Source organism: Gavia stellata, chromosome 1 (assembly GCF_030936135.1).
Source record: "Gavia stellata isolate bGavSte3 chromosome 1, bGavSte3.hap2, whole genome shotgun sequence".
NCBI classification, from domain to species: domain Eukaryota; kingdom Metazoa; phylum Chordata; class Aves; order Gaviiformes; family Gaviidae; genus Gavia; species Gavia stellata.
Genome location: NC_082594.1, coordinates 12,107,194 through 12,178,632, shown reverse-complemented (window position 1 = coordinate 12,178,632; position 71,439 = coordinate 12,107,194). Strand labels below are relative to the sequence as shown.

The window sequence follows — 71,439 nt, the reverse complement described above, 5'->3', positions numbered from 1 at the left end:
AAGTAACTGTAGTAAAAACATCGCAGATCCCAGGAACGGACACCCATAGACCCAACTCTTCTCTTAGTTAAACTTACTCCTATAGGCCAGTCACTTCAACTCTTCTTCCTCCATCCAGAAGACAGAGGATCATGTTGCTTGGGTAGCCTTTGGAAAGTACTTTAAAATCCATTGGGAACAAGTACTGCATAGCTGCTATGAGAGGCAGGTAAGGGCTTTACGGATACATATAAAAAGAAGAAAAGAAGCAATGCTGGTCTGAAAAGACATAACACTTGTGGGAAGCACTTTCTAGGGCTGTGTTTAGCAATATGCACTGCATATGTTTCTGTGCCTCTCCACCCACTGATTTTATTTAGATCATTTTCTGAACATTAGATCGTTTAGGTCGTTTAGAACATTTAGATCATTTTCAGTGCTGGTGAGGCCGCACCTCAAATCCTGTGTTCAGTTTTGGACCCCTCCCTACAAGAAGGACATTGAGATGCTGGAGCGTGTCCAGAGAAGGGCGACGAAGCTGGTGAGGGGTCTGGAGCACAAGTCTGATGAGGAGCGGCTGAGGGAGCTGGGGTTGTTCAGTCTGGAGAAGAGGAGGCTGAAGGGAGACCTTATCGCTCTCTACAACTACCTGAAAGGAGGTTGCAGAGAGGTGGGTGTAGGTCTCTTCTCCCAAGTGACTAGTGACAGGACTAGAGGAAATGGCCTCAAGTTGTGCCAGGGGAGGTTCAGGCTGGATATTAGGAAAAAGTTCTTTACTGAGAGAGTAGTGAAACATTGGAATAGGCTGCCCAGGGAGGTGGTAGAGTCACCCTCCCTGGAGGTATTCAAGGAGCGTGTGGATGTGGCATTGTGGGACATGGTTTAGTGGGCATGGTGGTGTTGGTTGATGGTTGGACTTGATGATCTTACAGGTCTTTTCCAACCTAAATGATTCTATGATTCTGTATCACTGTGAAAGTTTGAGAGCTGTACACAGTGTGAGTTGAGAGCAGTTAGCATGGGATAAAGCACCTGCACAAGACTTCTCCCATCCTTTCCTTAGTCCCCTCCCACCATTTTGGGCCACACAGCCAGCTTACGTAGTCACCAAAAAGGCCAGTTCCACATTTCTGAGCGGGTATTAACACTGTACGTTCACTTTCCTGGGACAGATGCACAAAGCTGAATAGAGCAGTTAGACGGGTGATCCAGCTGTGTCCTCCCGTGTCCACTCGGCACAGCCTCCCTGCACTCCTGCCCACATCTCCGTGCTTCTGCTGGTGCCCCCATCCACACCCAGCCTGTGTGCAAGGTGGTGGTGCTGAGCTACGCCATTCCCGGCTTTACAGCTATTCCTTCTAGAGCTGGTGGCTGTGCGTGGATTCAATGCCATTTTCCCTTCAGGAGATCTGAAAATCAAACCAGTACCCAGCATCATAAAATCAGCTTACATTTCTTAATGGGAACTCAGTGAAGAAGAATAATGAACAATGAGCTTCCTGTGGCTGAGGAAATCTAGTTGATACAGGCATGCTAAAGTTAGATAACTAACTAGTCCATAGGGCGCAATAGTATAATTTGATTATTCATATCAGCAACATGACACTCATTATTGAAAAATATTTACACCGAGTGGCTTCCTTCTTAGAAAGTCTTAACTCAGACAGACAGAAGCCACCGTAGACAGCAGACAGTGGCGGTGGTGGAGGTGTGGGTTAAATCCCTCTTACACCTCCATCTTCAGAAAAGCACTCATGACCTGATTTCTAGCTTCATATTCCCAAAGTGCAGCCAGGATATCCTTTGCTCATAGGCTCATTAAATCAGGCTCTAGGCTTGGGCCCTAAACGTGTCATCAAAACTCCTACTAAAAAAACACCCACTGCTCCCAGTAAGAGAAACAAAACATGGACCTAAAATATACTCTTTATTCTGAAAGTGACTGGCAACAACCAGAGGAGGAAAAGCAGCGGGGTACAGCTGCTTTTAGAGGCACACCATCTTCTACAGGAATAAACATTTTTATTCTCTCTCTGTGTAATGCAGTTTATATCACAAGTTTTAAATCTCACAAGGTAGCTGAGAGCCATTGAATGGTGTTTTAAGGCAAAGAGCATGCAGAGGAGCTAGTCGCAACTCTCCTGCATTTGGAGGACTATTAAAACCCAAGTGATGGAGGGAGAAGACAAAGGATGGCCCAGACCAAACCTGAATCTCAACACTGCCATTTTACTTTCTGGGGTATTTAAAAAAAGACAGATGGATGTAGCTGTTTCTAGAAAGAGTGTAGTGATGAAGAGGCTGAAGATGGACTCTTTTGCTTAAGACTTAAATTGGAATTTAGCCCATCTTTTGAAAACGGCAAAATACAGCAGGAGCGGTGCCACTAAAATGTAAGTAGAACTGAGCTGGGCAGTTGCAGAAACACATCTTAAAACAGCAAAATACAGCTGAAAAGCTCAAAGGTGCTGAGACTGTGGCCAGTTTTTAGATAGTAACTCACACAATAGATAGGCTATTTATCATGTGCTGATGTTTTCTCAATAGTTTTTAAAGGTTAAATAGATTTTGAACCAATTCATGCTGCTCTGACAATTTTATGAGAACAAAAATTAAAAGAACACAATTATAACTACTGTCCAAAAAGTTTGCTCAGGGTTTAGCATCAGACCACGTGTATTGCACTATGGGTTTTCAGATGGCGACATGCGACTGTTCCTGGAACCTTCAGTCACTTACGCTGCTGTAGTTCACAAAATTGATTTTATTTAAATAACCAAGAAGAACTGATACATATTTTATTGAGCACTTTAGAAGACGAGAGATTCACTGCAGCGAGTCACATTTTTAAATACAAATGGGAAATTAGTAAAAAGTTAGGTTCATATCCAACATGAAACAGGAACATGTTGCCTTCAGGAGCTTCGAGTTTTAGAGTCTGAGAACCCTACTTACATCAAACAGTTCAAACACATCCACATCACAAAATCTTAGTATTGCACTATAGCTCTTGTTTAAAACACACGATGCACCATCTGCATCTGTATTACCCACATATAAAGGACCATCAGCAACACATCAGCACAGCAGACAGAAACAACCTAGAAAAGGTCAGAGGGGTTGTAGGTTTGCTGGGAGAAGTATGGCAGTAAAACCGAGCAGTTTGGACGACCAGTATCCAACACAAGCCCTGTTTCTTGCTGGTAATGCAACAGACATTAGGACTGCAGCTGTGCTACTGTCCTATGCAGAGGTAGCATAATACTATGGCTTTAAAGACTTACTTTCTTTTAAATAAGGCTTGTCTTAGCTGAAAGCCATATAGTAACTGTAGAGTTCTTGTAATACTAGCCCAAAGTATAGTATGGCAGCACTTTGGGGTCCACTTGTTCAACAACAGCTGCCAAATTCAAGTAGGTGCACTATCTCTTCGAAATCTGCTGCAGCACATAAACAGTTCTGTGCAAAGATGGTATCACCGACTACTTGTTTTTCCCCCTCATCCTCAGCCATATGGAGAATGCTAACAGTCAAGAACACAACAGTGGGTGACACAGATGAGCCAGAAAATGGAGGTCCTACCTAGCTATAAAAGAGGTCCTACTTTGTCTAAAAAGACAACTTGGAAGAGGTGACAGGCAAAACATTTCAGTTACATGGACAATGCAGAAAAACAAGTGAGCATGTAACATTTGTGAAAGATACACACTGCCACTGTGGTGCGTAAACCCCCACCCACCTCACCTTGTATCTAAAATTCAAGACAAAGGTCGTTTTAATGTTCTTTGAAGGTAGAGGTCCTGGGCAGGGGGGATGACTTTAAAGCTGAATGCTACTTTCCCAAAATAGTCCAATAACAAACCAGGACAGTTTTCCAGTATACAAATGCTCCCCCTTCTTTTATCTGTTCCAATCCACTTCAGCATCTTATCTTAAATTAAAATTAAGTCACAGGGTGTTTGGTGTTTTGAGAACAACTTTTCATTGTATTTACATCTACCTCACTTTGGCTATCAGGCGCTTGGCTCTGCCGAGGCACTCGGGTGCTACTGTAATACAAATAAGACTGTCTTCTCAAGTGGGGTTGTTGGGAAAACAGCACAACTAATATTGCGTTTGATACTACAAACATGTTGAAACAAATTCCACACATGCAAACATTACAAAACAACTTCTACAGACCATTACAAAAATGGAACCAACTTCACTGATCGTCAGTACAAACTCCAAGGCGGATTTGTTAGTCACTAAGACCAAAACAGCTGAGAAATAGAAATTAAACTAATGTTTCGCTTACAAATCATTACATTTTGTAAAAAGAAGTGTTAAGACATTACTAATTTATGAATTCATAGAAAATTCAAAATCCCTAACATTTACAGTACCCCCTTATACTAAGCCTGTTTGTAGTTTCTTTTCCATCAGTGCCAAGTAATTAATCCCAGACATCAATGTTGAGATGGCTAACCAAGACATCTCAGACTGAACAGAGCAACCTCTATTTTTCCTGTGAAGACACAGCCAATATCAGTGGCCAGCCACCACCTGGTACAGATTAACCAGACTCATTAAAAATAAACAACCCCCCGCCCCCTTTTCCAGGGCAGAGAGCCCCAAGTTGCCCCACTTAAACCCCAGAACTGAGATGGCCGCTCCCAGCAGAGCAACACTTCAGAATGAAATGTGGCCATCTCTTTTTGTTACCCACAAGGTTATGTTTCCCATCCCTGTACAGTATAGTGCTAGCTCTTTCCTGCTGCCAGCTTCAATTGCATTCAATGCATGTCACTTGTTACTCATTACAGAAATTTTTTGTTCTTGTTGTTCCTTGTGTGGTTTTTTTTTTTAAATAAATAATGAAAGTCTACAACATGCTTTTTCAGGTACCTGATTGCTGATTATTATACAACAAGTAGTCTGTAAACCAGTTTGGCCTCTGAGGAATTGTCAGGCTATCAAGACGGTTGCATTCAAAGAGCAGCACCTTGCGTTGAGTGCAGCGAAGGCAGAGGAGAAACCCTCCTGCAGTACGAAGCTCCTGCCTGCTGCGGCAGGGAAGCATCAGCATGAAGAATCTATAAGTCTTTGGCGAAGTTTTTTATCTTCTCTCGGACTCACGTTGCCACTTGCATCATGGTCTGTCAAAACTAAAGAGAAAGTAAACCTTTAGAAGTGAAAGGGCCATCAAACCATTCGACATATTCTTGTTTACAAAGGAACTGCCACCAAGACAGTGCTGCAAGGCTGGCTGTCCTGCGCCGTGCTGGAGCTGCGGAGCAGCCTCCAGCTGCCCCCGCGCAGTCCAGATGCGGCACCCAGCTGCAGGATGTCCTTACAGTCTGGAGCCAGCATCTACCACTGGTTTGTTAACACAGCTACTTGGTAAAACATGCCGATGCCACTAGTGACCGAAGAAAAGACGACGAGCCACGGGCGAAGCTTTGCTGACGGGCAGTGAAGTCTGCAGCTGCACCCAGGCAGGAGAGGGTTGCACCAGCTGGAGCTGGTCATGAAACGGCAGCTTCTTTCTGCAATGCATTTTAACAGAGTTTCAAGCATGAGTTTGTTCTGCTCTGGAGGAAAATAAGTCCTTGAAGTGTTTCTGTGAGATGAAAACAGTCTCAAAACTTTTGCTTTCAGATAAAAATGAGTCAGATTTTCTATTAGGTTTTTCAACTCCTTGAGCAGAGACCTCCACCTTGGGCTCTTAAATTCTCCTATCAAAACATACCCACCTGTAATTTCAAAAAGGGACACATTTAAGAGGAATACTATTTTCTGTCAGAATTACTCCAAACTGTTGTGCTAGAGCTGGCTGCTAGAAGTGCTTCTTCTAGTTTGCAAATAATTCTTTTGATTGTTCTGAATTCCCCTGTTGTAGAAATTGACTTCTCCACACCTCAGCCTACCAGAACTGCTTGACCAAAGTACAGAGGAACAGTTACCCTCTGGGTGCTGCTGCTTCTTATTTATTAAGCACAGGGCATAGCTTTCTGAAGAGAAAGTAGATTTAATTTTTTCCTGCCTTTGAAACAGTTCTTCAGCTTGCCCTCAGCATTGTGCTCACCTACACAAGTCAGCTGCTAAATGTTTTAAAGCATCTGCACTTCCACGAGTGACGGACTTTGTGAAGAGGCAGCCCACAGAGTGGGCTCAACTCCTTCCTTCAGGGGATGTAGGCACTGCTGTCCTGCTGCTTCTGTGGGGACAGCTACGACAGGACAAGAGGAAATGGCCTCAAGTTGCGCCAGGGGAGGTTCAGGCTGGATATTAGGAAAAATTTCTTTACTGAGAGAGTGGTGAAACAGTGGAATAAGCTGCCCAGGGAGGTGGTGGAGTCACCATCACTGGAGGTGTTCAAGGAACACGTGGACGTGGCATTGTGGGACATGGTTTAATGGGCATGGTGGTGTTGGTTGATGGTTGGACTTGATGATCTTACAGATCTTTTCCAACCTTAGTGATTCTGTGATTCTGTGACAGCGGTCATGCTCACATGAAATGAAAGCTTTTCCATCCCTTCATGCCGCTGCCTGGATATCTGGCTTCTCTTCTCTAGTTCTGCACTTGAGGAGGGAATTGGAATCACGTTTAAGATATGCCACATTTTTTAGCACAGAATCTGAGACTACATCTCATATAACAGCAATTGCTCAGAGCCAACCATGTCTGGGAACTGGTGGGAATATTCAGAGAACAGCTGCACCAATCCAGGTCAACTCAGACCATTTTGACAAAAACCACTTTACAGACAATCTTCCTTTCTCTCTGTGTAAGAAGGAACAGGAGCATGTTCACTGGCCCCAAGTCCCACTTCCCTTCTTTTGTCATTTTCTGTTCCTCCGTCAGCGGCATTTCTGAGCATCAGACTTATTTTTACCTTCATCTAAGATTTCTGGCAAAGCCTCAGTGAAAACCAGAAGCAGCAGTTACTACTCTTTTGAGCTAATCTCTGAAAAACAAATATCCTGAAATCACCAGCTTTCTCACTGGATCTTCAAGTGCAACCTACTGTAGACCAATCTAGTGCTCTTCTACTGTGCAGGTGGTCTTAAGGCCTTCAGGTTCAGATGGCTGATGCCTCTTTCTGCTAGAGCAGAGATGTCAGCAAGGACCACCAACTTAACAGACACTTCAGCATCTAGCCTGTGCCACTGACTTGCAACACCACAATCTTTTGGCACATGTGTGAAGTTATAGCAGTTATACTGCAGACAACTGAGCAAGGTCTAAGCAGGTCCATTTCCTTGTAGAATATATGAAAATGTTTTTGGTAGGAATACACATCTAGATGAAACCTGCTTTGTTTTGCATGAATGAAGTTTTGTTTTAATGGATTCCTTATCTCTCTATACCAGCTGGCTTGGATGTGCTGTTTTTGTGGTGTTTCTTTCTTTGATTTTTCTTTTTAAAGAAAGAGCAGGTCACCTTACCTTGTAGCTCTGTTGCATTTTTTTCCAGCTCTTCTGTAGTTGTTTCTTCAGGCTTCTCCAACACAGCTGTCCCTGGCTTCCCATCCACGGTATCTGTCTTAATAGTACCAAGGTTTACTAAAAGTTGCATGACATCAAACTTCTCAGAAGCTGCAATGTTCTCCAGCACTTTGAGGCATTTAAATGATTTAAGTTCACTCACGTTTTCCTCAAGAAAGAGGAGGTAAAGGCTTAAGTCATCAAAACACTTTGACTTCAGTTTCAGCACATCGAAAGTTGGCAGGATTTCATACACTTTGAGAATACCTGAATTCCACCTCCATGGAACAAACATTGCATACACTACCAGCGGCATCACTAGAAGATAGACTAGCAGGTTAATATAGCTGAGTACCTTAAAGACACCAACAGCAATAAGCTTGCACTGAACCACTTCAGGAACAGTTGTGTCATTCTTTAAGATCCCAGTTTTGATAGTGCAGAGAAACTCATCACTCAAAGAGGAGAGGCTAATGTAGTAGCCCAGGTAGAGGCATGCAATGAAAATAATTACTAGAGTGAGTAAACGGCAGATAATATATTTAATTATTAGGCATTTGGAATTCTTCTTCGTCTTCAGGTACTGCTCCACAATTGGGTATTTAAAGTGGCTTTCAGATATTTCCCACAAACTGAAAGAGAGAGAAAAAACACCCAAATTACACAGATCAGATGCTGCAGCATTCACCTACCTTAGATTTCAAAGAAACCTAGTACTCTAAAATAGACACAAGATTGGATTTGCTCTTACTGGGGTAAATCAAGGGTAGTTTTATTGAAGTCAATAGAAAAACATCAGAATAGCAGATAAATGAGAAATATTGACTCTAATACAGAAAAACCACTTAAGAGACAAAAGAGCTCAAGCACTGAAGACAGAAAAAAAGTATTGCCCTCACAGCAAAAATGTTTTTGTTCTTTTCCAATAGAAAACAGGTATAGGAAGCAAATCCATAAGGAAAAGCAGACTTCCCAAGCCTTTGTTTGGTAATAGCACACTGGAAGGCTTTTTACTTGTCAAGACCTAACTCCACATTTTAAAGAACAGACCTAAGTCCCCACTGCATTGCTTCTACCCCCACATGCAAAGGTACTCTGACCTAGGATGAAGCAGAAACTGGATCTGGTTAGAACAGTGCACCAATTTGATCAGAGAGGAGGCTTTTGCTTTTGCTGTTTTTTGTGTTTGATTTTTATTGGGTTTTTTTCTTTAAACAGAAGCTTTGGAGACCGAGATCTGAAAGGACAGGAGAGGACAAGTAACAGAATTTGCTCACAGTGTGCAAGCGACTGGCAAGAACACTGAGAACTGAGGACTGCAGCCAGCCCTCTTTTCTTATGCTGTGGTGAGTAAAACTAATTAAGACCTACTACAACTAAAGAAATCAGGACACGTCAGGTAATTAGTAATCTGAAGAGCTCATCAAATGTTTTCTTCGAAAAAAGAAAGTTACAAGTTCCAGCTCCAAGTGCCCACAGTAATGATTTCAGACATCCTCTTTTTTTTAACCAAATTTTAAAGTGTGTCAGGTCGACCTTCAAACCTTTGCAATAAATTTCTAAGAGAGTGCAGGTGTCCCATCTGTTAAGAGCTTAAGCAAAAGAGCAAAGAAAGCCAAGCCCCAGCATCTTACCTCTGTGTCAAGTTCTCATTAACAGCTGGAACCAACTCAGTAGGGTCCCTGGGGTCCCCGCTGCGGATGCTATTAGCAGCTTTGATTGCCCTGTTATAGGCTTTGTCAAGTTCTTCCATAATAAATTTCAGGTCTGAGGAAAGGTGAGGTGCTGCAGTGAAGCGCCAGAACAAACATGGTAGATACAGCAGGATAGCGACGAGCAGAAGGATGTATGGGAAGAACTGAAGGGAGAAAAAATTCAGATTAGGCTCCACCTGTATATAAAATGTCAACCAGTCTCCATCATTCCCTATAAGTCTATTAAATTCCCTATAATTTTATTTAAATGCTTTTAGTAAAACCCTTTTGTGGTTATTGGGGATATGCAGGGGAGCACATTCTCTTTTCAGATAGCTCCAGTAACTTTGCTACTGCTTAGAGCTTTGCAAAGTAAAAAAATAAAGTTACCATGATCCTGATAACATTTTCATTGCTTATTCAGAACTGCACTGCTGGAGCTGAAATTGAGAGAGGCAGCATTAACCTGGGGAACAACAAATAGCGAGGGCAACCAAAGCAGCTATCAGAGAGGCTGGCTGGAAGAAGAGGATAGTGTCACATAACTCTCCCTCCCAAATGTGTCACCACTGTTCATAGCAACTAAAATGCTCCAAACACTGGCAAAATCTCTCCTGCTCTTCATTAGCTGTCAGGAGGTTAATGAATAACCCATTAATAGCACTGCATCTGCCTGCAAAGACACACGTCTGTTCAGAGTGCCTGACATACAGAGACTGTAAAGGATGTTACTATGGTTGTAATATTTCAGGGTATTTAAATATTTTTAGATAACTCCTAAATGGAAACGTACACATGGCATCACAATGGTCTGGTGTTAATGCAGTGCTGAGAATCAGTCCTTACAGTCCTCATTGCTTAGCGAAAGGGCTGAAGTAGGTATAAAATACAACAGCTTAAAGTCTTTCTGTCTTCCTTCTAGTCACCAATGAGTAGGAGTTTTTCACCATGAGATTTAATCTCTAATTCCGTCCAGCTGCTGGAAAGAAGGCATTTTCTATCTACTGTGACATTATATTCAAGGTGTACATTCATACATAACATTACCCTTAAAGAGACATGATGTAAGATCTAGTTAGACAAGCAATTAACAATTAACAAAATGTGCTGCAAATTTGGCTAATCTCTAATTCATGACATTCAGCTTTTGATAGTAAGCACACTTAACTCAAATCCAGCATCAGTTCCTACAGAATTTTAAATTCGTTGTGGTGAACAAATTTGAAACAGATTTAAAGCATCTTAAATGTTACAGCCACGCCCACGTGCACATTCATTGAAAAAGCCAATGGAGAATTTTAGAGGAAACTTGGACTGAAGTCATTAATCAGTGCAAGTGGAACAGCTCCACTTAGATTTGTAGATATTTAACAAGATGAGAATCTGGACCTTATATTAACATGTTAACTTGTGTTTGCATTAATCAGGAGAGATTCAAGTTTTGTATGCACAAAATAAATAATTTGATGTTATTAAACATTTATCCAGGAAAGCTGCTTCTAATATTACCTACCATTAAAGAAAAATCCTATGTTATTATTAATACTAGGAATGCATATGACATATTAGCACATAAATAAAACCTGACTTCTTAAAGGAACTGCATCGGCAACTGGAGACTGTTATACAAACCATCATTCTGGATGTGGACGTTCTCTACATAGGAGTCACATCAGAAATTTGTGACACACAGTAAGACAAAGCCATGAAAAGCACTAAATAGCCACCGAAAACAGAGAATGCTGTATATAAAGGTCAGCTTTCCCTTGCAACCCTTCTTATAAATTCATACTTTAACCGTTTCTGCTCAGTAGCAACGTAATTGAACTTGGCCAAAATTGCTAATTCCATCTCTAGGTAAGTCCTCAAGAAAGAAAACTTCAAGAAAGGCTCACCTTTAAAACTGAAAGAGAAACCCTGCAGGGATGGGCTAACCAGTAACAAGATTGCCTCAGAAACCTAGTTAACAAAGCAGAGTTGACTGTAATTATACAGTACATCCCACCAGAGGTAGCTCTTCCTCACCAGCAAGGAATGAGCACCAACCCCGTCCTGCTCTACCATAGCTGGGGCCTGTCCCCTCTCCACTGCAGGCCACCTCACAGGCCAGAGGGATCCAGGGGATTCCTTCTGATCTCCTGGAACAGCTGGGAACTGCTAATCTGCCCAGTACTTCCACTGAATCCATACTATCTTCCGCAGCACTAAACCATGCTCACCGAAAGGATTGTCTGTAGTCCCCATCAGGAACTTCTTGCCTCCAGAACTCTTACCTATGCCAGCAGCCAAGACAGCCCTTGAGTATGGGTGCTGCTCTTCTTTCTGAACTGCTGACTGCTTTTGACCAAACTGAGCAAGCTCATTCTCTCAAAAACACGTCCTTAGGGTCTGTCATCTCCCAGCTCTCAGCTCTACTTGCTGCACCTTTGACATGATCTTTCCCCTACCCCCGGCAGCCTGTAGAAACTGTGCAGAGCTCTGCCCTCACTACCTCCTCTCTTCCTTCTTTCTACACAGCAGATAACCTCAGATCATGTGGGTTTTTTTCCAGATCTATCCTTTCCAATTGAGATATAAAGCTCTGGCATATGCAATGTGTTTTTGTAGACATCTCGTCAACTCAAACCCAACAGCTCAAGAATCTGCCCTTCCTATTTATCTCCGTGGACAATGCCACTGGGTCTCTCAGGTCAGAGTCCTGGATGCCTTGGTCTACCCAAAGCTTTACGGTTTCATGGCCAGGCTCTTTCAGCCCTCTGAATTCTGCATTATGTAGAAATAGAAATTTTCTATCTAGAACACAGCTTAAACTTATCTAAGCTCCTCCAAGCTGCTGCAACACCTTTTCCATAGGCCTTAACAAATGCTAGCTTGTAGAAGATTGCTGCAAAGCCTGTTTGACTTCACTCACTTCTGTGTCATACACCTCTTAGCACTCTTCCACTGATGCCAGGCGGGGAAAGAAACAACAAAGAAACATCTGATTTAGTAAGGAGCGGCCAAAGCCTCTTACATTGGTTTCTACCACTTGGCTTTACTATTCACTCATTTGAAATTTTACAGGCGTCAGAGGATTTATGAATTCCCTTTCTGACCCCTAAAACTGGAAACGCCACCAGCAGTATCCGATGAATCCTTGAGACCTCTTTACCCTGAGGCCTACAAGACATGCGGCAAAAGGCAAGATAGTTGACACACTGAAGTCACAGCCCAAAACCTCCATTGTCCCAGTCCCCATCTCTTCTTTTATACCTACAAAAAGACTCTGTGGGCACATCCTGCACTCGTGTAGCACATTGGCATCAGCCCTGTTGCTCTGCCCCAGACCTCCTCCAATCCCACCCACCTCCCCTGCCTCATTACAGACTGTTGTCTTACGAAGACGGGCCTGTCCCATCTTCCCTTGCACCTCCGCCTCTCCCCGACTCCTTCACCACTGCCTCTTCACCTAGAAGCATCACTCCACTGGGGCAAAGGCACATTTGCCACGCGTTTACTGGGCTTCCCCTCGCCAGGCTCTCGTCGCTCCCAAAGCTGTAGCTTATGGCAGCATGACAAAACACTATGCAGCTCTTTTCTGAATGGTCTCAAAACCAGAGCAGCAGCGTGACCATTAGTCCAGCTCTTTTTGTTTGGAAACAAAAGCCTGTATTTGTCAGCCCTTCCACAGCACTTGATGCACGACTCCATCCTTCTCGGATTCTGGCTTTTTTAAAAATGAAAGATACGCTTGTTCTATTTGTTAACAGTAGGCTTAGATAACCAGCAAATTGTTTTGAATCATTAAAATTTAAGGCCTTGAACCAACAGGCAGAAGTGAAAATGCAAAGTCATCTGGCATGAGTCCTAGGTTTCAGAGCAACAGACTTGGATTATACAGCTCATCTGACTACACTTTACAGTCACGCACAATGACTTCCCATTTTAAGAAGAGGACTCCGTGGTATTCGTACATGGATGAGCATGTGCCACACGCCTTTCGTTTATGGTTTATGTATTTACTTCCAAGGCACTGAATACACAAGGAGGAAATGCTGCTTCAGTCTTGGATAGTTAGTAGTATTTACGTTAAATGGGAAGTGTCACTGACTTCAAGAACTATACAGTCAAAGATATGCCAAAGAAAGATATTGCCTTAAAAGTAAAACCCAGTTTTTCCTTTGCTGTCTAGTTACCAAGTTCCTTTTCAATGGCAAGTTCACAATATTGGATTTGAGATGGTATGAGATTGCATAACTGAAGGAAGGTCTCTGAAAGCAAATTACAACAGATACATTAGAACAGATACAATATCCTATGGTGCAAAATGCTCCTTTCTGAACTTTATTAGTGAAAGTGCATTGAGAGCTGCAACACCATGCTTCAGCCTGGATGCCCTGAGCCTTCACTTCCACCCAGCTGCAAGGAGACAAGGACAGGCAAAGACCCAACAAGTTTGCCAGTCAAAAACAGAATAGCAGAGCTTCAGCTAGGCTAATCCAAGTTTCTGGAAGGTACTAGGCATAGATACTGTATGATTAGTATTCAGCATGAAACAGACAAAACTAGTAGCACATGCACCAGGGACTCAAACTAGAGTCCCCTATATGTTTTCTGCTAAGTATTGCTGAGCTCCTGAAAGCTAAGGTTCACCTGCCTTGCTTGTCCCTTAGCTGACGGCAAGCTCCCATAGAAGCAGAGCACTAGGAAGGCAAGAGGTCAACTGCCCCTCATTACGTATTGCTGTAGCTCATTTTGCTTGACAGACCTTTGAGCACTGCATACGTTACAGGCTCTCTGGGTTCCCTGCCTCTCTAGTGGTCTGTGCACTCCCAGAGGGTGCCCAGGGCCTCTCTCCTTGGAGAACAGGATTTTTGAAACTTCCAGTGATCCTGGAATAATGCTTCACACTGGATAACCCTTAGCAGAAAGCAAAATGAGTTGTGTACTGAAATGCATGATTCAAGAAACAAACTGTCTGCAGAAAGATAAATGGAAAGAAGAGACTATGGTATGTCCTGCATATATTCTTAGTTTAACACTAAGATTTCCTCCTCTTTGTCACTGAAAAAGCTGACAAAATGCTTATATGGTTGAGTCCTCTGACAAGACTCTTCAGGTTTGTCATTGATGAAACTTAGTCTGGTCAGGCTTCGCTCTTCTGTTGTCTGTTTTCATCTGGGGTTTTTCTTTCAGGCTTAATTCCTTCAAGAGGTTTCTTGTATCTATCTGAAGTGTCAGAACAGAGATGTTGGTTTCTAAAGATGAGTGGGAAAGAGAGACAGACAGTGCTGATATGGGGTGGAAGGTCATGTATTTGCTCCCTCTGTGCAGATAGTTTGCTTCTTGTCTCTAAAGATGAGTGCTCCCCCTGACAACTTATTTTGATAAAACTTAGCTTGATTCTTAACTGGAATAGAAACAAGATTTTCACCGTTGTGAGTCCAGTGGAAGAGGAGACTGCGCTGCGAAGCCTTTTTAATCCGTAGTGCACAGAGAAATTGTTTAAGTTTTTAAGCTGTATCAAAACAAAGTAAGTAACAGGTGGGGTAAAAAAGGTCATGCATGGTTTGAGATTCACTTTCAGATCTGGATAATATCTCAACCACATGGCAACCGTCAGAATGATGAGTCATTTATAGCTCACATTTCTGCCCTGAAAACCAGTGAAACATCTCCCATCGACTCAAGCAGGAATAGGATTGTATCCAGAGGGACCTTAATACCTTTGCTTCTGGAAACTTGTTATTACTGTCATTAATCTGTTTGGGGGCTGGTGCCTTTGCTTCAGCTCTTCACAGTGGCATATAGTAATTTGAAACTGAAGAAGCAGACACTTCACCATGATCTTATTTTTTAATGAGAAATATTTTCATCTCAAGTGAGTGAAGATGCTTCAGTGCTTCCTTCTTTGTTGAGTACTGTATGCCAATGAATATTCTCAAGGCTGTAATTCAGACCGGTGCAGCTTAACAGCTTTGTGCTATTGTACTTAAAGTTAGTGTTTGACCACTGTTAGGTATGGTAGAAGTCTGAATGCTTGCAGTCACTTTAATAGTGTTTGCCCAGAGGAAATAAGGACTGAAGATGCATTAAAATTAGAAAACTGTTGTTTTCTAAATGTCTCTAAAGTGGTTCTCATCTTCGGCCAGCCATCTTTATCCAGACCTTGGCAAGCAATCTGTAGATTACATCATTGAAAATGCCTTTTGGGTCACACCACCCTTGGCAGCTATATTTTCTTTGGATGATAAAAGCATATTTGAGCTTATGAAGAAGTTTTTAAAATGCCCTTTTAACTTATTTGCTGTGTATTTACTGGATCTTAGCACAGTTGAAGCTGGGGTTGTTATACAATAGGCTATTGTGTGGTTTAGTCTGATTTTTCCTTTCACCTTCAGGAGGGTGTGATGCTAATGCATCTTTAAAAGACAGTGTCGTGATTCCAGTGTCTTAGGTGCTTATGCAAACAGATTGCTCAAACACTTCTTCTTCTATACCTGTGCATACATTCTGGTTGAACAGTTAGCTGCTTTCTAACAAATTAACTTAAATGGACTGATGTCTTCAAAGCTTATTTCCCTGGCCTCCCAATAAATGGTGAAAAAAGTCATGTCATGAGAATATCAGGAATTCATTTTGATATTTGTAGTGCTAGCACCGTATGTGTATTTATCAGTGAAAAGCTATTACTGTGCATCCGGAACTGAAATGTAGTGAAGGTGGTTCATGCCATTCTGAGTATTTGTCTGAATGTAGATGTTCCCAAATTCTGGTAAGACAGAATTGTTTTGGAAAATATACATTCAGTTTGTGCAGGTAATCTTCATGAGAGGAGCAAATGCAGGCACTTGAATAAATGGTCATGACTTCAAAGGAGTTCAGCGTGTTAAATAGATTTCTAGAGTTTGGACTGCATGCACGCAGGTTATTTTTCTTCTCCATTCATAGTGGCTAGTATTGACTTAAAATTGCTCAACGTGTTTATGGTCACTGATGTAAGAAAACAGCACACATCTATGAAGTATAAGCATTTTGATGTGCATAAATTATTTGCTTTGATGATAACCTTTATAGCTGCTTTTGCAAATGTAGAACACAAGACTGAAAACAATGTGGTGTGCTGAGATGGGGGATCAGGGCTCTGCATCGTAACACTCCTGGACTCCTAAGCTCTCGCTGTCCAGAAAGATCATGCTTCCTGTATTGCACAGCTTGGTGGAGTGTTGTGCCACAGGCTACCAAACAGCCAGTGTCAGATCTGGTCCTCTTTTCGTCTTTGACTGCCCTGTGGGATGTGTTACTCTCCGAGTACAGCCATGAGATACAGAGAGGCACTAATTCTGCAGTTCCCATTTCAGTTACTTGTTGCAGAGCAGTGATGTTGAACACACACATCTTTAGCCTGGAGGAAGGAGTACTTCTCCGCACAGATTTCTGCTCAGATAAGGCTTGGATTTCAGTGCCTCATCAATACCAGTTAACATGGGCTTCGGTTTCTGGTGTTGAGTTGTCAGACATATCCTGTTCAGGTATCAGGTGCTCTTAGCTTTCAGGAGGAGTAAGATGCCTAGAACAAAAGCAGGGCAAGTCGCTGCAAGTTGGCTTCTTCACCAAGAGCCACACGGCCCTACTTCCACCCTATCTGTAACACGATAAGCACCCTCCTAGGATGCAAACCTTTGACAGCACTTCTGACAGAGCATAGGCAGCATGCCATAAGAAAATCCATCCATTTCGATCAGAAATCGGGGCTGACAACCTCAATCCCCCAAAACCATAATTCAATGCCTCCTTAAGCGTTTCTTATGGAGCCTTCTAGCACACCAATATAGTGAGATGCTAAGTGAGTCAGAAAATTAGAAAGAACCTGAGATGCTTTGCTCAGAAAGCAGAAAAAAATCCTCAAGTGTTGTCCTAAGAAAAATTGGGCCTAATGATCCCTCCTGTCCCACTACGTGCATCCCTGCCCTTGCACCACGGAGTCAAATCTTCTGTCACCTAAGCTTAGGAAGGCTCTCAGCCTCTGCTACAAGCTCTGACTCAGCTGTTCAGACATACTTCTTGCAGACAGTCTGCAGGGTATTTACAAGGAAACATCACATACCATTAAGCTATCATGGAGGAACTGTGGGAAGAAGTGCCCTGCATCAATTCCTGAGTCAGCACCAGTCAGCAAATTAACATGGGTTGCATCATAAAAGTATGAATACTGTTAGTCATGGCTGGAAAACCAGGAGACTTACAGCTATCAGCAAGTGACTATGGCATAAAATGCAACATAAAGAAATGGGGTAACAAGAACTCATTCCCTCAAGAGAAAGGGGCAGCAACGTATCCAGGTTTGCAGGTGGAGTTTCCACCCACCCAAGCCGCCCGCATTGCGAGGTGTCCCAGCAGCTTCGACTGGCCTCTGAAGAAGTTCTGGCTGAAGTGAAGTGGAGCACTACCTGAGCAAGGAAGAGTTCAGGCTAGAAACCAACAAGTCGGGCTTTAATATTCATGAAACACAAGACCATTGGGTCAAAGTTATGAGTGGAGCTAACTGGAGAAGGCAGTAGTAAATCTTTAGTTAGTGATTTGAGTCAGCAAATGAAGCAGAGACAGCCCTGGATAGTCTTTCAGAGGACGTACCACCAGCTGACTGGATAATAACTGCTGAGGTATGGGATACACCAGCAAAACCCAGAAATACAGGTGCTGCAGGTCCCAGACCTGAGCTCCCTCTAACACCAGATTCTCTGCTCCCAGGTGCCAGGGGAGTTATTTGCTGGGGCAAGTAATAGAAGGGCTGGGGAAGGCAGCACACAACACCCCAAATTTGAAGAGCTCCAACAGCATTTCTTACTTTGGCATCAGCACCGCCCAAGCAGGACGACGCTGCCTCTTGAGTTGAGTCAGCTCCAGGCACTGGCATGGCATTTACTAGGAGTTTGTAACTCCTGGCAAAGCTCAGCTAACCACTTTGAGCCAGCTCAAGTATCTTAGTACCTACTGCACTTTTTACCCATAAAATAAGTCTCTTACTGTGCATTCAGTATGACGATGCTTTACCAGGAGCAGTGAAAGCCAGCTCATGATTTGCAAGGGAACAGCCTGTGGAAGCTCAGAAGAGCGAACTGAAGAGAGGGTTAAACCTGTTGGTACCAGTGATGAACTTCACCTCTCCCAAAATGCCTATCTGCCATTAGTTCCTCTCCATGCAAAATTGGCCAAGTGTAAAACAACAAAAATATGAAAAGTTTTTATTATCCTGTTTTCCTAAAGTAAGCTTTTGATACAAGCATTAGGGCAATTTTTGTTTCTTATATCCTGATTTTAAAACAGTTCCTGGCTAAAGCCAAGGGAGGCACTCAGCTCCAGGGCAACACAGCAACGTTAACATTACTTGTGTCAGATAACTGGTGATATTTGTTATTACAGCACAACAGACCCTTTATTTAAAAGCAGAAGATACCTTCTCTAGTACTACCCTCTTTGGAAGTCAGGGAAAGAAAACATTCTCTCTAAAAATAGAGAGTTAAGTCAAACCCAAGGATTATAGCAGAGAAGAGCAGCAAGAAAAGTGAGGCAAAGGCAGGCTTCTACATGGGGACAACTCTTCCAGGAGGAGATCTGTACATACTTTATGCAGCCACAGGGGAATGTTTTCTAAGTTGCTCTGGGACGGTTGCTTCTGCTGCACAGCTGCCCAGCAGTAGGAGTCCACGTAAGCAGCTTGTCGCCAGGAGAAGGAGCTGGGTGCAAAACAGCTTATCTGAGCACCTGGGAAAACAAAGCAAAAGTTATCACATCCTCAGAAGATTAAAAAAAAAAAAGAAATCAAGTTTAGGAAGAAAAGCTTACACTCAGGATTTTGTGGTATCCAAAGCTATTAGGTTAAGCAATCGAACGAAACACAGCAGCTCTGCAGGGAGGACAGTCACTGAATTCCCACTGCACTCAAAGGGTTAAACTCCCACAGGGACTCTCTGATGTCTCCTCTCCTAAGGGCTGAGACAGTATATTATAAGCACCTGTCTTTTAGGCCTATTTTCTTAAGTTTTTGGGGGAACTTGACCTCCAAAACCTGTCTCTCTCACTTGCACTCAACTCAGGTCGGGCCAAGGGGAACCAGCAGATATAAAGTGTGATCGGATAAGGCTGGTTTCCTGAGGAAACAGCTACCACCACGTACCATCATTCTGCTGTGTTTCCCAAATGCACAACCTACACTTACACGTTTATTGAAACAAGACCCCAAGCACCATTCCTGCAGGCCAGCAGTCCTTGCAGTGATGCGAGGCCAAGTTTGGCCCAGGGTGCTGCCACTTTTTCTGCCTCCGAGACCGCACATGACTTTTGAGGGGTTCGAGTTACGCATGTGAAAACAAGGATTTCCTCACATAACTTCTGGCAGAGCAATCGTGGCCTCCAGACACCTCCAAGGGGTGCCTGACCCCTCCTCACCAGCGCAGTGACATGCTGTGCCGAGGACCAGGCACCACCATCATCCCTACTCACTCCCAGCACCTCTCCAGCTGCTCAGGAGCTTCAAATTAAGATCAGGGCACTAAATGACAGCAAGAGCAGCTACTTAGCCAGCCTCAGCCTTAGGGTCAAATTCTGCTCTGACCAGCTACAGGCACCAGTTGAGTCTTACCGCAGCATACCTCAGTGAGGAGGAGTGGTTATTGGATGTGGAGTATCAGTGGCTCCTTGGATGACAGCTAGTAAAACAGGATGAGGGGTTTTGATTTTCTTTCCGAAGCTTTGGTAGTGAAAGCAAGAAAACCCACACGTTTCCAGCAGGCTTTCCTAAATGTTGAAACAGGATAGCTGTTTCACCGAACTATTACACAAAGTGGAGATGGCTTTTCCATGAACGTCCCTCTTCCAAGAGCAACCTCCAACAAAACACCAATATCAAAATAGCAAGAGGGGGGGAAATATTGCTACTTTTTTTCTTAATATATTCATCAAAATCAGTGCTAATGGCATCACTGTATGCTTTATAGGGAAAAAGTATTTTGTATAAAATTTTATCATCCGTGCCTTTTTGCTGGTTTAGCTTTTAGAGAATAAAAACTTCTGTTGTAACAGGAGCCAACCACATTTGCCTAGTAAGTTGGATAGCCCTTCTACAACATAGCATAGTCAAGGAGCATTATGAATAAAAGCCTTTCCTTACGAGTCACTGTTATAATTATTTCTAAGGCTGTCGTATCATAAGGACATGGTTTGACATGTCACAAGCCTCCCTTATGGAAAACAAATTACTGTTCATCAGACCAGAGCTCATGTGATTTAGCAAAGTTGGCGGCAGACAAGCACTTGCACTCTCCCAAAGCTTTGGGAGATTCTGCTTTCCAGAGCATTTCCATTAGCTGTGGAAGCTCAAGAAATAATACACTGCAGAAAAAGAAAAAAAAAGAAGAAAAGAAAAGAGCAGCCAACTGAAGTGTCTGTTCACCACCAGATAGGGACCATTTATTCTCTGCTCTCATCACTTAAACCTCCTGCTGCTGGCTGTGCCCGGTGTGAAGAAGCAAACAAGTGACCCTTTCAAAGGGCGAGCAATAGGCGCGTTCAGAAAGATGCTTTGTCCTATTCATGTCTGTGTATCTGCAACAAGAAACACATTCCATGTGTTCATTCTCGTTAATGGGTGGGAAACCACTGAAAGTGATAGAGTGTTTAAATTGGTGAGGGAAAAGGCAGCCAGCCTTCTTCTCCAAAATTAGTGATGAAAAAGGCAGCCAGCCTCCTCCAAAGAGTTATGTGCACAACTTCATGCCAGAATAGCTACAGCAATGCCAGTGGTGCAGCAGAGCAGTGAACCTGGCTCTTCTGATTACCAGGGTTTCAGCAGGGATGTTGGAAACCTTTGGCAACTTGACTTGGGGGCCAGGCAGATAGAGCTTAACATCAAGCAGAAGCTAGGGACACTCCAGTTATTGTACTGGTTTTTAATTAACTTATTGCAGTCTCGGTTGTAAACACTTGTTAACGTAAATTAGAACTTTGCACTAACCATGGTAATGTTAAGGCTTAAACAGAGAGGTTGTTTTTGTGCATAATCTACACAGAACACAGATTATTAAATGCATCTGGAAATGGTCACAATTTTCCATCTTTTTTTCCTTCCTTCTCCCCTCCAAAGGAGTAATAGCAATAAAGGTATACAGATAATTTACTTTATGTTGGGATATTCTGAAGGAAGTGAAAAAAAAAAAAAAGATCTGTAGTTTTTATTAGAGGAGAAATTAGGCAAAGGGCCAAACGCCTTCCACAGACCCACCGTGCACACATGCATGCACAGGGCTAGTTTATGAAAGGCTAATAGTCCTCTACTATCAAAGGAACAGCCTCCTGGCTAGGTGACATGAAGCCATTCCCCATCCTTTGCTCCCACAAGTAATTGAAGGGGAAAAAAGAAAAGCAGCAGCCAAGCCCATAACAATAACAGGGAGATAAAATACACAGTGAGAAGGATGAGGAATAACAAATGAGTGCATTCGTTAAGCAGTTGCCACAACAGTCTTTGGTCAAGTTATCATTACACTTGGCAATGCACTTTTTTTTTTTTAATCATTCCGTGGTACTAAATCAGCTTTGGAGAGGGAGTGATGGGGATTTGGCTTACACTTTTGCCAACAAATGAGGACAAAAAAATGCCACGTACTATGGTTGCCCTAAAGAGAGACCACCCAAAAGAGCTGCAGAAATTTAAGGCAGCAACAGGTGTGCAGCTATGTATGATAAAACCTCACTTTTACAGGTGCACTAAGATTACCAGATGGAGCTGGTCACTGATGGCAGGAATTACTTGCAGGCATGCAACTGAGTGCAGAGTACAAGCCTGAGTCACCGCAGCCAGCGAGCAGCAAAGCTGAGCTGTCACCCCACCCAGCTGCGGCATGTCTTCATGTGTGCTCTGCCAACAAGCCCCCAGCTATTTCCTCCATGTCTGTACCAGGAGAACCCTATTCCTCTGCAACTGGCTCCTCTGCAGCTCCTACACAGCACTGTAAAAACTGGCATGGAGCTGCCTACAGGTGAAGATCCTGTGCCCTAGTAACACCTTTTCATCCACTTTGCCTAAGCCTTGCAAGCTCATTTGGGAAGGATCTGTCACCAGGTATCTAAAAGAATATGTCCCAATCCCAGCTGGGACTTCTCAGAGTTGAGATGCAAGCAGTGGGCTACTCCAGCTCCTTTTGCCCAAACGGAGGTGGAAATGTTGGTATTGATGCTAAATGAGCACGACACAAGTCACTTCTGCGACTCTCACCCTAATGCCCCTGTGGATGCTTTCCAAAAAAGAAACCTACCTACAAAAAGAAACTCCCAGAATCCCAAGGAAAATCTCAAATCTGAAGGAGAGAGTCCCTGTTCAGTATCCAGCTGCTTTGCTGGGGTGCAAGGCAGGATGAGCAGAGGGCTCAGCATCCTCTGGCTGCATCCCTACCAGACAGAGCATAAACCCAGCAAGCTGGACTGGTTTCATCCCCAGTGGCTCAACACCCCTCTTCTGACTTAAACATCTAATTAAGAAACTACAACTAACAGAGAGTACTTCCAAGAATCAATGTTAACCATATGCTGAACTATTTTTCTTGAAGCAGGATCAGGTGGTTGTAGTTGACAGGATTAAACCTTCCGTAAGTAATTATTTGGTTTCTAATATACTGCAATCACTGGAAAAGGATTTGCATAAGCTTGCATGAAAACTTAGCCATTAATTACTACTATAATTTTCCACACGGCAAAATGAACTAGCCACGATACCCAAACACCTGATTTTATCTAGCAAGAATTATCCACATTAAGGGCCACTGGAGAAAAACCCACAAACAAGAAACTCAAGGCACACATACACAATATATAGACTGCCAGGCACCATCCAACGCACATCCTCCAACCCAATGTTAAAAAAGATTTTAAAATATGAAAAAAGATGTCCCAATGCATGCCAAAGAAGAGGCAACTATATGTGTGGGTGTACACACATGCATTAAGAGCAGACCAGAAGGAATGATTTTATTAGATTTATAGATGCTTCTCATGGACCAAAGTGGCAGGCTGGGTGAAACAGAATAAACACTACGTTTACGATGGAAGTACGGAGAGACACAAATGGGTGCAGTGGAGAAAAGAACCTGTTCCCTGAGGTTTACTTTGGCAATGGAGTAGCAGCAGAACGTAAAGCTCAGGTGATGCAATGCTTAAGTGGAGTGGGTCAGAGCAGCCAGCAAGTATCTTTCCCTCTCCACAGGGCTGTCAGTTATTCCGCAGAGACGTCTCCAAATCACGCAGTGGGAAAGAGCTGGGTGTTTATCGAGCGTTGCCTTCAGAGCAATAAGCTTTTTGATTCATTCGAAAGAACTTGTGAATGGAATTCCCACCAGTGAGATTTAAGGAAAACTAAAAAAAGTTTCCCTTCACCTGAAAGAGAAACATCTCAAAGCAGTGGCAATGGCCATGTGGCTCCACTGCCAACATTGGTGGTACCCCAAATCTCAGGCAATGCCAGAAGGCCTTAATGTTTTTTAATTTTGGCACCAAAAGCAGCTTACCATCATTTTTGTAGGAAATAAAAACCTGGCTCTGTAGAAGTTAAACAGAAAAAAATCTCCTCACCAACAGCTGAAGATGTTCACTCAAAGACAATTTAGACTTGACATTAAAGCAAATGTTTTTACAAGTTTGTCCTGGCTCCCCAGGCAGGCCTGTTCCTGATGCTGGTAACTTCTGCTATTTACTGAGCACTCCTTATATGCCAAAGAGCAGCACAGCATATGCTGCTGTTCTCTGGGGTCCGCACCTCTAGCGAAAGATGCTTTGAAGTTCATAGTTTGCCTGGCTGCTCCAGACCGATGCTACTCACACACTTGTTGACTCAGTCCTGTCATTAATGCCCTGGGTTTCCGAGCACCCTGCCGAACTGAATGTAAGATGTGCAAACCTCAACTATTAGCATACAGCCTGCTTCAGAAGCACTTGGAGATGTTTTTCAAGCTCTCAGCCAGCAGCTGCCACAGTAATAGTCTTTGGCCTAATTACACCCAACTTAACTTTAGCCCCCAGCCCTTACGGAAGTCACAAGATAGGATTATTTCCCAAAAGCCTCCCCAGCAACCTGTGAACATGAAGGGAGAGGGACATCAGCAGGGAGGGCCAGTGGCAGGGCAGCCGGAAAGGAGCCTATTTCAAGAGTTCAGACTACTTTTTTTGTATATTTGTTGTGATTTAGTCTCACAATTGTTTGGTTTTTTTTTCCCTTCTACACAATTGATTGTCATGACTGTTTGAGAAACATGATTAATCTGTACAGAGAGATAGGGGCCCAGCTGGACATACAATAAGGGGTGCCACAGATGGGCACTGCTGCCCCCGTGGCACCCACAGAAGGTGTTGGGATGTGGCACCCAGAGTTCCCCACTAACACCCTTCACCCTGCGTCTTCTGCCAGCCAAAGCACCTCAAATCCCACAAGCAGCCAACTGGGGGGTGGGAACTAAAACAAACAAATTGGGGAAAATACCCTCCCAGAAATCAGGTGGACACTGTGCAGGGCAAGCAAGGATTGTCACCACTGGGAATGCCCAAAGTGGTCAATGGGGACATTAACCACGTGGCGTGTAGAGCATAGGGCAAGGCTCCACCTTCCCACCTTTGAGCACTCTCCAGCATGCAAAGATGCACCAGCGAGCACCACAGGGAAATAAGACTTTTTTAGTGCAGCAAATCTTCATTTTGACAGATTCATGCAGGTGCTGTGGGTTGGTCCATGGCCAGGCGCTTCCTAACTCACCATCCTGCCACAACTGACAAGCCAGTAGCGCTACCCAGGCCTTCATGCTGATTATACCCAAGTTTCTTAGGTGTCTTTACTCAAAATATGATAGTTTCTATGTCCTGGGAAGGTTTCCAAGGTGTTTTCTTATCTCATAAAACAAACAGAGATACTAAAACAAGAGGATTAATTCATACCAGCTATGTATGAGCTATGTATGAGCCATGCACAACCAATATCCAAACTGAACACGTAGTAAGGGCTGCTGGTGGCCACCACGAGATTCCCTTCTCCCCTCTCCAACTCTCCCTCCCTCCTCATCTCCCTTCCCAGCCATCACCTCCCACACGAAGCTGCAGTGAACACAGTCGGCACACGCTGCCCACTGCACAGTGGTGCCCAAAAGCCTGTGGTATAGAGAAGGTCAAACAAGATCATTTGGTGACGAGCAGCCGCTGGGCTTAAGCCCGTATGAGCAATTCCCAATTGCCTTTCTACAGGAAAAGACGCAAATATTTGATGTCAAGTGGACAGCTCTCGCATCTACTTTTCTTTTGGCTGCAACCTCAGGCAGTCGCTGATATTTTTCCCAGAACTAACTTGGAAACAAGCCTCTGCCAAAATTAAGCAGCTTGTTTCGATTTCCTCTCTGCTCAGCTGACTGTACCTGCTTAGGGCTGCAGTATCCTGCAACAAGCAGTGCCTTGGTAATAAATATCTATGTTTTCAGCTAAGTTGTTTACAATAAGAAAGCATATCTCATAATATATACACACAGAGTTTTAAAACTGGAATCTCAATCCTGTCTCAAAGCTATTCTTATTAAAAACATGGTCATGGAAAAATGACACAGATAAACTTCTACTGATTCTGTGGCCGTATGTTGCTGAGGGTGCCCTTACCTTTTTGGTTTTCCTTTTCTAAGAGAGATGGGTGATTTAGCCATATTTATATAGTTTCTGTTACTGTACTACCTGACCACCTGTAGTATATTTACCCTAAGAATTGCTAAATAATATAGGGAAATAATATAAGGCCATAAGATAAGAAATACAAGCATACACAACACAATCCTCACTATCTTCGAAAACATTTTAATCATTTTGCACAATTGACAGCAACCACATGTAGGAGGAAAATTGCAGTTACCTGTCACCGCATTGCAGTGAAACAGGAAAGCAGAACGGGAAGGGAAGGTGACAGCTCGAGGTGCCAGGAGAATTTTAGATGGGAAGAATGCAATTACACCAACAGAAATAGGAGCTGAGCATTCATTTTTGGAAAGGGTGTTCAATTTTCGTACTCGGAAGCAGAGATATTTCCATGCTGTGGCTTTCACAACCACTTCTGATTCTGAGTTGCTCTTCTTCAGACCTAAAATGGACCCTACCATTTTCTCTCAGTTCAGCGCCCACGAACTTTTTGAAAGCACAATTATAACAGTAAACATGTGAAACCAATCCTTGCTTTCTATTTTATTGCTGGCTGAACATTAGTGCTCACAGAACCGGGCATATCCAGCCCCCAAGACCTTCCCCATCCCCCAAAAAGCCCTAATGGAAACATCTTCGGGATCTCCCGTAAGCAGCCAGCCCACTAAGCCACAGAGACTCTACGGGAAACAGGCAATAGCTGTAATAGCAGCGTGGCTGATACAGTATCACTTTCTGTATGGAAACCACGTGGTGGTGTTTCACTCACGCCAGGGGCCTGGCATATTTTTCATATTTATTTTCATATTTATTTTTCAAATAGAAGAGCTTGGTTTTAAACCCCACTTTTTCTTCTTGCAGTTCTCAGGATTACAAGCAAAATAAAGCACATGGCCTATCCCTGATACGCAAGATGTTGATGCACATTTTAATTCTTGCTTTATGAATCTACTTCAGTCACAGATTCAATCTGAATTAGTTGAATACTGAAAGGTCTTATACATACCATGCACTGAAGCCCAAACATTTGATTAGCAAAGGTGAAAACTTAACTCATCTGAAAAGAAAGGCACACTTTACCAAACTCTGAAATTCAACTGTATGTTGGAGCTTTACATAAGGAAGGAAAATGAAAGAAATACTTCTGCAGAGCTCATAAAAGAGACCTTGATACACAGGCACTGTTTCAAACAGAGGTGGATCCAGCGCTTTTAGAGGAGAAGCAGAAGGAAGCAGAACTGAGGGGTCCATATACGAGCTAGTACATGCACCTGAAAAGCAAACTCTCTTTTCATTGCTTTAAGAGGAAGACATGTGCACATATCAGCGGCAGATCTAAAACTAAAAGCAGCAGGTTAGATTACAGAGACGCTGCCGTATCCATCCAGTCTCTGATTGACCAGAAATGCCACAGGGCTTGGATCTGGTCTTGGCATTCCAAGCCTGGTTGTCCTCGCCTCCTCTGCACAGTCAGTTATTGCAGGCGACAGTGCCTTGGGTCAAAACCACATCTATTGCCATAGGCGTGTAGCTAGATGTAAATACAGCATTCTGGGGCATCTTATCTCTTAAGCAATCTGGTATCTGATTAATGCTATTCATGACGTTGTTGCACAGATTCACCATCCCATTCCAGCCTCCACTCTCTTGATATTTGACTCAAACCCATAGGCCATGTATTTCAGGTATACAACACTGAATGCCAATAAACAGGTACATGCAGTAAATCAAACTATTTCGGAAAGTGTGGAAGAAGTTATGATTCACCTCTGTCTCAGAATGGATGGCACTGCTGATTCACCTTTGAAATCTTCAGTCATATAGTGCCACTTAAATGCAGTGCAATTCTTATAAGCAAAAGAATTTATAAGCAAGCCCCCAGGTTACACGTCCTTGGCATTTGGATTTAAGTCATTTCAGACTCTGAAAAGGGCTGGCTACTAGGCTGATACGCGAGCACTTCTCTAACTTGGGGATGGGGAAAAACTACAGCGAAATAATTAGGAAATCTGACCTTTCTCAGGTAAAGCCTAGCTTCGTCTACTGAGTGACAGGAGGTGGTGAACTGGAACAGCCGCAGAAGCTCAGCAGAGCAGGGGAGAGCTTTGGAGAGCGCAGCCCAGGAGCCGCTGAGCAGCCTCAACACGCAACCGAGCCGCCCGCAGCCCGAACGCGGAGGTCTGAGACCCCTTCTCCTTGGCACCTATCCCTGACAGCTGCTGACCGACAGCGAGATCTTTCTGCAAAATACTCCAAGCACCAGGAACGGCAGCACAGGGGCAGTTTTCAAGGCACAGCTCACGCTCCAGGCTGGGCAGCACTGAGAAACAAAAGAGCTGCGCGGCTCCATCGCGCTCCTTAAATCACACCCGGGAGAAGATGCAGCAGCCGAGCTGGCAGGGCTCTTGCTCGGGAGGCGTTAGAGAATGACAGCGGTTAGGGAATGCCCCAGGGAGGAGGAGGGCATGGGCAAAAGCGGGCAAGGCCAGCGGGATGCCCAGCACACCCGGGCAGGATTGCACGGGGGCACCGCCAGCTGCCGGGGATGCTCTCCAGGAGAGCTGCCCTCCCTCTCGCGCACTCCCCAGGGCCCAGAGGCGCCTGTTCCCCTACCCCCGAGTGGAACCCCCTCCCCGCAGCTGGCAGCGGAGCCCCCCCCGAGCGCTGCCTCCCCCCCCGCCTCCCCCGCCCCGGAGCTCCGCACCGCTCCGCCGCCCCCCGCCCCGCCGAGCCCTTTGTGCGCCGCGGGAGGCGCCTGTCGGGAAGGCCGGTTACCGATGGAGACCTCCTGGGCGAAGGCGAGGGAGATGAGGAGCAGCGGCAGCCCCACGGCGATGCAGGTGACTATCTTGTCCAGCGCCAGCTCCAGCCGCAGCCCCTTGTAGCGCGTCTCCGGCGGCTCCTTCAGCAAGAAGTCGGAGAAGACGTACTCGGTGGCGATGTGCGCGATGGCCATGGCGGGCACGGCCCGGGGCGGCACGGCCCGGCACGGCACCCCTCGGCTCGGCGCGGCTCGGCTCGGCGCGGCTCGGCAGCGCCCCCGCAGCCCGGCCCGGCCCCGCGCGGCTCCGCCCGGCGGGGCGGGGGGGCTGTGCCGGGTGAGGGCGGGGCCGCCCCGCCCAGGGCGGCGGGGGAGAGCAGGCGGTGGGGTCGCGCAGCCCCCCCTGCCGGAGCAGGGGCTGCGGGCGGTGCCAGGCGCCTTGGGGCGGCCCCGGGGTGGAGACCTCTCGGCTCGCAGCTCGCGCCCGTCGCCTCTGGTCCTCCCGCGGGCAGCGCTGAGAAGAGCCTGGCCCCGTCTGCGCTACACCCCTGTCAGCTGTTCGCACAGATGGGTAAAATCCCCCTCAGTCACCTCCCCTCCGGGCTGAACAGCCCCAGCTCTCTCCCCCGCCTCGTCTGGCAGATGCTCCAAGCCCTTCATCTACCTAGCACCGCGTGCTGTGGCGTTTCACAGTGTTTGGTGGCCACCACCGCATCTCATGTCACTTTTTGTGGGAGTCAGAGGGGTGCCTTCACCTTTAATGACCCCTAGTTTATTTCCCCCCTTGTATTTTTCCAGTTGCTTTCTGAACCTCTGTAAGCTCGGAGCACCCTCAGCCCCCTCAGCCCAGGAGTTACAGAGGTGACGGTCCACCCTGTAAAGAGCCACCTCCTGTGCTGTGCTTTGCACGTAGCCCTCCCCTAGCTCATACTGCTCCTGCCAAAAGGGACAAATTGTTCCCTTCTCCACTCAACTCTCCCTTTATAAAACCACTATCCTATCTGCTTTCAATTGTCCTCTCTATTTTTCCAAGCCCCTGTCCAGGGAAATCATTCCTCATATGGAAACTGTTCTACAACACCGGTTCCCTTTCTTGTTCTTTCTGTGCTGTTCTCCTGCTGCTGTGTCCTCTCCTGGACGGGGCCGGGGGATGTGACTCACCCTGCATTCAAGATGCAGGTGCCCCAGACATTTATATAATGGTACTAAGTTGTTTTCTGGTTTGCTCGGTTCTTAATTCCTACTGATTGCTAATATTCAGTTGCCTTTCTGCCCACGAAAGAGTACTTGAGCTAACCTTGTCATTAAACTATTACAAATAAGATCCCATTTCTGAGACGCTTAGACAGTATGATGCACGTAGGGCTAGGATTGCTTTTTTCCACAAGTACTACTGTAAACGTATCAGTGCTAAATTTTATCTTTTTATCACTCATTTTTCATGCTACATGTACTTATGATTGTCACTCGACTTGGTCATCCTTTTTCACACCACATATAGAAAACACTGAAGAGCCAGGGTCCTTGCAGCACCCCATGAGTGACTTTCAACATGAAATCTGGCCGCTTACTCCTGTCTTTTGACCAGTTATTTAGCCTCCATGGACCCTTCCTCTCCTCCTACGATGAGTTAATTTCTTTAAGAAGCTTTAACTAAGGGCCTTCTTAAATGTCCTATGGAAATGTAAACAGGCTATATTCATCCAGGCCTCTTATCTACATGTTGTCCTTCAAAACCCTCTCTGAGGCATGATTTTCTCTAAGAAAAAAACAAATGCATTGATTCTTCCATGATCTGTTTCGTTCCTTTGGACACTTTTCTCATTTTCTTTTTTTTAATCGTTTCATCCAGCTTGGGTTGTGTGGGTGTCAGAGCTGCTTATTCCTCTGGAAAGTTTGTAAAGACTGATCTTGCATGTGCCACCTTTTGAGCTTTTGATGCTAGGACAGTTTCCAACTGCTACCCAGGTTCGTAATCCAGATTTTTCATACTTGAGGACCTGTAGCGCTCTCTGGAGAACACACCTGTCCGGGTGACTTGTTTGTTTTCTTCCTTTGTTGCTTTGCCCTCTGTTTGCACTGGTCCTTCAGCCCAGCGCAGATGCTGTCCTTCAACACAGGTGTCGGGGCACGGCTGGCCACGGGGCTACCTGTGCCAGGCAGGCAACGTTACATGCAATGCGTTACACTTTCTGTGATGCTTCACTCTCTCTGTGGCAGGCTGTGTCACCTGGGCAAGCAGCAGTGACATCCTGAGGCCCCGAGGACCTTTGGAGGCTTCATTCTTGTTTCACAGCTGCCATCCAGCTGAGAAGCATGACAGATGAAATGAACTGTGCCAGAAGGTTCATGCAAATAACCAGATTTTTGTTATCATTGTAATCACTTTGGCTGGCTAGTTTCTATGGTCAAAAGATATGTATGATTCTGTTTCTAAAAAGTCAAACGCATTAGCTAGTCTAAAAGGAAAGTACCAGATCATTTCCTTTTTTAACAGTGTATGTTTAGGTGAAAGGCTTTAATTTTGTACGTATACAGAGAGCAAATGTTCTGCACAGACAGACAGTGGTTTTGCACAGAACAGGAGACCTCAATTTTAATGTTTACAAAACAGAAAGGTGAAAGGGCTTAGAGCATCTGTTTTTGTCAGCTCAAAGGGAAGATTTAGAGAAGGATTCTGGAGGTGTTTATTGCTATGGTGTAACTCCTGTTTGGGCTCAGTTCTGCAGTTCTACCTCAAGTGTATGCTCTTAAATGACTGGGGAAAACAAGGAATCAAGAAATAACAGAGAAACATCCAAGAAACTTCAACATATTAGTTAACTGGACATCAATCCAGGACACCATTAAGCTACAATAACAGTGATGGGCAGTAAGGTTCCCTACATTTGAACACACTTACAGAACTGGAAAAAAAAATAAAATAAAAAACCAACCAGCAACTTGAATTTACATTCAAAATAAAATTTGGATAAACAGCTTCACAGACGTGTTTGTTCTGGAGTTCCTCTGCAAGAGCTGTAGTTGACGTGAGCAGGCAAGAATGAGCACTATCTAATTAAAAATGAGCTATAAACATTCAAGTATCACTAAACATGGCCTGATTCTGCCTGTCTTCCTTGCAGAGCGCAGGGATCAGCCTCCTGATGGTTTTGTTACAGTTAGGGAGTGAGGCGCTAAATGGTGCAAAGAAGAGGTACAGAATCAGGACCACAACGAGCAGCAATTACACAGTCAACTAACTTTCTCGGAGTTTGCTCAGGGCTAGATTTATGAAGAGATTAACAAAAGCTGTTAGAAACTAACAGCAGGGGCACAGATGAACTCCATCAAGTGCTAAAATATATTGGTAGGTCCCTAAATGCGTTTAAAAAATCTGTTCCCAGGGCACAGTTTCCTCATTTAACAGGGCAAAAAAAGGAGAATCACTTAAATGTCGGTGAATTCATTGAGACAGACTTCGGGAAACCACAGGGACTTCCACATTGACACCTGCTCCTTCAGAAGCCAGCACGCTTAAAACAGTCCCTGGTGGTATTTATTCCTGAGCGTGAACCCCGTGTTTCTGCACAGAGCGCATGGATGCCATGCTGCCCGCTCCTTACTCCCATGGATAAATCCTTTGCAGCCAGTGTGGATGCTGAGAGGTGTGCTGCTCTGCTCATCTGCCAAATTTGATCTTGGGCAAAGCTCAGCTGAACTCCGGAGGAGTGGAAACGGTGATGGGTGGTACATGGCTCTCAGAGCTGAACCCTACAGCTCATGTTCACTCTTGTGAGCACTGGCTATGGGGTAGGACTATCAGCATATGTCTTGCTCCAGTTTTATTAGCAGCATGTCATGAAATCCAGCGTGGCTCTGTGAATGATGCTAAAAGTGGGGATTCACAGGGAATCTGTTAGAAGTGCACTTTTGTCGTGCAAAGCCATGTAATGGATCCTGCTTCCTTGGCGGGTGATGAGGCAGAAGAAGGTTAATACTGTTGATAGCAGAATGAGTCCAATGAAAAAAAAGGCTGTGAGTATCAGGCTGGCTTCTCCAGGACTCAAAGTTTTGCCAAAAAAATTGCCACCTTTGCTGCCATAATCTGTTAAAAGAGAAGTAGTTCATGAGAAATCTATACGTTAATCTGAAGAGTTTTAAATGACATTTCAAGAAATCATAGAATCATCGAATGGTTTGGGTTGGAAGGGACTTTAAAGGTCACCTAGTTCCAACCCCCTGCCATGGGCAGGGACACCTTCCACTAGACCAGGTTGCTCAAAGCCCCATCCAACCTGGCCTTGAACACTTCCAGGGTTGGGGCATCCACAGCTTCTCTGGGCAAACTGTTCCACTGTCTCATAGTGAAGAATTTTTTCCTTATATCCATCCTAAATCTACCCTCTTTCAGTTTAAAGCCATTACCCCTTGTCCTATCACTACATGCCCTTGTAAAAAGTCCTTCTCCAGCTTTCCTGTAGGCCCCCTTCAGGTACTGGAAGGCTGCTAGAAGGTACCCTGGAGTCTTTTCTTCTCCAGGCTGAACAACCCCAACTGTCTCAGCCTGTCTTCATAGGAGAGGTGCTCCAGCCCTCTGATCATCTTTGTGGCCCTCCTCTGGACATGCCCCAACAGGTCCATGTCCTCCTTACCCTTTGCAATGGTCCTATTTTTTGCAGTAGTTGTATCGTAAGCTCCAGTTGCGAGTCCTCCTTCTGAAGGAGCTTCCCGCTCTGTGAGGAGAGAGAGAAACCATAGTTAAGTTGAAAACCTTAATAAACACTTTTTTGTCTTCTGGAAAAGTAACCTTGATTTTATTTAATTCCTTCTACCTTGTTGATCTGAACAGAAATCATGATTAGACCAGCACAGCTGTTGCTCTGGGCAGGTCCGTGGGCAACGTCCCCCTTCTCTATAGGCATCTTTTTTACTTCACAACTTACTGTAGTGATAGGATGAGGGGTAACAGTTTTAAACTGAAAGAGGGCAGATTTAGACTGGACATAAGGAAGAATTTTTTTTTTATGAGGGTGGTGAGACACTGGCACAGGTTGCCCAGAGCAGTTGTGGATGCCTCATCATTGGAAGTGTTTGAGGTCAGGTTGGATGGGGCTTTGAGCAACCTGATCTAGTGGAAAGTGTCCCTGCCCATGGCAGGGGGGTTGGACTAGATAATCTTTAAAGGTCCCTTCCAACCCAAACCATTCTATGATTTTGTGATTCAGTTCTGTGTTTGCTTGTTCATTTGAATTTTCACAGCCCAAACGAATATGTGGCATAAAATAAAATCACCTTGTCCAAGGAAGGAGTATTTTGGTGATATTTAGTATTACGTTTGTCATCCTGCTGCTACGGGTTACAAGTACAAGTTGTGCCTGCTGGTGCTGCTGTAGCCCCTGTGGAGGAATGTAGCGAGCACAGGCGGGACCCAGGCAGGAGCCACTGGATCCAGATGCTTAGTGAAATTATGTGCTGTGGAGAGGCTCACAAAGCACTTCTGGCTTTACTCACAAGTGGTGGAAGGGACCAGCATCACCCAAATATTTTGCCAACTTTTCTTAGCCAAAGGATCACTTATTTCTTGGTCAGGATGAACAATCATTTTTCTGGAGCAAATTGTATCTGTCTCAGCTGGTATCTCCCCGTGCATGAGGGAGCTGGAATAGCCCTGTCAGTCAGCAGGGATTGCAGGGAGGAACCACCACTGTGCCAGTCTGCAGACCCTCTGACACACCACGTAGCAGCAGGGCTGAAAAGTAGCTTTGCAGTTGTTTTCTGCACCACCTGTGTGTGACTAATGGTCCACAGGCTGCCACTGTCTTAGAAGGGCTCTTGTGAAGCACCAACTGTTTTTAAACTGCAGAGTGCAGCAAAGATAACTGTCCTTGCCATGTCAACATGGGTGTTTGTCCTGTCCCTAGACGATTCTAACTGGCCATGGCAGTAATTTACAGGTGCTTCCTGCCAGTGTGCAGGGTGCAGTGCTGACATTAGCTCTCTTCTTTTCCTCCCTGCCTTCCATACGACCTGCTGCAAAACCACCTACGAGTCCCAGGCCGTGTTTCTGATACTGCACCTGATTTGTTGATGGTGTAGGTTGTCTCCATGCCAGCGTGGATGTGATCGGCTACGTGGCAGTGCAAAAGCCACGTTCCAGGGTTTTCTGCTACGAGTTCAACTGTCTGGAAAGTCCCAGGAAAAAGGTCATACACGTCTCCTCTGTGGTCCTTATCTGTCTGTGGCAAGACAAAACCAGCAGTGTAAGAGTCTTGCCTCAAAGACCCCCCATGGATACCGAAATATTCTAGTTAGACTTTGAGCTCCTCAAAGCAGATCAAATGTTTCTTGTATGCCTCATCCAGGGAAACTGAGGTCTGTGGACACCCCTCATTTAATCATTTAATTAATTAACAAAAGGACACCCCTCCTGAGGACTTCGAGTGATGGTTGAGCATGGGTGTTTCTTTGAAAGACAGATTTTTCAGATAGTCCTGCCAGTGTCAAGCTATCACAACATAAAACCATACTGTAAGCAGGCATAACTCTCTCTGACTTCCTCCTTGTATCTTCCCTTGTACCCATGGGTAAATACATATTTTTACCCACCTAATCATGTCCTTTAATAGTGACATTTATTCATGTTTCATAACAGGTTCAGAGTGGTAGAAGCTTTGCAAGGATCTCATTCATTTGTATTTCCTTCACATGCAAAACTCCCGCTGACCTCAGCATCAGCCCAGGACTCTGTGCCTAAGCTGCAAAACCAGGCTAGAACACAGACTTTTTTGCAGAAATTTCCCATCACACTATAAAGGTTTTACTTCAATTAATTTTACCAACCTTAAAGATGAAGGTCTGTGCATGGAAGTGAACTGTGTGTATATCCACTTCATTGCCCATTCCTATCAAATACCAGTTTGTCCTATCACCTTCATTCATCGTTAGACCCAGGAGACTGTTATAAATCTTCCCATTGATTGCTGGAAGAATGACAAAATAGGACTGATTAATAACTGGCCATGGTATGGGTGATGATAACCTCCATTTCAGGCACCTTTTGCATTTTATCTTTGGGGAGACCAGGTGCCCAGGCAGAGAGGGGACAAGCACGTGTGGCCTGGGCAAAGGCTCTCGATAATGACCACTGCCATTGCAGGGAGAGAATCACATTTTTGTTTCAGTTTCCAAATCATCTAACTGCACAGCAACAACCATTTTTCTGTCTTGAAAAGCGTCAGGTAGGTTTTTTACTGGTTGAGATCAAACTCCTGAACAAAGAGGATTTATGCTGAGAAGCTACATGGAAAAAGATGGAGTAGAGCTGTTGCCTAAAATGGGTACCATCTGTAGAAAGAGAAGTTTGCTTTGCCAGGGCTGTTCCTGCCCCTGTCCAGTCTGTTCTGCCTGGCTCCTGGGCTGGCTGCTACTACAGCCATGATTTTAAAATATCATCCTCATGCTCCTACTAAACAAACCCGCAAGGAATGCAGCTCCCAAATGACAAGGGAAGTCTGGCAGGGCAGCCTCTTCCCATGAGTGTAAGATTAAACTATCTTGTTAGAAAAATATGTTGGCTGGGCCTCATGAAATCTTTTTGTTTCCCGAGTTGCAGTTTATGAAGTTTCATGCAGTTGGGTAATTGCAGGCTAAGTCCAATGTCTTCCTAAAAGGGTTGTGAAAAATAAACCTCTGTCCTCTTGGCTGCTGCCACCGAGACCTACATACCATGCATGCTGTTGCCTTCTATAAAGTTCTCAGTGGAATTAAAAGCATCAGGATTCTTATGAAGGTATCTTTCAATATTTTCTTTCAAATACCAGGATTCATTTTCATCGAACACCATAAATAGAAGGGTAAATTCACGATCAATGTCTTTCCTTACACCTCTTTCATCTAGAATTCCTTTTCTGCAAACTACGAGAGGCCCAATCAGACCGCTGTATGTGTCCTGAAATAAAATAAATAGATGCATTACAAATTTCCTAGTTCATTCAGTTATGAAATAGATACAGATTAACTATAGAGTAAATAAATATGAAATTCCATTTTCCTATCAGATGAGACAAAATCATGACTCTGTCTGATTAGAGATATCTTTCTCTACATGTCCCTATGTTAATGCATGAAAGCAATGTTTTGCGTTCACCCAAAATCCCTTCAACTATTCTTTAAGGAGGGAATCATATTACCATGGTGTAACTCTGGAGATTTCAGTAGATTAAATTACCCAGGCATGTGCATCTGTTATCAAAGATGACAAAGCATCTAGCTGTGTAAATTGTTCCTCTAGCCTGTGGTCCTTGCATAAATGAGAAGCAGGATCCTTTCAGAAACGTTATGCAAGGCGGGATGCTTTATCCGGAGCAATGTAATCTTTAATGACCATTTCTTGGTTACCTTTACAAAATTCACTGTTGAATAATAAACCCAAGTGATACAGTTTGGATCTGTTTTACCAGGGCCAGATCGTTCTGGGACGTTCCACCTGTACGTGTTTATTTCCCCTGAAACAGAGAGAACAATTTTACCAAGAGCAGCTGGGTATTAGAGGCTTTGAATAGTATGTAACTGAGATCTGCTACCCTCCTCATAAAAAAATGATCTGTATCAAAACTATCTGTGTAAGCATGCAGCAATGAGATGTGGACATGATTCTGCCATCCAGGAGGTCAGTGAGGTTCCAGTGGTGTAGAACAGGCAGATAGCCCCCAGAAAAGGAGGTCTGCAAATTATGCTGGCAACAGTGGCATCCCCCAGAGTGAAGTTTGGAGATAGGGCTTTTCATCCTTCTCTGTGGGCAAAACTTGTAGCAGATCAATGATCTTGGATGCTGATGCTTAAGGTCAGTTGAAGGTGTCAGGAGCCAAGCTCCAGAAAATATTTCCTGGACTTTCTCAGTTGAAAAGGGCACAGAGATGTGGCAGTTGCCCCTGGGATTTTGCAGATGATGCTGCAGCAGTGTATCAGCTCTGGGCCAGGAACGGAGAGCTGAGTACATAGCAACCTGCTGACTGGGAGCCACAAGGGAGTCCTTCCCTCTTCCAGCTAAGCCCCCTCTCCTCACAAGTTACTGGTTAACCCCTGTCCCTTCCCAAAAGCCATCACCTCTGCCATGTCCTCCCTGAGCAGAGATTCCCCTGACCTCTGATTTGATTAAAAAACCCCCAATCTGATGGGGAAATTATCTATTTGGGTGAGGATCAGCTCTACGCTGAACACAAACACACCTGTGTTCAGATGAACTGCCTGTGCTGTGTTTCCCCGCTTTGTTTTTTTGCTGGTACTGCAGGGAAGGGTAGGAGACCAAGATGTGGTCAACACCTTGCCCTTTTAAGTGGTGGAGGAATGTTGAACCAGGCAGTCTCTGGCCCAAAAGTCTTCCAGGGTGACAAAAGCCAACAACAGCTGGGGACATGTTATGACTCAGGGGAAAACAAGGAAATCGGAGAACTCTGGGCCATGGTCTTAGTACAGCCACAACCCAACAGCTGTCAACAACTGTGGGCATCAGGGCAAAGGAGAGTTTTCAAGCTTAAATGGTTGTGAAGTGACTGAGCCCAGTTTCGTGTCACTAAGCCACTGCAGTGTTTTGATGCATCATGCAATTGTGGGTTTTATTGTATGGCAATAACTACCAAAAAGAAATGGTGACTCTCAAATGTCATACTGTATGAGATGAGTCTCATGTAAATGTTGCAATATCATTTAATCTTACAGGACAAGCACCTTCTGTTCATTACAGCATGAGATTACACAGTCCAGCAGAGATCAGAAAGGCTTTCAAGACACTACACTATACTAATAAGACAGAAAACACAAACAAGAAACCCCCCAGTCTCAGAGGCATTCATGCCATGGAGACATACACCAGGGAAGAGTTTGTCATCCAACTGTATCTAACCTATGTGTCATCCATCACCCCTTTTTAGAGGGCATAATGTGAGAAGAGAGGCTGGCCATGGTCCTTCACCACTTCCTTGCTTTTTACTCCTCACTTCAGGACATTTGGAAGCTCTAGATGGAAAAATCTCCACTCTACATAAAACCTGAGACACTTCAGATGGCATCAAAGACCTATCTTTGAAATGCAAATGCAGCATAACCCCTGAAAAAACTGATAAACAAGAGGAAAATGGATGTTTTCTCCCTTTTTGCTGCTGGATAAATGGAGGAATGGACAGGGAAAGGACAAAGCTGTGGCAGGTGAAAGCTGTTTTGGCTTAGGCTGCTATGGATCTGCTGTCTGCATCTCTTTACATGCCACCCACAGTCTCTTTAGGAGCTGGCAGTGCTCTCGGGAGCATAGTTTAGCAGGACATAAATCTGACTAATGACTGGTTCAGCATTCAGTAGAACTAGATGAGCTCTGGGGAGCTTGGGGTGAGCAGTCCAGCCTGGCCTAGGAATAGAGACAACGAGGATTTCTAGATGATGGTGGTGGGGACTGAAGTGCCCAGGAATTATTCATGTTTTGAGGGACGTGTTTTCCGTGTTAACTGCTGCTTCCAAACTCCTAAGGAAAAGTCTGTCCTTACATCTTGCTGAAGAGTCCTTTTCTTTGGCTTACTAGCAAACGCAGACAACTTCCCTCGTCTAACTTATCCCAAGCCTGCTCCCATGTGGAGACAGGAGACATGACAGTAGTGTTCCCGATGTTACACCTCGACTGTCAACAAAACAGCATTGATAACATCATAGAGCAAATAACAAAACGAAGGAATCATATAAATCAGCTCTTTTTTTTTTTTTTTCATATATTAACCACAGGTATTCGTTCATCAAACTCCAGCAAGGCAGAGCTTGGCTCACATTTGGCCATGAATTTGTGTGTGATTGATTGTACTGTATTGATACAGCTACACACAGGAAAGAGATTTCAGCTTCCAGAGAGTTTTAGCACATCAGAATTTCTTTTCATTTAGTTTCACACTGAAGCTCACAAACACCATGAAAAAAACTGCATGGGTGATGGAAAGAAAAAGTATGTACATTTTGGATTGACTGTAATGCCAGGGTTTGAGTTTGGCTTCCTACTAGAATATAAAACCCAAGACAAAAACTGAAGTACAAAAATATTAACAGGCATTTTTCTGTATGAAAAATTTCAATGCTGTGAGAACTATTTTCCATTATTTTCCTCACTAGAAACTGAGGCATATTTGGTACACTTCTTCAGACTTTTAAATCACGTGACAATGCATGTTATGCATCAGCTCTGAATGCAAATGCCAATTCTGTGTAGATTAAGGGAGAGGCAGAGTTAGTTAACATTGCCAACGGCAACTCTACCAATGAGTTTCTCAGTTTTTAAAACGTTGTTAGAGTGTGAGTCTGGAGCAAATGCAGTGTTTGCTTACACTGCTCTTGCCATGATTATGGGCCTGCTTCTGCTTTTTTTGGAGGTTACCCAGTGACATTACATTCCTGTTTCTACTCCTGATAGGAACAAAGGTTCATTCTCTGCCTGAACATGCTCACTTCATCAAGAACCTGCATGTATAACAACACGGAATTGTATCTGAATAAACACTGAGGGTATTATGCCTGGAAGAACATATAGGTATGTGTAAGCTTGAAAGAGGGATTAGCATTCATGTGTTAAAATGCTTTTATACACAGCCTTTGTAGCTCAAATTAAAAAAAAAAAAAAGGCGACCCTTACCGGGGAGGGTAATTGGTGTCTCAGGCTGTTCTTCACAACCCACTTCTTCTATACCATGTGCACTTATCGAATAAGGCCTGCTGGCTTTGTTCTTAAATACGATCAGTACAGAGTCACCAACCTCAGCATGGAGTAGGGGCCCTAAATTAAAACAGAAGATGCTGGTGGTTAAAGCTGCTTTTCTGAATTTAACAAACTTTCAACAGCTTGGCCTAGGAGAGGAGCCAAAGCCTTTCTCAAAATCCTCCGGCTTTTCTATTCTTTCAGCAAAGACATCAAAATCGGTTTGTTATCTCAGCTGATGAAAAGCTCTGTATACACAATCTTTTTGCTTTTCGGTTGATGAGAACAATTGTTCACTCTGGAGACACGTATTTGGACAGCTTGTTTTTGAGGAAAATTCTTGTGGAAAGTTTTTGTACCTTTGAAAATTTTATTTCTTAAGCTGATAGTAGCCTTTTTTTTTAGCTTTTTTTTTACTTTTGTGCTGCAAAAAAGGAAGTGTCAAATATATTCCTAAAGAGTGTTGACTACTTTATGACCAGTTGTTGCCCACTTGTCACCCCATAAAAAACATGAGCTGATGGTTATTTTATGACATGCGTAAAATTTTGTCTTGCCCAATTTCAGACACAGATCCAGCCCCTTAATATTGACTTAATCTGCCTACAAGAGTCTCCCCCATGCTCTGATGTTAAGGTGAATCCTGGAATTGCCATTTTGGCATCCTCCCTGTTGGTACTCTTTAGGAAACTCCTTATTCATGTTTAAGAATGAATTTTCTAATTTGGAAAGCAACTTTACACTCAGCAATTATACAAATTCTGTGTAAAATCACTGATAACCTGGAATAGGCATCAGTGTTCCTTGTTTTCCATGTTATCAAAGCTGGAAAAACTGTTTTTGGAAAACAATCCTTTCACTTATCAGGGTCGGTCTATGAGCCGTAAGAGCTACTTGCCCAGGATTTCCAAGTGTTCCTCCTCCTCTGTCCTCACTTCACGCTGAGTGAAGTTGCCATTTGTATACTCCCTGTAAACCACCTTCTTGTATTTTGAACCGATCAGATCTTCCGCTTGGCTCAGGAAAACATGCCCATAGCTGCAAAATAAGAAGGCAAAAATTAAAAGCACTAAACCTTACATATCTAAAGGCAGTAATTGTTGTGTTATTCACAATAGATGTAATAAGAATATACGGCTTGGTCCAATGTGCTTATTGATGTAAAGCCCTGGGTGCTGCAAGAGATTTTAAACAGCAAATAATAACAGTGATAATCCTCGCTAAATGCACACCCTCTTCAAACAGGTAAAGCTGAGGATATGTTGCACTCGCCACAAACTTTTGGGACCACCAATCCTTCACCAGAGCTGTCAGAGCAGAGATGAAGTTCAAGCTAAGAGTGGGTTTGGACACTCTCTCCAGCTGCATCCTCCACTCCAATAAAAGATACTGCCTGTCCCTGCAAACCTGAATCCTCTTCTCACGATGGCTGCTTTCACTATCTTGTCTATTAGTCAGCCACAGGAAGATGATAACTGAAGCCTAACCGTGCAAAAGCAAATGCCATTGCCTGAGATAAGAGGGGGCTGCTTTACCCTGCCCTCCTGCTGCTGTGTACTGCATAGGGCCGGATGCTTTCCCAGCATGAAGATAAAGTGAAAAATGTATTTTCCCTTCTGCACCTGGCAGAGGATGCTTTTTTGTGCCCTGCAGGTTTGTGCAGTCACCCACAGTTTGTTGCAGCTCGTCTGGGATCCCGGAGGGCTGACTCGCCTGCAGAGGACACTCGCCACCAGCTGCGGAGGAGAGCGTTCACTCTCTTCTGAGAGCAGCTCTGTTTCCTGGCAGCTCACCTCCAAGGTGCCCTTGGCAGGGGATTTGCAAGGTTGGCTCACAACGTACTAAATAAAAGCCAAAAATGCCCCAGGAATTCTGCTTACTGTAGTAATATACTGTGTGTGCAACAGCAGCTTTTGACAATACTGGAGTTAATATTTTCATTAAACATGCTTCATCTCTTGTGACTCTTCAGGTATATTTTCTACTGACTCCACTGTACTCTTCCTCTTTACAGTGTGCAGTTTCGCAGCCACTTTTCTAAGGTTTATTTTTGAAATATGTTCCTTGTTCCCTTTTGTTTTCACCAAAGTGGTCTTGGAGACCTCCCTACGCAATATGATCTGGAACGTGTATCTTCTGCACACGGTTTTTATTCCTTAGCACAGTGCAGCATAGACGTGATTCACTTGTGGCTGTTACTGCATTCTGACTTTTCCAGGGGAGCCAGGGGCTACCACGCTGCAAGAAAGCACGCTCAGCACCTCCCTAATGAATCTGCGCTGTTTGCAGGGTCTCATGTCTGGAACAGGTACTTGGGTTTTTTTCTCTATGAAAACCAAAGCACTGGGACAGGGAGGCTGGGGAGAGTGAGGAAAGGAGAAGAGGGGGTTGGGGGGCATCACTGTAGGGTTGAGCCAGGGCTGGAATGCACATATGGATTTAGGGACTTGGAAGCCTTCTTGGGTTCAACAGCATTACAAGACACTCTGAGATGAAAACATTTGAAAATGCTGACTATGAACTAGCCTAGTCTGAGAGGTTGTCACTTTATCAATACGTTTTCTCTTATTTTGTTTGGCAAAGAGTGCCTCCTAAAAAACACGAGGCTGGCTTCATGGAAAGGATGCTTCAAAGTTTCCCCTCAACTATGAGTGTGCCCCATGTCCACAAGCATTTTTTGCTTTGGGTACCTTTCCTCATTGCTGCTGACATTGTAAATCCTCGGTGCTGAGCTCTTATTTGAGGCATAGTCCCACTCCACCTCCTCTGCAGCAATGTAGTAGAGTCTCATGGCTCCGTGCTGCTGCTGGGCTTGGGTGGTATTACGGCAGCTGCTGACCTCGTAGAGATGTTTCATCCCACCGACAAAGTGATCAAAAGTCCTGCAAACCACTTTGAATGTGCCTGGAAAGGAAAGCGTATGAGAGTTAGGCAATTTAAAAAACTTTAAAAAGCAGCTCGGCAAATTAGGTCCTGTGCCTTCTACATCTCTGATCTCTCCTCAGACAATCCTAATCTGTGATGCTGTATGGGAAGTCAAATGAGGGGATGCTTATATAGAATCACAGAATCGTTTAGGTTCAAAAAGACCTTTAAGATCACTGAGTCCAACTGTTAACCTAGCACTGCCAAGTCCACCAGTAAACCATGTCCCTAAGCGCCTCATCCACACGTCTTTTAAATACCTCCAGGGATGGTGACTCAACCACCTCCCTGGGCAGCCAGTTCCAGTGTCTGACAACCCTTTCAGTGAAAAAATTTTTCCTAATATCCAATCTAAACATCCCCTGGCACAACTTGAGGCCATTTCCTCTTGTCCTGTCACTCGTCACTTGGGAGAAGAGGCCAACACCCACCTCTCTGCAACCCCCTTTCAGGTAGTTGTAGAGAGCGATGAGGTCTCCCCTCAGCCTCCTCTTCTCCAGACTGAACAACCCCAGTTCCCTCAGCCGCTCCTCATCAGACTTGTGCTCCAGACCCCTCACCAGCTTCGTCGCCCTTCTCTGGACACGCTCCAGCACCTCAATGTCCTTCTTGTAGGGAGGGGCCCAAAACTGAACACAGCATTCGAGGTGCGGCCTCACCAGCGCCGAGTACAGGGGCACGATCCCCTCCCTGCTCCTGCTGGCCACACTGTTTCTGATACAGGCCAGGATGGCGTTGGCCTTCTTGGCCACCTGGGCACACTGCTGGCTCATCTTCAGCCGGCTGTCGATCAACACCCCCAGGTCCTTTTCTGCGGGGCAGCTTTCCAGCCACTCGTCCCCAAGCCTGTAGCATTGCATGGGGTTGTTGTGACCCAAGTGCAGGACTCGGCACTTGGCCTTGTGGAATCTCATACAATTGGCCTGGGCCCATCGATCCAGCCTGTCCAGATCCCTCTGCAGAGCCTTCCTACCCTCGTGCAGATCAACACTCCTGCCCAACTTGATGTCACCTGCAAACTTACTTAGGGCGCACTCAATCCCCTCATCCAGATCATTGCTAAAAATATTAAACAGAACTGGCCCCAAAACTGAGCCCTGGGGAACACCACTTGTGACCAGCTGCCAACTGAATTTAACTCCATTCACCACAACCCTTTGGGTCCGGCCATCCAGGCAGTTTTTTACCCAGTGAAATGTACTCCTGTCCAAGCCATGAGCAGTCAGTTTCTCCAGGAGAATGCTGTGGGAAACGGTGTCAAAGGCTTTACTAATGTCTAGGTGGACGATATCCACAGCCTTTCCTCCATCCACTAAGCGGGTCACCTTGTCATAGAAGGAGGTCAAGTTAGTCAAGCAGGATCTGCCTTTCATAAACCCATGTTGACTGGGCCTGATCACCTGGTTGTTCTGTATGTGCTGCGTGATGGCAGTCAAGATGATCTGCTCCATAATCTTCCCTGGCACTGAGGTCAGGCTGACAGGCCTGTAGTTCCCTGGGTCCTCCTTCCAGCCCTTCTTGAAGATGGACATCACATTCACTAACCTCCAGTCCATTGGGACCTTCCTGGTTAGCCAGGAATGCTGGTACATGATGGAAAGTGGCTTGGTGAGCACTTCTGCCAGCTCCTTCAGTGCCCTTGGGTGGATCTCATCCAGTCCCATAGGCGTGTGGGTATCTAAGTGGTGTAGCAGGTTGTAACCATTTCCCCTTGGATTGTGGGGGCTTCATTCTGCTCCCCTTCCCTGTCTTCCAGGTCAGGGGGGTGGGTACCCGGAGAACAACTGGTCTTACTATTAAAGGCTGAGGCAAAGAAAGCATTAAGTACCTCATCCTTTTCCTCAGCCTTTGTCACTGTGTTTCCCCCCACATCCAATAAAGGATGGAGATTCTCCTTAGCCCTCCTTTTGTTGCTAATGTATTTACAGAAACATTTTTAATTGCCTTTTATGGCAGTAGCCAGATTAAGTTCTAGTTGGGCTTTGGCCCTTCTAATTTTCTCCCTGCAAAACCTCACGACATCCTTGTAGTCTTCCTGAGTGGCCTGCCCCTTCTTCCAGAGGTCATAAACTTTCCTTTTTTCCCCTGTGTTCCATCCCAAGCTCTCTGTTCAGCCAGGCCCGTCTTCTTCCCTGCTGGCGTGTCTTCTGGCACATGGGGACAGCCTGCTCCTGCACCTTTAGGATTCCCTTCTTGAAGAGTGTCCAGCCTTCCTGGACTCCTGTGCCCTTCAGGACTGCCTCCCAGGGGACTCTCTCCACCAGGCTCCTAAACAGGCTGAAGTCAGCCCTCCAGAAGTCCAAGGTAGCAGTTCTGCTGACCCCCCTCCTTACTTCTCTGACAATCGAAAACTCTATAATTTTGTGATTGCTATGCCCAAGACAGCCTCCAACCATCACATTCCCCACCAGTCCTTCTCTGTTCACGAACAACAGGTCCAGCAGGTGCCTTCCCTAGTTGTCTCACTCACCAGCTGTGTCAGGAAGTTATCTTCCACACACTCCAGGAACCTCTGAGACTGTTTCCTCTCTGCTGTATTGTATTTCCAGCAGACATCTGGTAAGTTGAAGTCCCCCACAAGTACAAGGGCTAGTGATTGTGAGACTTCTCCTAGCTGCTTATAGAACATTTCTTCTGCCTTTTCATCCTGGTTGTGTGGCCTATAACAGACTCACACCATGATATCTGCCTCGTTGGCCTTACCCCGATTCTTACCCATAAACACTCAACCCTATCGTCACCACCATTAAGCTCTAGACAGTCAAAACACTCCCTAACATACAGGGCTACCTCACCACCTCTCCTTCCTTGCCTGTCCCTTCTGAAGAGTTTATAGCCAACCATTGCAGGACTCCAGCTGTGCAAGTCACCCCACCATGTGTCCGTGATGGCAACTATATCATAGTTTTTCTGCTGCACAATGGCTTCCAGCTCCTCCTGTTTGTTGCCCGTGCTGCGTGCACTGTTGTAGATGCATTTCAGTTTGGGCTATTGATCGTGCTACCTTTTGGGGGGAAAAGCCCTAATTCCTACATGACCATTCTCAGGTGCTTCTGTGGTTTCTAACACATCAATAACCCTTGCGTCTTTGCTGCTGCATGGATCTCCATCCCCTACCTCCACTGAGACGGCAGACCGAAGGATCTCGCTAGCACACTGTCCCTCAAACTTTGGCGTGTCACCGCCAGCCTTATCTCTGGTGAGCCTGGTTTTATCCCTTTCCCCCTTCAAATCTAGTTTAAAACTCTTTCAATGAGCCCTGCTAACTCCTGTGCAAAGATCTTTTTCCCTGTTTGAGGCAGGTGTACCCCATCAGTTGCCAGCAGGCCTGGCATCATGTAAACCAACACATGAACAGAAAACCCAAAATTCTGGTGGTGACACCAGGCTCAAAGCCAGGTATTGATCTGCTGGCTCTTCCCATTTCTTCCCTCATCATTCCCTGCAACTGGAAGGATAGAGGAGAATGCTACTTGTGCTCCTGATCCCTTAACCCATTGTCCCAAGGCCCTGAAGTGTCTCTTGATTGCCCTCGGACTTCTTGATACAACTTCATCGCTGCCTACCTGAAAAATCAATAATGGATAGTAATCTGAGGGCCGTACCGGGGTAGGAAGCTTTCCTGTCACGTCTCTAACCTGGGTCCCAGGGAGGCAGCAGACTTCCCTAAGAAGTGGGCCTGGTCTGCATATTGGGCCTTCTGTTCCCTTCAGAAGGGAGACTCCTATGACAATGACACGTCTGTTTTTCTTTATGGAAGCAGTTTTGACACAGGGCAGAGGCCGACTTCACCTCAGCGACACCTCCAAGCTAGATTAACCATTGTCCTCTTTATTGTTCGGTTCCACCTGCAGAGCCTCGTACCTCCTATGCAAGGGCACAAGGTAGGGGTAGGCACAGAGGGGCCTCGCGGGCTGCGCCGGGCAGGAACTTGTCGCCGTTGCCCCCATCCCTTAAGTCACCGCGTTCAGCCGGGCGGAGAGAGGATGGGGAACCCCCGTATGGTGCGCCCTGTCTGCCTGTTGGGCCTGTCCCAGGGAAGGCGGGGTGCGATTCCGGCGGTCTGTCTCCCTCTCGCACTCCCTGATACTCCTCAGCGCACTCACCTCCTCCCGCAGCTCCGTCACCAAGCGGAGGATCTCCCCTAACTGGGCGCACCGCCGGCGGGTGAGCTCCCTGCTGCCTTCCCGGACTGGCGTCGGAGCCGGGCACGCCTGCGGCCTGGCAGCGGGCTGGCAGCCTGCTCCGCCGGAGCTGTCTGGGAGGCTGCGTCAGTCGTGGTGGGTGCAGAGCTTAGAGAGGCCGCGGCCCTCTGCGGGGTGGATACCATTGCTCCCTGGTCGAGCTGGCAGAGCTTCAGCGCCCTTCCTGCACGAACTGCCGTGCAAACTGCCGCTCCACGCCCTGTTTGCCCGCCCTGGTCACAGCGCTCCTGGTCACTAGTGCTCCCCGGGGGCTTCTCTTATACATGTGGGGGGCTTGGCCACCATTGCTCCTGGCCCTGCCCAGGTCTCGTCAGCTCTGTCGCACAAGCTGCAGGCTCCCGGCAGCTCTCTTGGTTCCCCCTGAGGTTCCCCGCTTTGGGAACCCCGCTATGTACCACGCTAGAGCGATCTGCTGCAGATTGTGCCAGCACTGGAGCTGCTTGCTTCAAAGCCCACTGGCTTTGAAAACTGAAGGGGACTGAAGGAGAAACTAGTTGACAAAATGGATATGCACCAATCATCTTTAGTCACCACATGCTCTATGGTTCCAAGACACAGGAGGATGGGGATTCAGGCTGACATTCGCACACTCAAGAGCAAACATGCACGTAAGACACTGCAGGGTTGTAGCCTGAAACTCCTACATTGCAACAGGTTCTTCAACTAAAAATGAAATGTGAATGCAGACACAAATGAAGATCCATGAGTCAGCAAATAACTTTTTCCTCTGTAGGAGACACTAGCCTGCTCCATCCTCACTCAAAAATCTCCAAAAATTGCTTCTAATGACTTGAGTTAGATTAGCTTAGCCAAGGGAGCTCTGAAAAGCAATTGATTAGATGACTGGCAGAGGAACAAGCTTGCCAGTAAGCCTTCACCAGTGCTGCCCATGCTGCAGACGTGCCCACAGGGAGCACGAGAAGATGTAGGAGGAGCGTGCATTGCAAACACCAATAAAGGCACGGAGAAACAGGGTGCGTATTTCAGAGATGGTGTTTCCTTTTCCCTGAGCATAGAGCTGCTGTGCCAGCCTTGGGCGCCTGAGACTCTCCACTGAGCCCCTGCAGTCATCTGGTGTAATCAGGCTAATGGAGGCCTCTTAGAGACTTGGAAATAAAGATACAGACCCATTATACACGAATGCCTCTAACAAAAGGGAAGATGCTGCTTATAACCACTTGTTTATATGCACCTATATGGTATAAAAATGATTGGGTTAAACTACAACTTTCTGACCCTTTGCTCTCCCTCCATGAAAGGTCAAACCACCATGGGCCCCTTTTTTTGTAGCTCTGATGGTCAAAAGCTGCAGTGACAGTGGGAACATCTTTTTTCATGTCCATGGGCAGATTTTAACATTTGTACGCTCCTTCCCATTTAGTCAAGAAGAAGCCGACCACAGTGTAGTCCTGTGTAGCTCCACCTGCTAGCACTCTTGTGAAGGGGGAAAGCATTTTCACAGCTGCTTTGTATGTGAGTCAGTGACGGAACCAAAATTAGAAGCATAGCTTCTAATTCCATGAGCATCCCGTTAGCTATCTCTCTGCCTGCTGCTCTGCCTATCCCAAGGTCATCAAAGCCTCTGCTCTTTGGTGCACATACATATTTGATTTATAGCATCTTCCCAGAAAAGTAGCCCAGCCTGAATTCTCAGATACACCAGGTCCCCACAATCTCCACGCTTTCAGGCTCCCTCGTGCAGAGTAGAGCATCTCACCGACTGTTATTTTGGCTGCCTGATTTCTGCTTGTGCCACACCACCAAGATAAGTTCATGAACGTACCCACGCGGTCTGGCTGCATCAGCGCTGTGCCCGATAAATGAGGAAATAAGGCCAGCCCATCCCTCGTCGTTCCTCTCAGGTCAATGGTATTTCCTTGAAAATGAACCCCATGCATGTCGTAGTGACTGCCCAGCCCGATGAGGTGCCAGGAGACCTTGTCATCCTTGCACATGGCCAGGCCTGGCAGATTACCAAACAAGTAGCCGTTGACAGCTGGAGGAGAAGGAAAGAGCCTGGTTGGCAGCTGGTCGATGGAAACTCATCACAGAGCCTCCTACCACCTTCACAGCAAGAGACTCGTGACTCAACAAGTCATGGCTTTAATTAAAGGGGCACTTTGTGAAGCAAAGGTAGCACTGGATGACATCAAATTAATATCTAAATGCTATTCCTATAAACTCTGAGCTTCTACCTTCTTTTTTAGCCTGTAAAATCTTGTAATGGCCCTTTGCAGTGATGTAGCACTTCTCCTCCAAGCTTTTCAGGGTGCCTCATAGACACCCAGTTAAGTGTATAAATTAGGTACCTCCTTTCAGCCTGGAGAATGTATAACCAGATCATTAAGGTCAGGGAGTGGGCCATAAAGAGTTGAGTTACAGATTCAGTTCTGATGGAGCCTTTCTATGTGATTTTGACCTTTGATTTCCACTTTTGCTTCCAAAATATATCTTTTTCTTTCACAAGGGTGTTATGAGACTAAACTCCCTAATCATCAAATGCTCTCTGTGATCACTGGGTGAAAGATATTATAGCAGAACAAAACTTTAGTGTAAGATACCACCTCATAACAGAAGAATAAAATAGATGGGTCCAGAAAGGCCTGAGGTTCTCTAACAATATATATTCTCAGCACTCTTCAGAAAACTAAAGAGAAGAGAGGTTATGTGATTTGCTCAAGTCTGTCATGTCAGGAATAACTTGGAGGAAGTCCATGCTGAAGTCAGATACTTACATCCAGAAGTGATGTTTTAAAATATTATTGGCCATTCCCCTAGTCTTTGCCTATCTTCTTCCAGAGGTGGTCACTGTGCAGGTGGGAGATGGCAGAGCAGAGCAGGTGGACCTTCATTGTCTGAGTCAGTGCCAAGGCCAAGCAGTGAAATTTAAATCACTAGTGAACATTGGCCTCTTCTGCAGTTGGTGCCTGACTCTGGCATTATGCCCTTCTATAGACCCAAATGTTGTATCTAAAAGCTACCCTCTGTTCCCTTTCTCCAGGTGTAGTTGGTAGGTGGATGCATTCATTGCTAATGTGACTGGGGTTTCCACATGCACTCCAAGGGCATCAGGAGCTGGCCATAAGCTGACCAACAGCTTCCCACCTCACCCTCCAGTACATTGTAGTTGGCTATGAATGATGATAATATCTGCTAACTCATCTTCCTAATATGATTGAAGAAAAGATATCTTTAACAGATATTAGATATTTCATACCATGCATTTTGTTGGATTCCTTGAAATCCACATCATTTTCATCTACTTTTGAAGGGTCTCCAGCAAATTCTTCGATATTCTTGTTCAGATACCAGCTGTCATTCTCATCGAAGATTGAAAAGAGGAGGTAAAATTCTCTGTCTATTCCTTTCTGCAGCCAAGAAGGAAGCCAAAACATTAAAAAAAGTCTGTGCAGAATTACCCAAGTAAAAATTATTTTTTTTTTTTAAGCAAAGCTTTCCTTCCCCCCAAATTGCAGAGGCCTTCTTACTATGTCCTTGTAAAGACAGTCATTGGCACTCTTCCATCACCCAGAAGGATAAATAAAGTGTCCATTACTTACTCAGGGTGGAAAGATGCATCATTGCTAATAAGTGAATGGAAAAGGTGGAACACCTAGGGACCAGCCAGAATACTGGGGAATGACAGTTTCATCTTCCTAACCATCCCCTTAAGTCAGCTTTTGCCCTGAGGAATGACATTTGTTTAATCTCTTAAAACTGAGCTGGGAACTGGGCAAACTGACCCACATGGGAACCCCCCCAGTGCACCATCCTGCTGTTAGGGACAAGCAGATGTCCACGTTGGGCACCTGAGTTCCATCGTGATTCAGTGTGTTCTTCCGACAGACCAGCAAAGGCCCCACGAGGCCAGAGTTGGTATCCTTGACGGCATCAGTGGCTGAGTAGTACAGATAGGTCAGGCATGGGGGGTCACTCTCTGTTGGACCTCCGTTTTCAGGCACCCTCCATTTGTATGTGAAGGTTTCACCTGGCTTAACGTGGGCTCCTGGCTTCAGATAGCCTGCAGAGGGAAAATTGAGAAGCACCAAGATTACAGCAAGGTTTTGTCTTCCTGAATGCAATCATCAGCTGGGAGTCAGATGTAGCTGCTGATTTCTGTGGACAAGCTCCCCCCTGCAGCCACAGCTCAAGCACCATCCCCCAGTCTGGGCACTTACGCCATGGGGACATCTCACCGGAGTCCTGTGCCACAGGGACAACCAAGCCCGTTCCCAACAGAACAAGTTTAGCTGCTTCACCCAGACACCTTCTGATGGTATCTGGATTATCTGGATTCAGTCAGACAAGACATGCAGAGCTCATCCTTGTGCTTAAATGGTTTCCTCTAATGTTTGTAGCTTACCTGCCCTATCGTGAGATTCATCTGTGGCACAAACGCAGACTCCGGCTTTTCATTAAGCACCAACAAAACAGTTACATCAGCGAGCGGAGCTGCAGCTGTGGCTCTTTAGAAATTTGAAACAAATCTGATCCTGGTAATTGTTTCTTTTTGAGCTTGTAGCAGTGCACAGGAACCTCTGTCAGACTTTCCAGAGGGCAGTTGCTACCACTTTTTTTGGAAGATACTTTTAAAGGATTTGGGCCATTGTCTGCTGCCATGAACAGGGTAGATGCAGCACCACTCGTGTAATTTAACCACTGTAAAAGAGTGTTGGTATCCACTCAGGGAGGACTTACAAAAGGGAATTGAAAGGAAAGTTGGGAAAAGGTGTCAGCCCTGCACCCTTTGTAGAAAAAAAGTGCTAAGTAACCATTCTTGTCATTGCTATGAGGAAGATCAAATCAGAAATTTTGTTTAACACTTAGACATCCATTGACTGAATTTTCTCAGCACGGTCAGATGTGTCTGGCAGCAGCAGACTGCACCAATCTAATACTCCTCTCTAATACTCCAAGAGAATCCTCTTGAAAACTTAGACACCAGTGAAAATAGCAGTATTACATATGAACACATACTATTTGCCGCAAACCGCAATACAAAGTATTGCTTCAACAATATCTGATGCTACTGGATTCATCTTGCAACAGTGTTCAATAAGGAGAACATTGATTTGGAGTTAAAAACTCACCGAGATTGGACAAGTGTCAAATGCAACATGGAAGAGTATTCCCTGAGAGCACAACTGGAAAAAGATGACTGCAGACATCTGTAGATGTCTGTAGGTATGTTTATGTACAGTATTTTCACATGAATAAGCTGCACTCAGACAATGCACAGCCTTTGAAAAGCATTTACCTTCAGTGTAAACCTACAGCCCCTGTAGGGCCTCCACATGTATAGACTTGAAGATAGACGTGATGGAAATCCAAGACATAAGGGTTACAAGCAGAGAAGGGGCAGAAAGATTGTTGATGAACCTGGAGTCAGGTTCCTCTTCAAAGACCCAAAGGTGTGCAGTGCACACAGCTGCTGAATTATAGGATTTGGTTTGGTTTTGCTCCACACCAAAGCATGCAATGCCGATGGGCGCTATTAACGGGGAGTGTTAAATGAAAGCACGACAGGACTGTGAGCAGGGGGAAGCTCCACTTCCATCAGGGAACTACATCTGGCATGGGTGGCATTAGGATGTGTACAGATATCTTCAAGGCTGAGCTCAAGCCAGTTGTTTCATGATGCATTGAGGCCTGCTGGCAAATTTGTTGTGTTGCAATGTCAGCAACTAGAGACAACAAAATTTAATAAAGCCTTTTGTATTGATTTTATTGTATGATGTTATGAGTTTTACATGTTGACCTAATTCTCTTAGCACAGTTCTCAAAAGATGGATTATGTCCCGTGAGTTTCTTTCTGTTGTGTTGTAGTGGAAACAAAGCAATTTAGACAACAAGAAACCTACCTTTCTTTTCAGTGCTGCAAAAGCAGCAAAAACTTTTTCAGACACCACAATATTATCTCTGTAGACACTATGGATGGGATTCAGCTCTCCTTACTTGAGCCATCTAAACCTTAGTTGCTAACCCAAACTCTAGGCTTCTTCGATAGTTGGTGGAGAGAGAAACACATCTCCAGAGAGTGACCTACTGTCTCCTAAAATAGTTGTTCAAAGCAAATGTGGCTTCTCACCCTCTGAAGGGTTTGTTTCTTGTCACTGACTGAAAAAGGTGCCTACCAATTAAGCATGACTTTTAACATTTAATGGTTAAACTTAGGTGATAAAGAACCTGTCCTTGCACAAAATGAGAGGAAGCCTTTGGTAGATGCTCCGTTTCAGCGTTTATGTATTTATGAGGATTAATAAGGATTATCACTGCTTCACATTCCAGGTCAATCAGATAAAAGCTGCCTCTGACACTGACTATCCTGACAGTGAAGCAAGGGCAGTGCCCAACCTGAATTAGAGAATCAGGAGTGAAGCAACCCAGACCATGTGGATAGCTATATCCAAAGACTCAGCAAGGGCATAATGCCAGATCCTAAGCTTCATAATTCTGGAGCATGTTCAGAGGAGATCCACTGACTGCAGTTGAGTGATATTAGACTAGAACTAATATAAATTGGATTGTGCTTGTGACTTTTTCTCAACATGGACCTCAGCTAGTTTTAGACGCCTTGTCTGGCACATCCAAGGGGAAGAACCAGCACACTGGCAGACTGGGGAGTCCCATGGGTTGTGACATGTAGGGCAGATACACACTGATCAAATCATCCCTTCTGTCCCTTAGCATCCACAAAAAGGGAAAACCTACAGCGCAACTGAAGATCTTTAGACTCAGGTATTCTGGATGTAATGATACAGCAGCACAGTCAAAACTTACCATCTAAGTAGGGAGCACCTTCCGACAGCTTGCTGAAGCTTACACCGTGGGCCATAATGCTATAGCTTCTTTTGGCTTTATTGGCAAAAGTAACTAGCACTGTATCTCCCACTTCAGCTTTTATAACGGGACCTCAAAAAAAGAGAGTGAGGGAAGGTATTAGAAGAACTACCCTCTAACATATATCCGTCTAAACAAGAGAGGGCTGAGTGGCATCTGCATGCACAAAATTCCCCTCTGGATCCAAGTGGATCTGCATTCAAACCCGATGTAATGCCAGGAGGGGAAAATATTCACTGTACCAAGTATTCCCAGGTGCTTCATGTCCTCTGACAAAATCTTCTTCTTACTGAATGTTGCGTCAGTATATTCCACATAGCGAACTTTCCAGTATTGCCCTCCTATTCTGTCAGTCCCTTGTGTGAAATATATTGCAGATTCACTGTGGAATTAACAAATCGGACTGGTTAAATAATTGGATGTTCAGGCAGAACCCTTCATTTCAGGTAAAGTTATTACTCCAGACACAGGAAAAATGGCCCCCCCGGTTACTAGTTTGCATACACTTTTCTAGCAGACAAAGGGAGATATTACTGGTCTGAATTGCAGTTATAAATTAGTTAACAAATGGGCATTCATTGTGCCTTAGCCTTTCATGTGTTTAACCCCAATTTACTTAGGGATGCATCTATGTTAACTTACCTCTAACTACCTTAGGGCAAGACCTGTGACATTACCTGTGCACAATGTGTCTCTAATCCTCGTTAGCTTTCCTGGGAGATACTGTACTACAATTCATCTTCATCAGTAGTAAGAGGGGGAAAAAATCTACCATTATGGCACCTCTGAGATACACCAATTGTAAGTGCGAAAGCTGCCTGAGGAGTCTCCACGTAGGGTCATTAACTCTGTTGAACTTTGCATACCTCACCAGGGCTCACTTTCTCCATGGACTTAATGGAGCAAGATAAGTGCTTCCAGAAGGCAACTCTGAGCATCGCAGTTACGAATCTAACTTCCCAACAAGGTTGTTTAAATCCATTCCTCCCCGTCCCTTTCAATTAAAATTAATAACAGTGCAGGACCTAACCCTGGTGAATCACTGAGGAAGTCTCACCCAAACTCCTGAAATTAAAGGGCAACAGGAGAGGACAAGAAAGCTTACCTGCCAGTGGCATTTAAACCCTGCCCAGTGAATTTATCATAACCGTCAGGTCCATAATTCCAGAGCACTTCTTCAGCAGCGATATAGTATCTTCTCCTGTGACTGAGTGGTGAAGGCTGAGACAGGTTTTTTTGGCAGATCTGAACATCATATAGCGCCTCCATGCCACCTGTGAGGAGAAAGAGTCTGGAGACAGCCCTTGGCCAGCTGCAGATTCTGCAATTTCATGGATACAATTGCACATTCAAAACTCTCTAGGAGCTACATGGACTGGAAACAATTACTAGGCTAGGTGTCTATTTTAAAGACTTCATCTGCCTACACTGGGCCAGATGCTAGCACCCTTCTCTTGCAAGGTGGTACTTTATGCCACAGGTGAAACCCACTGACATCAGTAACACTCTTTAGTGGGCTTATTTACTCAATTCCTTAATCTGAGTAAGGATGGCAGAATGATTTTGGTGGTCAGAGTGCCTCCTAAAGCGTGCAAAATGGCATCATCTCCCCTTGACTTTCATTGAAATAGAAGCTGGTTATTATCACACCAAAGACAGACATTTGTTGCATGCCAGAATCAAGTCTGGTTTGCCTGATGCAAATCCCACTGAAATCAATGTGCAAGTTCTTAAAAGTAAAAATTCTCCCAACTCATCTCTGTTATGATAAATACACATTGCCTCCTGTCATGAGACCTAGTTTATGATATGTGCTTTCGGGCACTTGCACCACTCAAATATCACATCACCACCATCAATTTCCTTCACATAAAGGTTTCTGAAAACACTGCTAATTTTTGTCTGACTTCTGTAAAGGAAAAAGCTATGAAGTGTTCAGCTGCCATGATTTTTCTTTATGGGTAAGGAACGTGTGGACGAAGCATTGTGGGACATGGTTTAATGGTCATGGTGGTGTTAGCTGGTTGATGGTTGGACTTGATGATCTTACAGGTCTTTTCCAGCCTTAGTGATTCTGTGATTCTGTGTGATACTTATCTACAACAAAAAGTGATGATGAAGGCTCCTTTTATTGCATATCAAAATCTCTGGTTTACATAGAAAGCGTGGTGTCAGCATTGGGTCTAGCAAGCCTTCCTCATATGAATTACACAGCTAAGTCATTCATACTAGCTGAAGATTTGGCCCAACATGTATAATTTCCACTGGTGACTAAACTTATATTCATGATGTTTATCTGGTGAAATAGTTCCAAAGTGTTCAGTTAGTCACAGAAAAAGTGTCAAATCCTGCTTCCCCCAGAAACATCTCTCAGTTTTCTCTTCCAAGCATAATAGAGGCTGGAACTTCTGAAAGGATCAGGGAGATCTATAGCAGCGTACCTCGTAAGTGCTCATTAACTTGGCATGTTATCAGCCACCTCCCAGGGTTCCCAGGAGTCATCTCTGCTGTGATGAATGTTGCTGGGAACAGACCGACGACATCTGCTCTCTGGTCTCTGTTAGTGAACGTGTGGCCGTAGAAATACGCGGCGTGGATATCTATCTCGCTTCCCATGCCAAACAAGTGCCAGGACATGGAAGTGTCAGCACACATCTCCAAGCCAGGGAGATTGCCGTAAATATAACCATTAATAGCTAAAAACAAAAGTATGAGACTTTATGAGAGTTGAAAGAGAAGTGCCAAGTGCCTTTGACCCCATTTCTAAGGATGACCCTTTCCTGGCCCAGAAACGAAACTGTCTGAATGTCCACACTGAATAAGGCCCTCACAGGTTCCTTGATGAAGAGTAACATTTTGAACATACAGCTTACAGCTCTGGATGATCAAATGGCCCAAATTCTCTGCTTGCGTGTGTGAAAAACTTCCTGGGTAGTAGCAAGATGTTGCAAAGGCCAAGTCATCACCAAAAAGGCCTGATAATGAAGTTAACTTGTTCTGCAGCTGTTTAGCATGTCTGAAATCTATTTCCTCTTATTCTGAGTCATAAATATATCATTATGTGCCAGGCTTAAGCAATTTAGATTTGAAAATGATTATATCAGTCAAATCAGTCTAGTCAGCTCTGTCTTCCTCAGCTTCCACATCTGACAATGTATCAGGACACTAGGAGAATGAGACTCATATTTTGCAAAATATTTTAACTCCTAGGCTCCATGGAACAACCGAAATACAGAGAAATGTCTGGATGTAACATCTTACACCAGATCTCCAAATGGCACAAAGTACTATCGGCCAATGGATCTCTGAAGGGCAGGAGTGGTTGTACCAGCCAGCCCACCATCCACAGGGCCCTTTGAGAATTGCTGGACTCTTCCAATACACCCATCTCAAAGTGCTCTGCAGCTTGCTCTTCTCTTTTCACAGCTGGTCAAACAGTCACCATATGGCTTAAATCTGTCGCCTAAGATAAAATGCTAAACAAGTGGCAGAGCTGGGCATGAAAGCCAAGCCACCTTTCTGCAAACCAGTGTGTTGTGTCCCCAGATTTTCATTTCGGGAGAGGCATTTTATCAACACAGTACTTCAACATCCTGACCCATTCCTTGCTGACACAGATAAAGGAGAGACATAACAAGGGACAGAAAGTCCTACTGAAATGAAAAGAGCCTGGTCACTGCTGTAGGACACCATTTGCTCAAAAGTCCTGCTTACCATGCATTCGGTTGCTGGTCCGGAAACCTTCATCCTCTTTGTCAACTGTGGCTGGTTCTAAGCAGAAGGTATTTATATTCTCATCGAGGTACCAGCTGAAGTTTTCGTCTACAATGCTAAACATCAGGGCAAAAGCGTTAGCAGCACCAGTCCCTTCTATTGAGGTCTCATCTGCAGTTCCTAAATTGCAAACGAAAAAGAAAGTGATAAAAAAAGCCTTGGAGGGGATTGAATTTAAAAGTGACGATAACTTTGGAGCACTAGAGGAAATACAGTGCTCTGCCAGTGATCTATAGGGCAGGATGAATCTCAACTAATTTTGTTCTTCTAAGACATCTTGACCCCCCTCTAACAGCCTTTGAACAAATGAGTGCCTCCAGAAGGCAGTTCATCTCATCTAAGTCAAGCTGATATTTCAGAATCTCTTTGATTTGACATAAGCACAAGTATCTGCCAATATCTGTGGTCCCATTTTCCTCATCTTTGGCCCCCTGCACCCAACCCTGCCCTTTAGTCAGTGTTAGCATCTGTGTGCCTACACAGTGAGCCAGGTCATGGGCCTGATCCAGCCAGAAACCAGTGACTTTTTTTTGACTGGGAATTAAGGAGAGGCAAGTTGTAGCTGGCATTTCTGTTGCATTGAAGCGACTGGTGAACCTTACCCTCAGAATGGCCATCTAAATGTGGCTCACTCTCCACAGACCATTTAGGGAACAACCTGGGACTACAGGAGTGGCAATAGTGAGTAGTCTATTGGTAACTCTTGGCAGGTTTAGACTTCATCTAATTGTCTAGTCTACTTCTGAACCCATGAAAACTTTTGCTTCCCCTGCATCCTATGGGAGGCAGCCCCAGAGCCTTGCTGTCAGTCCTGTAAGGAGCCACCCACCACCATTGGACAGAGGACTACAGCAGTAGCATCATGCAGATATCCACCTTGATTAATTCAAGACCAAATATGCAGATAACCTGGCCTTTCAGGCTAGGATTGTTTTGAACACGCTATCTCATAGCTTCATGTGTTATCCCATAGTTATCAGCTTGGTTTCACATATTCAGGCAGTTCTGCAGATTTCAAAGTCTTCCCAGGAGAAAAACATGTCTGAGAAATTTTAATTGTGTGAGTTAAGCTGGAGACCAGGCCTGCCCTTTCCACATTGAAGTCTTTCTCTTCTTCATATATAAAACCTGCTTCACTTACACGTTCTGTATATAAAATCAGGGCTGGTTTTGTACTGCGGGAGGTACTGGGAAGAGGTGGCAGAATTGCATGTGTCTTAGGGGGAGAGGGGGTGACAGCTCAGCTGATAGAGAGTAGAGGACTGGTGCATGGTCTCTGATGGCTCCAGTACAAAATTAGCAGACTATAAAGTACATGGGACAGGCTGTCACCTCAGCTGCTCAGCTCACCTTCCCATATGGTTGTGATATACAACTTGTGAGCAAAAATAAATATATAATCCATGTGGGGAAAAAATGACAAAGAGCATTGGGGTTTCAAGTATGTAAATGGCAGTGCTGAAGTCACCCCCCCAGCCCTAATTTCATTTCTTGGGCAATGAGTCCTTTGCTCATCCTGAAATGATCGTAGTTCGGGAACATTTATTTTTCATCTCAGGCACGACCGTCTGGCCACAGAACATGCTTCAGTCCCTCCACCAGTCGAGGCAAATCTCTTGTGAAGCTAAAGGGGAGCAAGAAGGGGGGTTGTCCCAGAGCTACAATACCTACCCTGGGATGCTCCTGGAATGGCCCAGCTATTCCTTGCCCCTTTTTATGGGCTATGTAGGGATAGACTCTAGACCATCATGTTTATACCTGTAAGCAAAAATGACTGTTAAGATGCCAAGCTTGGCAGAGGGGCTTGTTTTATCAGTGTTTCTAGCTCAGTACCTTTTTTACAAACCAGCAGTGGCCCAATTAAACCAGATGCAATATCTCTTGGTGTGTCAATGTGAGAATGGTAAATCCAAGTCAAGCAGTTTGAGTCTGCCAAAGTTGGGGAATAATCTTTCCTTACTGGCCATGTGTACGTGTAATTTCCACCGGGAACAACAAAGTCGTCCTCTTTGCTTTTACCGCCAGTTCCATCAGGGTAAAGTGCTCCTAATACATTAAAAGGAAAAAGGAAGCTTTTAGCCCCCCCCTTAACTGTTTTCCTTAAATAAATGTGTAATTTCTTCTAATTTACCACAGATTTATAAAATAATAACAGCACTCACAAACACAGAATCACTGAGAAATTGTGAAAAAATTTAGAAGTTCTGGTAAAACCGTCAAAAAAATCCATTATTTATCAGTAGAAAATGCTTTAAAAATGCATTAACAGGCTCTAATTTTTCCTTGGCTCTTTACTGTCATCAGTCATCTACACATTTTTTCAGCTAACATTGTGTATCGTCTCACAGAAAACTGATGAGAGCAATGAATTTAGGCAAATCCATACAGTCCTCTAACCAAAATACACATTCATAAGTTTGGTATTCTGAAAATTTAATCATGCCTGTTATACCCCTATAGAGAGGAAAACATTTACTTACAAGAACTCTATCCATTCAAACAGGCTAGAAGTAGAAGGAAGGAGGGAAGATGCCTCAGTGACTTATAATTCAGGAAAAAAGACCCACCTAACCTGTTTCAGTACTGGATTTATCCCAAGCGTCCAAGGTTTGTGGCAAAAAAGTTTTAAGAGATGAGGCTGTTTCTGTTTTTAGTCATCAGCTGTAATTACTGATGAGTTTATGAGAGGGTGATCTAAAGTACTCTGATGTCAATGGCCAGAACAATAAATACTTGGACAAACTTTTAGCCATGACATTAGCTACTCCAGGGGAAAAGGAGAGGAAAAGGCAAACCAGCTTTTACCTTCAGAGTCCTTGTCATAGAAGACCCCGTGCGGATGCACAGAGTACGGGCGGGAAGCAAAGTTTTTTAGATGGACGATAAAGACATCCTCCTCTTCTGCCTTCAGGACTGGCCCAAGGAACCCCAGCCAGGCTGCTTTGGGGATCTCCTGGGAGTAAGTGTCATCTGTGAATTGCCTAAAAATAGCTTTTTTGTACACACGTCCTATCCGGTTGGCTCCTCTTGTTGCATACACACTTGCAAACCTAGTGTTGGGAAGGGGAAATAATTTAGAGACAAAAAAACTCCTTCAAGAGTTGATCAAATAACTGGTGCTTGAGTGCAGATAAATAGTTCCCTGGGACATAATCACTTAGCTGGTGGAATAAAAGCTGAGGAGTAAACCTGGATAGCGTTAGCAGGGTCCAAGCCGCTTTCTGTACAGTAACAGGTCATCCTACTTGCAGGTCTGGCCTTTAGCGTGGTTACTACAAGTCTTCATTTGAGGACCTGCCACTCAGGCCTTTCTGTACAGTTTTAGCAGCTTCTCCCTCTTGTCAAGGTTTGAAACCTCACATTTGAAAGCATGACTGGTCAGAAGGAAAAGAAAACCAAATTAAGTTTTTTCAAAAGCCAGTAAGAGTGGTTCTAATCAACTAGTTTGACCCCAGAAGAGTAGCATGAAATATTTTTTGCATGAAATGCATAATTTCTACATTCCAGAGTCTATGTTTATAGCAACTTCAAGTGATGGACAACCTACCATATGGGCAGTGGTTGAGATATTATAGCTATTAAATACCTGCTCCTTTCGAATCCAGAATTGCATTTGTAGTCTAATATCATCTAGCTCTGCACTCCAACCACTGGTTCCCATCAAGCCCTCTCTCAGATCAAAGAAGCCGCATACCATCAAGAGCTTCTTTTCTATGCAAGCAGTTGCATAAGTTTTAATTAATTGACTAAATTGCCTTCTACCCTTCTTCTGGACAAACCAAGTACACTGACATTCTTTATGCCACAAATCTTTCCTGTAGCTCTTTTCTGAAAGCCTTCCAATATTTCTCTCTCTCTTTTGAAGTCTGAACACAAGAAGTTCATACAATAGGCAAGCGATATTCCAGCTAAAGCCAGAGGTGCTCCCAGTCAGTATTTCTTACACAACTGGGAATTAATTTTGCCCTTTTAACTATAACATCATACTGCCAACCTATGTTCATCCCATCTGTTATGACACAAGATCTCATTTTACTTCTCTTCAGGTTACAGCTGACAAGTATGACACACATTCTTCATCCCTAAATATCCCACACAAAGAGGGTAGAAATTAACCCCTTCGCTACACAACCAGCTGTGGACTGTATGACCAATTTCAGCATAGTTCACTGTTCCATGAGTTTTTGCATGCCCTGAAGATTGTTTGAACTTCATACTTCCTAACAAACTCATAGAAAAGCTTTTCCTGAATTATCACCAGCAGAAATATAGCATTTTCATATTTATAGTGGGGTTTTATGACTGGCCAGTTTGCCTGCTTGAACCCATTTTGTTTAGGTGCTTTTGTGCAGTGCTAGCAACCTAAGTGTTGGGTGTCACACGAGTTGAAAGGTATGATTTGCTGTAATTTCTTCACCATAAGACCCACTACTGCCCCTTTTCAAGCCATCTCTGCTTGACACCATAACTCACAACATTCCCCATCTGTGGTCGTTACACCTCTGTGGCCACTGTCTACACCAGATCCCTGAAGTGATCCAGATATAAAAGCCTCCAAAAAGAACGCTTTTTCATTTGAAAAATGTGCTTTATAACAAGCCAAGAGCTATTTTGGCACAAATGAAAATGCTGCCAATGATACTGCTGTGGCAGAAACAGTTGGCTAGGATGGAAGGGAAAGGACAGAAGTTTCTCAGTCTGCTTCTTCACCGAATAACATATGTCAGATAAATACACCCCAAAAGTGTGGTTAAGGAATGAGTTGCCAAGAAGTCTGGATTTTCAGTGAACTAGCAGGTCTGCGGTAACTGTTTGCACAGCAAGACCTGGCAAGTCACACCACGCTCACCAAGGAGGAGATACCTTCCACTGCCTGGGGGGAAGAGCTGCTACGAGAGCCTTCACCACAGAGTAGTAGGTGGTGTCAGTAGTAGTGCAGTGTAAATGCAGATGCTTCCTTACCTCATGGCAATGTATTCATGTGGCTATGCCCCAATTCAAATTATAAATTGATTTTTAAAATGGTTTATAAGAGATTTTCTCTAGGAAAAAAATCAAATAGATTTTTTTTCAGAAAGTACTTATTTTCAGGAGATATTTTTCAGCAGAATTTTTCCATTTTCATCAGCCATCAAATATTTTAAATGAGATGCAGCAGTGGCACCGTGCTTTCCCCATGATGACAATGCCCTTATGGCTTTGGCTTTCTGGCCAGACAACATTGCACACCCTCCCATAACTTCACACCTCTGGGGTACACTGTCTCTCCTGCAGAAGGAGAACTGTACCCCAGAATGCACTTCTTGATCAGACTTTGTCAAATGCTTGACATGAGCCTAACTCCTTTAAATGCATAGATCAGGGATCCCAAAATGCAGTTAGGTATTGAGATTCAAGTAATCACCCTGAGAAAACCCTGTAGGTTTAGGCACCAGAGACTTCTTCAGTGCCTAAAGCCATGCTGTAGCATCTCTGTTGGCTAGATCTGTGCCTGGTTCCTACTTAAAGCCATTTAGGAGTCAGAAAAAGAAGTCTTTTTAGTGCCAGCTTTCTGAAGGGAGGGCCATTCAAATCCTCCACCCGTTCAGAGCTGCAGAGCCCACTGTCAGGGCAATGGGTATCAGCTGCAGCCAGTCACAATGCAGGTGATGCTCTTCTATGCATGGCATCAAGCAATGCAAGAGTCATGGAGCCAGAAAGGGATCATGGCATGAAAGGAGCAACCTGGCTTCTTGGCCCTGGTTAAATATGGGTTTTGTTTAATTGTTGTCCAAAAGAAACCAACCAATCAACTCTGGGAGACAAATCCTACATGCCAGTGATGCCATTGCTGTTGCATTACAGACTCAGGCTCTTTCATTGCTTCCTTTCCTTCTAGATCCACACTCTCCAAAGGGCAGAATAGTTTCCTACCCGAAATGCCCTGATGTTTGGGAGTTTCTTGGAGTGCAGACACTTCAGCCTCGCTCCTCCTTCTGTCTGGGAGGGGTAGAGCCCAGTTCTTCTACCTATACAAAGACATGTATTTTCAGCACGTCCTTTTGGTTGCCCTTGGTACCTGAGAACAGAGCACACTGGTTGTTGTCTATCCCACTCTAGGCGTCCAGGCTGCCCCATTTCATCAGGAGGACCTTTGGGTGCCCACCTCAGCCTTGCAAGTAGCTGGTAGCTCTGTGCCTCTTTACAAGTGTTGCTGTGCTGCACATTACAGTGCTTAAAGTCCTTTGCAGAAAGACTACCCACACTGGAGCTAATGGTATCAGCCATAGGAAGCTCATAGAAGGGATGCATGGGTGTGAGTGACTTCTCTGCACTTCCAGATGCCTGGATCATGGGCATGTGGCCACACTGTGGGGCTGGTACCTCTACCCAGTGCCACAGTGCAGCCAGCAGATGTGTTGGAGGGAGCTGGCACAGACTCAGCACCACAGCCCCTGCTGCTCCATCAGTGGGACACAGAGGTTTCCCCCCGTCCCTCTTCTTTCTTTCAGTGAGAGCTTCTTCTCAGTGCTCCATGAAGTCTCTGCTGCCAGTGCCATTCATACCGGCACATCTCCCACCCCACAGTTCCTTACCATCCAGCTCCAGAATCCCTCAGAGATTTTCTTCGCTTCAGGATAGTGTCCTGCTGACCTTTCCTCTCCTGTCTTTGACAACAGTTTCTGTCTTCTTTTGATGGTGTTTGCTTCCTTGGGAAACACTTCAAATTTTCAGTCACTGAGTTAAACATCCCCTTCAGCTGCATCTCCTGTTTCATTCTTTCCCACCCACTGACTTTCCAATATATTATTGCATCAGTGGCTTCTCCAAATGCTGTAATGGTTAACCACATCCAATTCTCTGAATCTGCCTTTGCCTCCTTCTTCCAGTGGTCACAATGTGCTGTTCTACTGGGCACCCCCTGCTAAAAAGTCTCCTGTCTGTCATTCCTCCTTGTCACAAGAAGACAAACCTTCTCCCTGTTTCTTCATGCTCCCCTGTTCACTTCAAACTGCTTCATCCTCCTGATGGCTTTGTGATATCACTGCCTGAACCTCTTCCATCTCTCTGGTCTTGCAGAGGTAAGAGCTGCACTTCTAAATCTTGACTATCTCCCTCCAATTCAGTTGTCAGCCTGCACTTCATGTGCAGAAAGTTGTGATGATCAGCCAGTCCCATTTGTTACAGGAAAGGGGAATACTCCATCCTCCGAAGCTGTACCCATGCCAGCTTCCTAAATTCCCTCCTTCATCTCCTCCAGACAGGTCAGTCTTGAGGTTACATATAGGGGTAAGCAGCTTGTGAATCAGGGCATAAAAAATCTTGTTCAGACTAAGAAAACCATGCAAATCCTGCTTTTATTTCTGTGCCTGATTTCATTTTGCCAGTTGACCACGAAAAGTTGGCAATGCACATGAGTGGGACAGGGAGTTATTAATAGGGAATTAGCTCTAATTCCTTAAAATAAGTATTAACATAATTACAGACATCCATCTCCCTGCAATGATGAGCACTACGACTCTTCGAAATGAGAGAAAGAGTACAAGAGTGTCATGTAGATTTTACTTCAAATCAAGACATGCAGATAATCTGCCATCTCAGGGTAGGACCATGAGTCAGGGTAGGACCATGAGTTAAGTGTAATTTCTACACCTATTTCTTTTATCACACAGAAAAAGTATTTTGCCAACATTTTTACTGTGTTTATGTTACCTTTGTTCTTAAAAAACAGAGCTACAACTAAACAGAGGTTATTTTTTTCAAGAGGTGCTTACATGAGTACTATGTTACAGTGTGCAGTAAGAAATGGAAAGACCTGCATGTTGTGCATGGCCAAACAAACAGCTCCTCAGTAGACTGGAGCCAGATCCCTCGCTGATAGAATTTCAAAGCCTGGTGGGTTTGTTTGCCACTGTAGTCGCCACTGAAAAAATCAGCACTTCGAATAACTACAAGATGTGGAGTCCCAAATTTTCTCCTGTGGCTAACATGCCCGCTGTACGCTCCTGGGTGCAACTGTACAATGCAAACTTTCTTTTCTTACCATTGTTCCACTAAAGTCCCATAGGTTTTACACTGACAACCATTTAAACAACTATCTTTATGGGTTTGTTCCCTAAAATCTGTTGGTGGTAAAACCTTTCTTACTCTCTACCCTTTTCACATACTATATGGCTAGGTTTATAACAGGTTTTTTTCCTCCAAGTTCCCCATTTTTCCTGTGGCTGGAGCAAGCCAGGACAGTGCCCATGGATCCAGGCTACCCCAGTCATTTTAACCCCTGGGTCATGTAACCTGTACAGGGTAACCCTCTGCCAAACCATGACTCCTGTGCTAAGGCCAATGCAATGTCTGTGCTAGAGGGATGGCCAGTGGAGGGGGACCAGTGGTGCCAACTCACATTTGTAAATGGTGCCCTGACCACAAAGCATCAAAGAACAAAGTAAGTTGTGTTTCCTAAAAGAGAGACGCAATGTCCTCAAAGGGTGTTTTAGGCCTTTTCTGACCCACACAAGAGGTCAATCAAACCTATAAAATCTTAGACGAAGCTCTGAGGTGTCACCGGTAAAGTGTGGATATAATGGTTTCTCTCCTAGAATAAACTTCTGCTTCCCCTGAACTCAATAACAAAACTCCTGTCAGGCTTCATTCGAGCCAGGATTTCACCTCAAATGCCCTTTTGATGTTGACCCTTTCCACAGTGGTCATGTCCGCTGATGCAATTGGGTCATTTGGCCGCACGACGACTCAGCCATTAGTTTAGCATCTATGACGACAGTTTCACTGTCATTTATCTGGGTGGGATCTCCTCATAGGCAAATTGCACAAACTGTGTTTGATGCTGTGGTAACAAAAAACACCCGTTAGTGTTGGTGGGTGCAAGACTTGGCCCAGATAAATGTAGAATTGGTGGCCTAAAGAGAAGGGACGAGCTGTTACATCAGGCAAAACTTAACATCTACCACCAGCAGAGCAAGTTTTAAGTGTCCATCATATAAAGTAGTACCACGTTAATTTAAAGGGATTATCAACCAAACTCTAATCCTGAGGGCTGAGCCGCAGTGGGGAGGGAAAGACTGATGTATGTCAATCCACAACACCTATGTGTACTCTTCTCTTGAAAGTCCGTTGTTTATGTGACCATTAAAGGGAGCAGGTAATGTCTGAGCTCACCCTCCTACTGCAACAATATTCAGCCCCTAACCCACAAAATCTCACTGGATCTGCAGCACGTCCAGCAGCACTGACAGCACCTTGCACCCTGTGTGTCCAGTCCACCATGGTTTAATGATGTCAACTCTTTCACCGGTTATATCAGGTGGGAGGAGGTACTGAACACCTTCCCAGCTCACTTACACTCAGTGGCCATAATTTGAATCTGTGATTTCCAAAGTCCTGTGTGCTTCAGAAAATGTCAGCTTAATTTTTGAAGGGAGAACCTACAGTGAAATGTCTTGGTTTCTTTCATAACACTCCAAATTACAAGAGTTAGTGGAACAGCTCGAGGCTTCAAGTAGGCAAGACGAATGGCAGAGGCGAACAGCCTCATTATTCTCTTTACATAAGAAGCACTGATGCACATCAAGATACTTGCTCTGTTCGGGCAGCAGGCTGGCCCCTGAGCACTGCAGCAACACAAGGTATAATAAAAATTAGCATCCAAGTAGAGTAGTTATGTCAACACAGGGCTGAGTTTGGGTTAATCAGCTCTGACAAGAGGCAGCCTTTTCAGCTCACACCCAGGGAGGTGCTGATGCAGCTCTACGGCTCCTGGCTCAGGAGGCAGCTCACTCAGCACCAGCACAGCAGGAGCTGAGCAGCGTAGCCGTGCCTGGTGCCAGAACCAGCTCACCTGATTTCCAGCCCCATGCTTCAGCTACCAAAATCTCCTTTCCCCTCTTTACTGCTAAAAACTAAAGGCTGAGGAAGGTATCATTGATTTTGGCACAGCAACATTGAAAATCATCTCCTAAATCTCACTATCTGATCCAGGTAACGTAACACTTTCCATTACACACTTGCTAGTTCAGCTTTTTTATTCAGTAGTGAAGAATAAGTGGTTTTGATTATATCTCTGTGGGCTAGCTGGAATCAAAGGGCACATTCCTTTATGTGTATGCACCGACTCTCTTAAAGGTAATCAGTTTGTCTGCAACCTCTTTATCTTCACTTCCCTATCAATAAAACTGGGATAGTGCCCCATCAGATGGGTGCTGTAAGGATGCATCACAAGGTGAGAAGTGCTAGGCTCAGCGAGCCTGAGCGTTGCTGCTTGCAGAACACAGGTGGCTCAAAATACATTCCTGTCTCTACCTAGGAATTGATCCTTAAACTTTGTTTATGGAACTACATTTTTTATAGTATCCATAGGAACCAATTAATTAGCTGAAAAGTAACCCATTAGTATACTGCTTTAAATTTACATTAAAGGTTATCCTAAAGAGCTAAATAGTCAAAACAGCTATTACTGGTTTACTATTTAGTCCACATGCTTATGCAGACACACTATTATTTCAGGATATAGCACTTTATCCTGGCTCAATTCAATACAGTTTGGAAATGGAGTAGACTAGCTGCAGGAATCACTTTATTATTCTGCAGTAGAAACCTTCATGTCGGGAGCTCATTACAAACAGCTCCCCAGCTTCGAATGTGTAGTCTACCTTAAAATCCAAATCACATTTCCTCGGTCAGTAAACCCTTTGGAATTAACATTCGGTAATTATTACATTGCAGCGATGACTGAAGACATAAGCTATCATGCCTCCCTGTTGTGCCATGTAAAAGGCACAGACTTTAAAGTAAATGTGCCACTTGATGTTCAGGGAACACAAGGTGCAGACAGCCTGAAAAGTACAATTTACAGAACAGCTTCCAAGTCTCTTTGTGTTATTGGGGTGGATTTACAGGTACCTGCCCTTCACTTAAAGCTGAACTATTTTTAGTGAGAGAGGGCTTCCAGTTTAGGGAGTGGAGGAAGTTACCCTCTGCTGAAAAGAACAGGGAAGTGAGAAATTCAAGTGTTTAACACAACTGAAGAATAACCTTTCCAGCAAAGCCTGTTTTCATGGGCTGGGAACAAACTATTACCCTGAATTTTACCTATAAAGGTAACACCTATTTTGCTGGATGCTCTCTGGCATTTCCAGTTGTTAAGAGCATAAGCATAAGTTTGTGTTGAAAAATAAAATTCTTTCTTGCCTCCTGCTTGTGGCAAAATAATTTCCTTTATGAAACCCAACTGAGAGTCATTCTGAAATTACCAGCCACTAGAGAAAAGTCTGGCATTGCTTGGAATTTCCTGAAAAGTCAGAAAGGACATTTCCATTTCTAACTGCCGGGACACAGCATCCAGCTCCCAGTAGTGCCTCCAGACCTGGTACAGACACCAGGACCTTCCTCACTCACTCACGGCTCCTACCCCAACCCCAAGCCTAGACTCAGAGGAAGGACCCCCAAACTATCTCAAGGGTGTCAAAGATATCAATGAAATCTTAAAAATATCCCTATGAATGTTTGAAGCCCACGCTCTAGAGAGCCACCAAAGGTCTCTGCTATCCCCATGCGATGTCCAGGCCAGCTCTCCTGGTGTGGGAGGGACATGCAGCCAAGCCCACCAATGCAGGCATGATAACAGACACCAGTTTTCCAGTGGCCGAGGCACGATTCATCACAGTGCTTACCTACGCACTCTAGTTTCAACACAGGTGATCACCGGGACTTCAGCGTGACCATTCGCCGTTGTATATTTAAGTACTTATCTAAATAGATTCCCTAAAGGGAGGTCTCCGCAGTTGCATATGTTGCAGGGTTATATGGACTATCTACTTGTATCTCATTCGTAGGTACTAGACACATCTGAATTCTACAATGTCATACCAAGCCCCCCAACTTTTATCGTCTCACAGGGAGAAAACTTACAATCTTTTGCCAGTTAAACAGACTTCTATGTCTTGTTGCAAAGAGCTGTGCTTGATTATGGCAAAGTTGTAATTTGCCTTTGGACAACAAGTACCAGAGATACCTGCATCTCCCTGAAACACACACAGCGGATTTTGAACCCACTACCTGACACTTTCTTGAGAAATATCAGTTCCTTTACATCACCTTCAAATACACACTAACTATCACCTTGCTTAATCAACCACGATGGAAGAGAAGTCAACCAAAGTCCACTCCTGCGTTGAAGCTGAAATCCTGCCTATGACAACACCATTGGAAGAAAAACAAGAAAAAGGCCACCTTAAGACATTTACAGCAACATTAACCACATTAGTCAATTTTCTTTCGAGCTGTCAATACATCTCCAATTTACCAGAGACTCCAGTGACTTACTTGTCCTCTAAGAGGTTTTGTCCCGTGATCAGATTTTTCCCAGATGGTCCATAGTCCCAGTTCTCTTCCACAATCCCGAGGTAATAGGTTCTGGTCTTTGCTTCCACCACTGCAAACAGCCAGAGGAACCCAAGAGCGCGAAGGCAGCCACCATGCTGCACAGGAGGCATTTGTGGTTGTGATTGCGAGGCTGGCAGCGGGCAGGCAGCAGCAGGATGCACCACAGAGAGCTCACCCCTCCCTCCCAGCTCTTGACAAGTTATAAATAAGGAATGGACAGAGCAAAGCTCCTCCTTTTCAGCAGGTAGGACTGGGATAGGTAGAGAGCCCGGCTATGCAGAGCAGGGCTAAGGAGGAGGTTGCTGCCATGGCAGGACCTTTGCCAATCCTTCAGTGAATGCATAAATTGCTCACTTACCTGCCCAGGCTAGAGCCACTTGGTGTTTTTTGGAAGTTTGGAAGTTTTTTTTGTCCTCCTTTTCCCAGACTAGGTGGTATGGCATATTGGATCAACTTTTTGTTGGTCTTTTTGCCATCCCTGTCAAAACCCTTTTTTTTTTAGTTTTAATTTAACTCCTTTATCATGTCTGAGATTTCTAAAGCTAGCATCTTGCTGCCTTCGTTGGGTTTTTTCAATGGCATAACACTCGTTTACAATCCAGCATTGTCACAGAGAGAATTCTCCAGTACCTCTCCAATTTCTAGGATTTTCTGACCCATTTATTAAGATGGCAGGTGATCTGAATGTGTTCAGGTTTAGAGTGCCCAAAATAAGGCCCCTTTTTACAAACATTTCTGGAAATTAGAGCCATAGACAGCTAAGAATTGAGGCACACAAAGATCACCCTTTTATTAAACTTGGTAATTAATGTGCCTGCGTAGCTCTCTAGAAAATCAGTCTCTTCCTTTACAGCTTAACTTCCTCTAAGAGGACATCTATATTACCATCTTGGCAAAGCAAAGTGTAAACGTATACGAGTATGAGTTGATAGATATTCTAAACCATTTAGATAACATCCCCTTAGGTGGCAAGACACTCTGCAAAATCATACTGCTCTCTTACTCATTTTTAACTGAC

At 44.6% G+C, this 71,439-nt stretch overlaps 2 protein-coding genes across 2 annotated transcripts; both read right to left on the bottom strand.

Moving 5' to 3' along the window:
* Positions 1 to 5,040: 5,040 nt before the first annotated feature.
* On the bottom strand, positions 5,041 to 28,790 carry PANX1 (pannexin 1). The gene is made up of 5 exons (XM_009808084.2): positions 28,610 to 28,790; positions 18,750 to 18,889; positions 9,086 to 9,309; positions 7,413 to 8,083; positions 5,041 to 5,126 (listed from the first exon to the last, which is right to left on the bottom strand). The coding sequence occupies exons 1-5, from the start codon at positions 28,788 to 28,790 to the stop codon at positions 5,041 to 5,043; spliced, it is 1,302 nt and encodes a 433-aa protein (XP_009806386.2).
* Positions 28,791 to 32,479: 3,689 nt separating this feature from the next.
* HEPHL1 (hephaestin like 1) lies at positions 32,480 to 70,531 on the bottom strand. Its single transcript, XM_059818951.1, has 20 exons — positions 70,362 to 70,531; positions 60,852 to 61,096; positions 59,880 to 60,092; positions 57,987 to 58,166; positions 56,714 to 56,968; positions 55,378 to 55,546; positions 54,515 to 54,654; positions 54,213 to 54,344; positions 51,242 to 51,453; positions 50,650 to 50,800; positions 49,216 to 49,428; positions 42,993 to 43,206; positions 41,201 to 41,340; positions 40,240 to 40,380; positions 36,975 to 37,081; positions 36,303 to 36,525; positions 35,418 to 35,557; positions 34,654 to 34,813; positions 33,230 to 33,310; positions 32,480 to 32,682 (listed from the first exon to the last, which is right to left on the bottom strand). The coding sequence occupies exons 1-20, from the start codon at positions 70,529 to 70,531 to the stop codon at positions 32,480 to 32,482; spliced, it is 3,489 nt and encodes a 1,162-aa protein (XP_059674934.1).
* Between the last annotated feature and the right edge of the window lie 908 nt (positions 70,532 to 71,439).

Excerpts from the sequence above, each read along its gene's own strand:
- PANX1 (XM_009808084.2), bottom strand. The coding sequence starts at position 28,790 with ATGGCCATCGCGCACATCGCCACCGAGTACGTCTTCTCCGACTTCTTG. Across the intron at positions 9,310-18,749 it reads TTCCCCTGTGGCTGCATAAA|TTCTTCCCATACATCCTTCT; the intron begins GTATGTACAGAT and ends TTCTCCCTTCAG. Across the intron at positions 5,127-7,412 it reads AAATGCAACAGAGCTACAAG|TTTTGACAGACCATGATGCA; the intron begins GTAAGGTGACCT and ends CTTTCTCTTTAG.
- HEPHL1 (XM_059818951.1), bottom strand. The coding sequence starts at position 70,531 with ATGCCTCCTGTGCAGCATGGTGGCTGCCTTCGCGCTCTTGGGTTCCTC. Across the intron at positions 60,093-60,851 it reads CTATGACAAGGACTCTGAAG|GAGCACTTTACCCTGATGGA; the intron begins GTAAAAGCTGGT and ends TTAATGTATTAG. Across the intron at positions 41,341-42,992 it reads GTCAGCAGCAATGAGGAAAG|CTATGGGCATGTTTTCCTGA; the intron begins GTACCCAAAGCA and ends CTTATTTTGCAG.